The sequence below is a fragment of the Lycium barbarum genome, chromosome 7, assembly GCF_019175385.1.
Source record: "Lycium barbarum isolate Lr01 chromosome 7, ASM1917538v2, whole genome shotgun sequence".
Taxonomy (NCBI): Eukaryota; Viridiplantae; Streptophyta; class Magnoliopsida; order Solanales; family Solanaceae; genus Lycium; species Lycium barbarum.
Genome location: NC_083343.1, coordinates 104,723,711 through 104,795,799, shown reverse-complemented (window position 1 = coordinate 104,795,799; position 72,089 = coordinate 104,723,711). Strand labels below are relative to the sequence as shown.

The window sequence follows — 72,089 nt, the reverse complement described above, 5'->3', positions numbered from 1 at the left end:
TGTTTGTTTTGTATCTGTGGGGCCTCGAGTTATAGTCGAATTTTGGGTTGAGGCTTGTGAAATTGAGCAACTTTATGGTGTCTGGTGCATTGCCATGGCGACACCAGGACCGCGGCAGCAGTATCACTATAGTGATAGACCTGCCGCTATAGCAGCGTAGCGAGATAGTGAGTGACCACTAGGGCGGTCATGTCACCGCTGCTGTGATTCCACCGTAGCGGATTGCAGACCGCTACAGCGATCGACAGGAACTTAGATGACTCAAATTCTTTTTCAAACCCTATCACTCCTCTTTCATTACCTTCGGTTCTAGAGCTATCCTGGGAGAACAACAAGAGATTCTAAGACAATTCTTCATCAGGGTAAATTCATCTAACCCTATTCTTCATTTATGATTCATAATCCACCTTATAAACTCTCTAATTCATGCTAAATTTTTCCCATAACATAAGGATTAAAGAGGGTTCTTGGGGTTTCTTTCTTAAATGAACTTTTGGTTATCAAACCTTGACTGGTTAATGGAATAAGCTTATACTAGTATGGAATTGATTGGAAATAGCTTTATAAACATGATTCCTTCATTATTAGTAACCAATTTGTGAATTTGAGAATTAGGGTTCATACCCAAAATTGGAAGTTTCTCTTTAAATATGATTTTAGCTTAATATTGAGTTGTTTTAGAAATTGATTAGTGGGTTTTGATCACTTAGACTTTAATTGTATGTTTCACTTTCGAATTTCCCGTTTTGCCTGCCCCGTTTCCCAAAATTTCATAGGCTTAAGTTGACCAAATTAGAAGCCTAGCAATATGGATACTGTTCTTCATGATTTCTAATCTAAATTACGTTATAAATAGATCCTGAGTATTTGGAGGCATTGAGGAAGGGCGAGGTGCTCGCGTGATTTGTTGGGATTTCCATTCAGCACTATAGGTAGGTTATGCTTACCTTGTTGGTTAGACCTCGGTTAGCGACTTGTATGTAGTACTAAGGAATTGTTGGAGAAATCATGTGAACCTTTGGGTATAAAGTTTGGGATGAAATTCTTAGGTTGGTACTGTTGTGTGACTTGTGTGTTCGAGCACGTGGCCTGTAGAATCCCTAGGTTATGTTTGACTTTTATTATGTGAATTGGTGGTTTTATGTATTATGAAAGACTAGTTGGAAGGAACGGATTCATGTGATATTTGCACTATGATGGATGTACTTTTATGAATTGACTGGAATCTATATGTTAATTATGATACTCTAAGTGCATGACATACTTTCTCATATCCATAATATATCTGTCTTGGTCTTGGTTTTGAAAGATGGTGATGACGGAGGTAAGTATGATTCATACGACATTGCTATATTTGCGTAAGCATCTATGATTCATGCGACATTGCTATATTTGTGTAGCTATCTCTATGTTGTGTGATACGGAGTGGTTAGCAACGATTTGGATGAAGAAGTCATTCTAGGCCGTGTGATACGGAATGACAGTACATGGACTTAGCGGTCCACCATAGGCCGTGGCTGTCGAGAGGTGGACATCATCCCCCCGGAGCATGTGTCTATCATTGCATTGCATTTCATATGCATTCCTAGTACATGTTCTTATTTTCGTTTGGATTGATATTGATCTTCGGTGATTTTGAGTTATTGGGTGATTAATTGGTTATGTTTGAACTTGTGAACTATTTGAGACATTGTTTGGTAATTGATTGCACTAATTGGGACTTGTTGACTTGTATCTGTCCGTGAGCATTATTATCTTTCCATTTCCTTGTTTACATGCGTGATCTAACTACTGTTGGCCTATGATGCTTATTCAGTACGGTGTTTTGTACTGATGCTACCTTGTTGTACTATGTTTATGAGTGTAGAGTTCACTGTTGGGGAGACTTCCACACCGCGTGACTGATCTTGAGGCGACGTTCCTAGAGTTCTGAGGGTGCGCTACTGATGATCCATGCATCGCGAGACTCTATATTCTTTATTGTCCCATTTCTATTTCGAGACAATATGTATTCAGATGATGTATTGACTATTCAGACTTGTAGTAGAATTTATTAGCTTTTGTATTGATCAGACCACGATTTGGGATTTGTTTATCTTACGCACATGGTATTTATATATTATGTCAGACTTATAGTATTATTCTTGGGTTTTTCATTCTTTTATTCATGATTTATTTACTGATGATTGATTGCATAAGGGACGAGTTCGCCTACTGAGGTGGGAAATAGTAGGTACCCGCACGTTCCCCGAGTTAGGGCGTGACAAGTGTGAATGTCTAGTCTTCAGTTCTGATACTCAATTTCATATTCCAATTTCCATCTCCTTTTTTCCCCTTTTTTTTAACGATGGATTCAGGGTCAAGATACACACAACTTTATTATTACAGTGGGTATTCCTATGACTCCCACCAAAACAAATGCTAAGCAACTTTGCCTGTCAAGATTTAAGCAAATAAAAGAAATCACCTAATGCCTTTTCGTCTCTATTGAGATTTAATCTTTGATCTCCTAAATTTACAGCCACTTTATAGTTCACTAAACTACATCCTGGGTGCTCCCTTGATCCATCTCATGTAATTGCTTTGGTCAATTAGAGCTACACATAAATGAGTACACACAAAACTTCCTGGAATATGAAGTAGCTACTTTAATAGTTGTAAGAAAGTATCCTTTGAGTATTTGAGTTTGACTATGTTGCATGATTGGTAGAGAATAAAAAATGCAATGCCTCTTTTAGTTTCAGGCGCAATAATTGCAGCCTTCAGATTTTATTTTGACGATGTGGCACAATCTGAAAATCTCGTTGGTAGAAGATAAGTTTAAATAGAGAAATATGGTCAGTGTTTATTCGTACGGGTGAACTCACCGTGTTTGGACCGAGCATAATTGCTGTTGTTGTTCAAAGATTTGTTAAAATTATTTGACTCCTTGAATGATAATAATGTCATATAAATTGGAAAGGATGAAGTAGTACTCGTTTTGAGTTTTGGACTATGTTGTTCGGACTCTCCAAAATTGTTGTCTCGTCAGTGAAGACTCCTTTAAAAATACACTATTTTTAGAGTATCATACACCCGTAAACGTTTTTGAGATCTTGAGCAACATATATTTCGAACCATTTTGCATTTTCTTAAATTCACCTAGATTGCAAAGAAAAAGAGATTCAATTATGCATTATTTCATGTTGTAGAATTGCTACTTCATCTATTTAACTTGCAATTGCTTTTAATGAAATGCTCTTCAAGTAGGTAAATTCGCTAGTATTTCCTTTTCAGAATTTCAGTTAGAATGTCAAAGGCATAATACATAAACAAGCCCTTAAACTTGGCCTCAGTTGGCAAGTATGCCCTCCAACTTTGGGGGGTACACAAGTAGGCACCTTAACTTGTATAAAGTTAATACGTAAACACAAATGTTGATGTGGCACTGACGTAACACATAAATTTTGGTGGTTTCTAGATGATCATTTGTAAGTTGGAGTATTCAACTAACAAAGTGGAGACAAGTTGAAGTGCCTACTTGTGCACACCCAAAGTTAGAGGGCATACAAGTTGAGGGCTTGTTTATGGTGAGGGATGAAGGATATGGTTTTTATGTCTCTTTATATTCTTTCCACAGTATCTACTAACATAGAATATAGTGAATGCCAAGGATGATTCGGTTTAAAATAAGGTCAATTATGATATGATTGGGTAATGACTAGGGCTTGTTTTGTCTCAAACTTCTAATGGTGGCATGGTTAAACTATTTCACATAGTTCATGGACAAATTTGGAATTTTTCGCTCACTAGAATTTACATATCCTTCTAAAATATATAAATGATAAGTGACTGCCCGATGTTCCATGGTGTAACTAGGACCACAACCAATGAATATTCTAAACTTAGGAGAAAGGGAATAACGTAAATGCTACTCTGTACTTAACGGAGTACTATGGAACTGGAACTTCTAAAAATCATCAACCTTGGCTTCTGTCATTCTTGTAAACTCTCATTGTGTTAATTTATTGGATCTTTCATTTATTTTGATGTACTCATATTGAATAGGTATTTATACGAATTATTGAAAATACATTAGAATTAATAAAAACTACTGTACCCACACGAAATACTGATACGCACAAGTACTGAAGACGTACTAATAACAGATCCCATATAACATATGCAACTATGGATTTACAACATAAAGTATTGTTGCTCTTTACAACTTTCAACAAAATTTCTTTCACAAATATTACTTGCTGTTGATTGAAATGTCGACCACATTAAGCAAAATATTGGGAGGGTGGCTAAGAACTAAGAAGGAGATTACTTTGCCTAGTTTAGCCTCCCTTTGCCAAATAAGATCCTGAGATAATTGATAGTAGAAATGCAATTAGAAGTGAATTCAGGAAAACAGTTGGTGTTCAAAAGTTAGTTAGCCACATCAAAAGTTAGTTAGAGGAGTTGGTTAGGCAATATTCAAGTTAGTTCATTAGTTGTCAATTAGCTGTAATTGCTCGAGTAGTTAGTAGATATTTTCCATTTTATTCAACAACTATAAAGCATTGTATTGTATGGATTGAAATCATCAATATACAAATTCATAATTCTCTCTCATAACTTCTATTCTCTCTTCTATTCTATTCTAGTTCTTCTTGTTACATTGAGCTGTTATTCTCGAGTTAATAACTCTTGAACCAGCACTGAAACCTCGAATTCTTTACTGAATTCTTGCATTTGAGTAACATTGGTATCAGAACATTAGAATCATTGGATCAAAATGATGAAATCAACTTGTGCAACCGAGAGTTCTAACAGTGAAATGGGTGAACTTCGTGACACGATGTAGAAAATATTAGCAGAAATAAGCACTTTAGTTGGTGAAGTTTCAACATTAAAGAAACTTGATCAGGTAGTGTTAAAGATGGAGGAGAAATTGGCAAATCAAGTTGTCAATTTTAGGGATAAATCTCTTATTGTAAGAAAGAAAATTCAGAAGTTGCAAGGAAGATTGAAGGACCCTCGAAGCAAGCTAAAGGTGGGAGACATTTTGAAGGACCTTTTAGATAGTTTGAAGGTGTTAGACAGCTTGAGGAAAGGTTTCAAAGGGAAAGGAGTGCTAGTAGCTATACAAACCATAATTCTCAGTTTTCAAGATGGTCAAACTTGAATTTCTGATATTTTCTAGGGAGGATCTTAGGTCATGGTTGTTCAGAATTGAACAATTCTTCCACATGGATGATATTCCTATAGAAGAGAGGGTAGTAATTGCATCAATGCAATTTGAAGGAGAAGCAGTGCAGTGGCATATTTCTTATATGAAGTATAGGCAATACTTACAACAACCATCATGGACTGCATATGTAATGGCCTTGGTAGAAAGATTTGGAATGGATTATGATGACCCAATAGAATAGCTTAAGAAAATAAAATAAACTGGGAATGTGAAAGAATACTGGTCTGTTTTTTAGAAGAATTTGACAAGGTTCAATTTATCCAAGAAACTGGAATCAACGGTTTTATTGGAGCATTGAAGCATGAACTTAACATGGTTGTAAAATTGACAAATCCAGAACTTAACATGGTTATAAGACAACAAGAATGCAGAAGGCTTATCTTGCTGCTATCAGATAAGGTGGCATTGGTGTGCAAGTTCAGACTGTAATAGAAGGTTTATAGATTAAAAGCTCCAATCCAAACACACCATTATTACAAACTCCAAGTTATGGTAGTTCAGTACCATATAAGCGAGTTAATAGGAGAACCTTGAGTGTGGAAGAAATTAATGAAAAAAGGGCCAATGGACTGTGTTATTTCTGTAATGAAAAATATGTTCCTGGTCATAAATGTAAGAATTTGAAGCAGTTGTATCTGTTAGAGGTTGAAGAAGTGGTACCATTAGTGGAGGAACCAAGTGAAGATGAGGTAATGGAGTTGGAGGAATAGGAGTTACAATTACCCCACACCTTAGAGCAAATAGAGATTTTAGTGAATGCTTTGAGTGCAACATTGGGATATAGAACTATGAGGGTAACTGGTTATCATTCAAAGAAGCCACTTCACATTTTGATTGATACTGGAAGTTCTCGTTCATGGCATTTTGAATATTTGGTCATGCCCTGTGGCCATTCAAATGCTCCTGCTACATTTCAAGGTCTCATGAATACTGTTATTTCACAATTTTCTCAGGAAATTTGTATTAGTGTTCTTTGATGATATATTGATATATAGTCAATCAATGGATGATCATTTGGTCCATCTTGAGTCTATATTTAGAGAATTGCAGAAACATCAACTTTTTTAAAAAGTAAGTATTTCTTTAGAGTCCAAATGATAGAGTATTTGGGTCACTTCATTACTCAGGAAGGGGTATCTACTGACCCTCAAAAGATTGAAGCAATCAGGAAATGGGCAATTCATACTACCATTAAGCATTTAAGAAGTTTTCTAGGGTTAACTGGTTATTACAGAAGGTTCATACAAGGATTTGGAGTCATTATCAAGCGATTGACTCATTTGTTAAAGAAGGATAAGTTCAAATGGTCGGATGCTGCAACCATTGCATTTGAAAAATTAAAGGTGATACTTACTCAAGCTCCTGTTCTAGCATACCAGATGTAAACAAGATTTTCATTGCAGAAACTGATGCAAGTAGCTATGGGATTAGAGATGTTTTGATGCAAGAAGGACATCCTATTGCATTTATCAACAAAGCCTTTCACTAAGACATGCTTCAATGTCTGTCTATGACAGAGAGTTATTTGCTATTGTCCAAGCTGTAACTAAATGGTTCAATATTTGCTTGGTAAAAATTTCATTATCAGAACTGACCAAAAGGCTCTGAAGTTTTTGATAGACCAGAAGTTACACATAAGTTCTCAATTGTCTTGGCTTACAAAATTGATGCCATTTGACTATACAATTGAGTATAAGTAAGAAGTAGAGAATAAGGTTGCTAATGCACTCTCAAGACTGACTGGTGCTGAATTGATGTCATTGGTTTTTGTAACAATAATACTGATTTATTATAGGCTATAACAGATAGTTGGGATTCAGATGCTGAGTTGAAATCTCTGATTCAACGGTTGCAAACAAAGGATGGATCTCACAAACAGTACACTTGGCATCAACAACAACTAAGGAGGAAAGACAAATTGGTGTTGTGGGAAGAAGTTTATCCTCGAGTAAGAAAATTATTGCTCTTTGGCATTCATCTCCTCAAGGAGGTCATCTGGCATTGAAGCAACACTGAAGAGATTATTGACCTTGATCTACTGGAAAGGCATCAGATCAGATGTCAAGACTTTATGTTGAAATGTGACACTTAACAGAAGAACAAATCTGATTTGGTAGCTTACCTTGGGTTGTTACAACCTTTGCCAATACCTTATGTTGTATGGTCACAAATAAGTATGGATTTTAATTATGGTTTGCCCAAATCCAAAGGCTTTGAGGTCATTTTGGTAGTGGTAGATAGCTTGAGTAAGTATGGGCATTTCATTCCATTGAATCAACTTTGCATTGCACAATTATAGCTAAAGAGTTCATGGATGTTATTGTGACGCTGCATGGATTACCTGATACGTATTTCGAGGCTACATGGATTACCTGATACCCTAACTAGTGAAGGGGATGATGTCTTTTTGAGTTCTTTTTGACAAGAATTGTTCAGTTTACAAAGAGTTCAACTGAACACTTCTTCAACATATCATCGTCAATCTGATGGTCAAACAGAGGTGCTGAATAGATGCCTTATTTGAGGTGCTTTTATAATGAAGATGTTGCTAATTGGTTATCTTGTTTAGCTATGGTCGAGCATTGGTATAACACTTCACTTTACTCATCCACTCATAGTACACCTTAAGAGGCTCTATATGGCAAACCTCCACCTGTACATATGTTGTATTTACCAGGAAAGTGTGCTTCTGCATAACTGGATCACACACTACTCAACAGGGAATTGAATTTACAATTGCTCAAACATCACTTGTTAATATCTTAGTTTAGAATGAAGCAACAGGCTGATGCTCATAGAAGTGACAAGAGTTTTGAGGTTAGTAATTGGGTATATTTCAACATTCAGCCTTATAGGCAAATGACTGTAACAAGTCAGTCTTTCCATAAGCTATCTACTAAGTACTGTGGTCCATTCCAAGTCATTAAGAGGGTGGGTCTTATAGCCTATACTCTTATATTTCCAGATTTTGTGAAGATACATCCTACTGTGCATGTTTCCTTACTCAAGAGGTGTCATGAGGTGCTTGGTCAGATCACTTATCCTTTTTCAATTGACATTGCTCATCCACATTGTCCTGATCCTGAAACTATTCTTCAAAGGAGGGTTGTTAAAAAAGGCAATAGGGTTGTTGCCCAAGTGCTGGTTGATAACGTCCAAATACACTCCTTAAGTGAGAAAGAGTACACGATCGTATGTAATATAATTTACCCAACTATGAGTCGGGATCGTATCCCATAGAGAACAATTTAAAGGCAATCAAGTAAGTAAAGAGTTTTCACTTTCTACACTAAGCCAAACACTTTTTCAATATTTGATTTCTGATTTAAAACCAACAAAGATAAAACTAACTACAAATCGGGTAAAGTGATCAATGGCCTCACAAGCAAAGGAAAACAAGAGAAATTACCCTCAGGTAGCGATCCAATGTATTTTACAATTTTACAACTAAGAGTGAGTTTATGTTAATAGATAATGATTTCTAAAATCTCGTTGAAAGTCTTTCAACCAAATCAATGAATTTCACTCTCTGCTTTTCCAAGCCTTAGGGTGTGGTATTAAGCACAATCAATTTAACCTCAAGTTAGCGATCCTATTCCTATCTTAAGTTCTTAGATGAGGTTTAAAGGCCCAAATCATTGCTATTTACTCTTTTTCTAACCCTAACTTTATTTTCCAAGCAAAGTCAAGGTAAAAGGCACACTTAATGTTTGCAACCACTAAATGACATTAAAGCTTGAAGAGTAAATAGAGAAGCATTCACCACTTCATTAGAAATAAAAATAGTTTAATACATAAGCAAAACAAGTGATTCAATCCAAACTTTAACAAATGAATATTTTCGTAAATAAGATTAAAGTGACGGAATAATATGCTACACACTTAGATATACAATACAAATGTAATGATCTAGACTCAATTTAATCAACTAATCAACAGAAATGAAGAACAACAACTTTTTTGGGACAATTTTCTTTTATATTGAAAACTGAAAAATGGAACTCAAACAACAGATCTATAAATGCTGAATTAAACTACACTATTGGATAGAGTTAATTCATTGAATTTGAGAGGAAAAAAGAATTAGAAAAAGAAGGAGAGAATTTGAGAGAGAGGAGAAAAAGAATTAGAGAAGAAGATAACCTAATTTTCGTTGGTTGCTTCTCTCTCCTCATTGACACATATAACAAACTGCTACTGACGTGGCACAATCCTGACCCTCACTACTTATTAATGGAAAAGTAATCTCCACCGTCGCTTTTAAAAGTTAGTTAATATCCTCCCCTTTCGCGTGCCCAGCTTCAAACTCGGCCAACAACATTATTTATTATTCAATTACTGCTACTAATATATTGAGATCATGACATACCCTCCTCCATCAAAATATCCTTGACCTCAAGGATTGGAATCAAAATCAGGAAATTTAGCTTTGAGGAACTGGTAGTCTTCCTAAGTGGCATCTTATGGAGGTAAATTAGACCATTGCACTAATACCTTGAACATAGCAACATTATTCTTCCTAATGCCTTTGTATAATTGTAACTGGTTTAACAAGGAACTAACCATCTTCACTCGTGGTAGGCAGCTCAGATTGCACAACTATTCTTGTACCGCTTTCTTCTTGAGCACTGAAACATGAAACACTGGATGCACCTTTGAACTTTGAGGCAGTGCTAGCTTATAAACAACCTTTCCAATCCTGGCTAACACCTGGTAAGGACCATAGTACTTGGAACTCAACTTTAAATTCTTCCTTAAGCAAAAGGAAGTTTGCCTATAAGGCTGCAATTTCAAATAAACCATGTCACCAACTGCAAATTCTCTGTCAGTCCTTTTCTTATCAGCATAAAACTTCATTCTTTCTTGAGCCTTGCTCAAATGATCTATCAGTAGCTGCTGCATTTGCTGTCTCTTCATGATAGCATCCTCAGCTACAGGAACTATGGTTTCAAACAAAGGACCCAATGATAGGTGTGGTGGATAGTAACCATACAATGCTTCAAATAGGGTGCATTGCAGACTAGCATGAAAATTAGTATTATACCACCACTCAGCAGCTGATAGCCATTGCTTCCATTGAGTAGGCTTGTTTGCTGTCATGCACCTCAAATAATTCTTTAAACACTAAATGACTCTCTCGGTTTGACCATCACTCTAAGGATGATAAGTTGTGCTATCGTGCAACTGAGTACCCAATAGTTTGAATAATGCTTGCAAAAATTTGTTAAGAAAGATCTTGTCTCTGTCGGTGACAATAGATTCAGGTGTTCCATGCAAGCTATGCACCCTTGTCCGAAACACTTCAGCTATATTTGCAGCAGTAGATGGATGAGATAGTGCTATGAAATGAGCATACTTATGGATGAGATAATTTAATGAAATGAGCATACTTAGTCATCATGTCCACCACATTAATATCACCTTTTGATTCTTAGATTTAGGCAGCCCTTTAATGAAATCCACGTTAATATGACTCCAAGCTTGGTTTGGAATGGGAAGTGGTTGTAGAAGTCTTAGATAAGCTGCATTGTCGTCTTTCCACCTGAGACACACATCATAACTTGCTACATACTCAACCACCATTTGCTTCATCTTAGGCCAATAAAAAAGTTGAGATAGTCTTTTGAGAGTTCCTAACTGACCAGAGTGACCACCTAATGAAGAATTATGGAAGGTAGAAATCAGTTGCTGTCTAAGGTTTCCACTGTCTCCAACATAGATTTTACCCTTTCTTCTAAGAACACCAGATGTATAGTGCCATAAACTTGGTCCTTGTAAGTCGACAGTAAGTTGAGTAATCAAATCACTTGCCTGTGAATCATTCTCACAACTTGTATTGACTTCTTGCATCCATGATGGTACTGAAACACTAATAACTAACAGCTGACCATTGCCCACTAAGGAATTGCTCATCACATCTTCATGCTGTCTAGAAAGAGCATCTGCTACTCTATTCTCAGCACCCTTCTTGTATTGAACCTCATAATCTAATCCAAGAAGTTTTGTGAGTCCCTTTTATTGTATGGCTGAAGTCACTTTCTGCTCCAATGAATACTTCAAACTATAGGGGTCAGTTCTGACTATAAAATGCTTGTATTTTAGATAGTCTCCATTTATCTACTGCACTTAATAAAGCCATGTGCTCCTTCTTATAGATTGACTTACCTCTATGCTTTTATGCCAAAACCTTACTAAAAAAAGCAACTGGTATGTGCTCTTGCATAAGAACAACACCAATTCCACTATTAATAGCATCAATTTCAATTATGAACTCGTTAGAGTAGTCTGGAAACGCTAAAACTGGAGTGGTTGTCATGGCAGTTTTGAGAGCTGATAAAGCTAGTTCAGCTTCCTCATTCCACTTTAAAGTATTTTTCTTGGGGAGATCAGTTAATGGTCTGCAAATGGTGCCATAACCAGCAACATACTTACTGTAATATCCAATCAAACCCAAGAATCCCTCAGAGTCTTGTTTGAGCTTGGTTTGGGCCAGTCAACCATGGCTTGTATCTTGGCAGGATTAGTAGAAACACCCTCTTTGGTGATCACATGGCCTAAGTATTTAAGCTGTTTTTGACCAAAAGTGCACTTGGATTTCTTAGCCAAAAAAGAACGATCTCTCAGCAAATTAAATACATCAGTTAAGTGACTAACATGTTATTCTAATGACACACTATAAATGAGTATGTCATCAAAGTATACTAGAACAAATTTCCTCAGATAAGGTTGGAAAATTTGGTTCATCAAGGTTTGAAATTTTGCTGGTGCATTTGTTAATCCAAATGGAATTACTCTGAATTCATAGTTCCCCATATGAATTCTGAAAGCAGTTTTGTACACATCATCTTCCTTCATCCTGATCTGATGGTAACTAGCTCTTAAATCCACCTTAGAAAACATCACTGATCCATGTAATTCATCCAGTAAGTCTTCAACAATGGAAATGGGGTACTTATCCTTGATAGTGATCTCATTTAATCCTCTATAATCTATATAGAATCTCCATGTCCCATCCTTCTTTTTGACAAGAAGTGATGGAGATGAGAATGGTGATTGACTCTACTGAATGATGCCATTATTAAGCATTTCCTTGACCTGTCTTTCTAACTCATCCTTCTTATGGAAGTTGTATCTATATGGTCTCAAACTTACTGGCATAAAACCATGTTTAAGTGAAATAGTATGTTCCAATGCTCTGACAGGTGGTAAAGACTTTGGTTCTGTAAACACATCCTTGTATTGCTCTAATACTTCCTGAATGGTCTCATCCACTTGATCTTGCTTATCAATCATACAATTCAATTAATTCTTTTGGCATTGATGGCTTGGAGAGTATTTCTCCCCATACCTAAAACACAAGTGATTGTTCTTTCTATACTCATATACCTCTGGAGTGAGTCTAAAACCATTAGGCTTAGTTGTAGTGGTAACAGGATCCATAGTAGAAGGATAACTATTGAACTTTGCTGAGAGTTTAGCAACTGGTTTAGCCTTTCTTTCAGCAACTTCAATTGCTCCTTCTTGCAATTTAGCTTGCTCAATAGCAAGACTAAAAGTAGTAGGTTTGAGCAGTTTCACACCAACCTTGATATCCTCTTTTAAAGAACCTATGAAACTGGACAAAAAATGAGATTCATCCAAGTTAGGGTTCCTTACTAACATTTGAGCTTTGTTATGCTCAAATTAGGAAAAAAACTCATCAACAGTTCTTGTTTAGCTTAACTTATTGAATTCTTCCTCTATATCTTCCATCAATTCCTCACTAAACCTCGTAATTAATTTTTCTTTAAATTCAAATAGTTCTCCTACTCAATACCAGAGAATGATACCACATTTCAACTACACTATTTAGATAAAGTGTAGCAGCCTCAACGTTTTGGTTATCATGAGTTCTATACAAATTGAAATACCTTGCACACTTTTGAATCCATACTTTAGGTTCATGACCCTCAAATGAAAGGACCACCCATTTAGGAATAAGAGTTTATGCTGCAGCTTGAGGTCTATTTGGTTCCTAAACTTGAGGTCTATTTGGTCTCTCTTCATGAGCAGGTCATGGTAAAATTCCATCACCTTGAGGACTATTAGGTCTCTCAAATGTTGTCAACCTCTCGATAATCAATTGTAATGTTCCTTATATGCCTCTCTGAGTTTGCTGCAAGGTTTGTTGACCTGCAGTTAGCCTAGCTAACACTTCATCATGTTGAGTCAATTTAGCATCCATAGTTTGCAAGCGTGTACCCTCAGCCATTTTCTCAACCCACAAGCCCTAGAATTGAGTGCTCTAATACCAAATGTAATGATCTTGACTCAATTTAGTCAACTAATCAACAGAAATGAAGAAGAACAACTTTTTTGGGACATTTTCTTTTGTATGAAAAACTAGAAAATGGAACTCAAACAATAGATCTGTAAATGCTGAATTAAACACTACACTAATGGATAGAGTTAATCCGCCGTAGCTGAGATAATCTGCAGAATTTGAGAGGAAGAATGAATTAGAAGAGGTAGGAGAGATTTTAAGAGAGAGGAGAAAAAGAATTGGAGAAGAAGATAACCTGATTTTCGTTGGTTGCTTCTCTCTCCTCACTAACACATATAACAAACTGCTACCGATGTGGCACAATCCCGACCCTCGCTGCTCATTAATGGAAACCTAATCTCCATCGTCGCTTTTAAAAGTTAGTTAATATCCTCCCCTTCGTGTGCCCAGCGTCTAACCCGGCCAGCACCATTATTTATTACTCAATTACTACTACTAATAGATTGAGATCATGATGCAAGAGTTGAAGATCGGTAAAGAAATTCTCATTGAGTGCCTCCAAATCTTCAAATCCTAGGTGTAGTTTCTTGCTCCTAAGCTTGGAAGATGGCCAAAGATGATGATATTTTCCCTCAAGTCTTCCTTTTGTAGTTATCCCAATTTTTTCACTAAAGATGACAAAAACAACCTTTATATTTTCAAATTTCGAATTTGCATTTCTGGACATTTTTTGCATTTTTAGCTACTTTTCTCATTTTTGTCAATTTGGTCTCTTTTTGACTTGTTTTTCACCTGGTTTCTTCAAAAGCTCTTCTCAACCATATAAACCTATAGAATTGAAGCAAACCATAGTAAATGCACTATTTTTTTTCAATCAAACATAACAAAAATCTAAGCATAAAGTAAAGATAAGTTGGTAAAAATACCAACTTATCACTGGTTTAGTGGAAAGGATTACCAATTGATGATGCTACATGGGAGTACTTGTTACACCTCGGAAAAATTTTCCATTCATGCACAGTGAATAGACTGACGAAAGATACAACATATGCGATGTTTGATGAGTAAGAAATAATATTTGATGATTCCAAACGAGATTTCAAAGACATTTGAGGTAGGAGACGAAAGTTGCCAAGGAAAGCAAGGTATATGTTGTGTGTCGGGCAAGAAATTACGAGCATCAAATTAATGAGGACTTAATGATGTCTTGAAGAAGAGTTATAACGTCCCTTAGATTGTTAATGAGGTGATAAACAAGTGCTAAGAAGGTTCCCTAAGGATTGGAGATCAAATGAAGTGACAAGAAAAAGATTAGTGAAAAGATGAGTTATACGGTCTATTATACGGTCCGTATAATAGTCCGCAGAATGGTCACAGTGAAGTCCTTCATTGGTGAGATTATACGGTCACTTATACGGACCGTATAAAGTTATACGGCCCGTATAATGTGTCGTATAATGGTCACAGAGGCAAGATGTTGAAGAGGTCATTTTACGGTCACTTATACGGACCGTATAAAATTATACAGCCCGTATAATGTGCCGTATAATGAACACAGAAAAGAGAATTTGACGGGGTGATTTCACGGTCACTTATACGGACCGTATAAGTGTCCGTATAATAAGGTCGGGACAGATTTTTAATTTATAAAAAGGGCACCCTAAGTTCATTTATTTCATTTCCACTTCTCCTCCACAACTCAAGAGTTCTCTAGAAGCTTCCACATACTTCATATACAAGAACCCAAGAGAAATTGATGATCAACTTCATCAAACCAACAAAATCAAGTATAAGAAACACATTAAAGCTCATCCAAGTCAAGGAATATCAATGGAAGTGAACTAGGGTTTTGGTGCAAGAGAAGTATTTCAACTCAAGGCTTATTTCTACACTATCAAAGGTAAGTTTTATGGTATTTCCATGTTATTTAAGGTATTGGAAAGTTGAAACACTTGGATTGTAGAAGGAGGTAGAAAATGGGTCATGAATGTGTGAATAGTGACATTTTGAGTAGTAGTTTGGAGTAAATCGTGAATATTGAGATGTGGTGATTATAAGTAGGCTATAAATGATATTAAGGACATGGGATAAGAATTATATGTGAGAAAACGTACTAGTATGCTATGACCATGAATATGGATGAATTGAACTGGAATAGTGAAATGAGGGTAATGTAGATGAATAAAGATTGTTGGTTATGGTATTGTGAATGTTGTTATAAATGTTTGGGAGTTGATATACAATATGGGGAAGGTTGTAAGACAAAGGAAATGCTGCCCAAATTTTCTCTAGCTTTAGTAAGCACGTTCATATAATCGATTAACTAACATTAATGCGAATTCTCTTGAAGGTAGAAACATGAGCATTGAAGGAGAACGATCAAGCGATGGAATTGTTAAACGAAAGAGGTATGTAAGGCTAGTCCTTTATTTCTAAGGCATGACTCTTATGGTATGAATCCTCCTCTCTTTCCATGGTTTTCCTACATATCGGGAGTTGTGAAACTACGAGTATAAAGAGCTTCATACGAGATAAAGAAAAGAGATGCGTTACGAAGTTCATGCTACGAATATGATATGATTCTCATAGGTTGTCTTTAAATTCAAATGCATGCTCTATGAAAGGTTATGATAAGCTTATGAGATATATGTGATAATAACGATGACAATGTTGATAGTGATGACGATGATAATAGTGATGACGTGAAAGATATTTATGGGCTTTTATGTATATGTGCCTATGTATGGCTATTATGAAACCTCGAGCTTATATGGCCGGGTAGACTATATGCATATATATATATATATATATATATATATATATATATATATATATGATGCGCGCGCACCACTGCAGTTAGGTACGGACAACACTGAGCCTTGGTAGGGCCAGGCACGTATAACACCAAGCTTTATTATAGCTGGGCACGTAAGACACCGAACCTATATGATCAGGTATGATACTACTAGGTATTAGAATGTATGAAAAGCCCGAAGGATATGTATGTGATACTGTCGAGCCACTATGTGGCCGAATACGGATAATGTTTAATATATAGGAGCAGATACGGTACTATGATATACATATATGATATGACGATATACGCACTATGATGATACATGTACTATGGTCATATAGGATATAGGCACGAAAGGTATCCACCCTTGAAAGTTATGCAGGTTATGTGTTCATCTTATGTCTTATGATTTCTCCATTATGTTCTTTTCATTCATGCGTTACATACTCAGTACAATATTCGTACTGACGTCCGTTTTCTTTGGACGCTATGTTCATGCCCACAGGTAGACGGGGAGGCGACCCAGATTTATAGAAGCTGATAAGCATACTTTTGAGAGCACTCCATTATTCCGGAGATGCCATTGATTTACTGTTTAGTGTACATATATGTTTGGGCACGACGGGGTCTTATCCCATCCACATGTCTAGTATTTTAGTAGAGGCTCGTAGCTACGTATGTATGGGTAGCATGGTCTCACGATGTTATCATTGTATGTATATTATGTTGATAGCCGAAGGGATTATGTGTATAAAAGCATTTATGTTTCCAAATGAAAAATGGTTTCCTATGATTTGAGCGTTTGATTAATGAATGAACGCTTGATGGGTACGTTGGGTAACGGTACGAGTTACTCGGTGGTTAGCCCCGGGTACCCGTCATGGCCTCTAGTCGGGTTGTGACAAAAGTGGTATCAGAGCAATTCAGTCCTAGGAAGTGTCTACGAGTCGTGTCTAGTAGAGTCTTGTTTATGGTGTGTTGCGCGCCACATCTATAAATAGGAGGATACAAGGCATTTAGGATGGTTACTCTTCTTTCATCTCTAAAATCGTGCGATAGAGCTAAGCCATAGGAAATGATATTCCTTGTACTAACCCTTGATTGCAGCAGAAGAACAGTAATGATAGAAGAAAGTGATTGATGATGTTGAAGTTACAGAGGTAAGTCACTTCACTGAGACTACATTATCAGGGTACGTATTCATATGTTAATGGAATGGTTGTCATAGAGGTAAGTCAGTGTTCATATGATAGAGGAACTGATTAAATGTGTCTATTGATGAAAAGTTCAGTTATAAGTTGTGAACTAAGAAAATTGAATGAATCAGATTAAAGGTAAGCGACGGTATGACGGATGTGTGTCGGGTAAGGTAAGAATATTAAGGTATAATTGAAATGTAAAGCTGAGGGATGAAAGAGAAAGTAAATAGGAAGGGATAGCAGGGCAGATCGCTAAAGGATCAGGTACATCTCGAAGTGTGATATATGAGGTACGTTTCGACATCCTTGTGATTTTACTTGAAAGTGGGAGCCCTGTGTGGCAGAGATATGTTGTATATATATTGGCCCTGTGAGGCATGTTGGTATTTGCTGCGTGCAGGTTTTGAGATAGTAAGAAATGTAGAGGAAACTCCGCCGAAAGTTTTGTAGAATCTAAAGGAGATAAGATATAAGCTTGTAATATGTCCTAACGAGAAAAGATGTGGTGCAAAAGGTAATGGCAGGACGAGATTAAGTCAGGAATATCGTTAACCACTACAAAAGATGAGTTAAATACTATTGAATTGATAGTAATGGAAATTATAAGAGCGACATTCATATGGTAAAGAGATATACTAGAGTAAATTAGGGAGACTAGTAGTACTAAATACGACATAGAAAGAGAAAAGGGTAACTCCAATAAAGTGTGATACTGGAGTATTGATTGAATGGATAAGCACAAGTAAGATATGATAAGTCTATTAGCAAATAAAGTAACAGCACCATGGAGATAGAGGTACGAATATGAAAGGTTATAATGAATGTGAATATGTTGGTGAGACAACTTACATGGTAAGTGTGGTAGGGCTGATTAGAAAGCACAACAGGTTGAGTATACTTACTTTGCAAGGTTTATTCTATGTTACAAGTAGGCTTACGAACGAGGTAAAGAAGTGGCACTCTATAGCGTTGATTATGATCAAGATATAATGAGAGTGTGGCAAGAACTGTAAGACAATGTAAGTAAACTATAACGAGGAAACGACTAAAGATGTGACATGTTCTATATGAATAAAGAAGTGAATGAAAGCGTTAAACCAGCAAGCGAGCCATGGGGCAGTAAATGAGAAAGCTTGAAAGGCCTTGTTAGAAAAATCCAACATAGAGGTTTCGCAATGACAGAAATGATAGCAAGCGAACTTGAAAAAGGAATCAGAGAAATGTGATATGGCAAAGTAGTAGTAGTTTGTGATTGGTATAATCAAGAGTATAAGTGATATCTTTAGCTGGATGTGAAAGACCAAGACTACAGAAAGATGAATAACGAAATAGGACGGTTATTAGAAAAAGGATCAACACAATAAGGATGAGAGGGGATGATCAGAATGAACAGAATAAGTTTTGAAAGCGAAGAATGGATTGTACAAAGGTAGTATATTTTAAAGGACAAGCGGTACTAAGTTAGGAATAGGGTTCCTTGTGAGAACAATAAAGGATTGATCATAGAATGGGAGGAAATAAGATAAATCGAGGAGGAAGGAATGTAAAGAAATAAGGAAGGGGAATAGAAAGAAAAGGAAATGCGCCACAAAGTACGCGCACTCAAGAAATAGTCTTGTTATGATTAAAGGAAGATGCATCTCCTACGAATATCCTATACCAAGTTAGAACGAGTAAAGTATATGAAGTAATAAGTTGAAAAGAAAAAGATAATCATGAGTTATGAGTTTACCGTACGACGATAAAGCGATAGAGTAAAGCTGTCATCAACGATGAATACAATATGATTATGATGGGTTTTGAAATCAATGTTGAGTGCAACACAAGAGTAAAAGAGTATGAGGCATAAAGGGGTAATGGTTACGCATGGGACTTAGGCCCTGGAAAACAAAGATAACGTTACAAGTGAACTGTGAGCACCGAAAAAGAGAGCAAATGACACTGCATGGATGGTATGGATAAATAGGCATACTACTATTATGAGTATCCCTATGGGACAGGAGTTTTTAATTGGAGCGGATTTAGACATTGACTCATAACTACCAGATGAGCTAAGTAAAATACATTCTTGTTCGGATTGCCATGTCAGTTGTATTACTTGATTACAAAACTGCAAGATGAGTATGTTAAGACTTCAGACATGAATTATCATAGCTATAAATTATGGGAAACGGCATGAATAAGATGTAGTATAGTAAGGGATATATGAATTCAAGATTTGCAGGTGAGGCAACGGATCTGAGAATGGTACAAGTAAAACCCTTAAAGGGGGGAAGCGAGTAAAGAGAATGCAAGTGTAGAGATTGAAATGATGGACCCTAAGGTGACAGATATAGACTCTAAAACAAAGAGTGAGAGTTACACAGAAATGAGTTTAATAACTAGTAAATAAACGAACACGAATTGAGCAAGCATCTGAGACTGTACGGGAAATCATTCATGAAGACCTTGAACCACGTGACATTGAGAGAAAATAACTCAAGGGGTATTGTAAAGGATGGCGATGTTATACTAGAATAGAGGCAAAGGCACTAACGGTAAAGTCGTAGTTAATGATATTGCGATTTATAAGCGACAATTAAGAAAGGGACCTAAGGTTTTCTATAGTATAACCTAAGATATGATAATCAAGGGAAAAATAAAGGAAGGAAGAGAGCATGACGAGATAATTTACTACAGATAGACAAAAGAGTATGGGTATATATAATCACCGAGCCTGGCCATGGTAGGGTACGCGAAAAACAGAACCTTCGTGGTCGGATATGTTATGTAAATGATATGTATACGAATATGACTATGGATACGATATGTAAATGAGTACGATTATGAATACGGATACAGATATGGATACATGTATATGTATAGATGTGTATGTACACGAAACACGCAAGAACGATTATGTAACTTGCAAGTATTTATACGTCGCCAATGAAATCAATGGGTACTTAAAAGGAGGAGTAAGAGGTAAGCAAGAATAGTGTGGTCATGATATTCCGGGTCAGTTGAAGGGAAATATATGGCGAAATTTTCGTAAAATCCCGGATAGCTTAACATTCGAGGACGAATGTTCCCAAGGGGGGAAGAATGTTACACCTCAAAAAAAATTTCTGTTCATGCACAGTGAATAGACTGACGAAGGATACGACGTATGCGATGTTTGATGAGTAAGAAATAATATTTGATGATTCTAAACGAGATTTCAAAGACATTTGAGGTAGGAGACGAAAGTTGCCAAGGAAAGCAAGGTATATGTTGTGTGTCAGGCAAGAAATTACGAGCATCGAATTAATGAGGACTTAATGATGTCTTGAAGAAGAATTATAACATCCCTTAGATTATTAATGAGGTGATAAACAAGTGCTAAGAAGGTTCCTTAAGGATTGGAGATCAAATGAAGTGACAAGAAAAAGATTAGTGAAAAGATGAGTTATACGGTTCGTATAATGTTATACAGTCCGTATAATAGTCCGCAGAATGGTCACAGTGAAGTCCTTCATTGATGAGATTATAGGGTCACTTATACGGACCGTATAAAGTTATACGGCCCGTATAATGTGCCGTATTATGGTCATAGAGGCAAGATGTTGAAGAGGTCATTTTACGGTCACTTATACGGCCCGTATAATGTGCCGTATAATGAACACAGAAGAGAGAATTTGACGGGGTGATTTCACGATCACTTATACGGACCGTATAAGTGTTCGTATAATAAAGTCGGGACAGATTTTTAATTTATAAAAAAGGGCACCCAAAGTTCATTTATTTCATTCCCATTTCTCCTCCACAACTCAAGAGTTCTCTAGAAGCTTCCACACACTTCATATACAAGAACCCAAGAGAAATTGATGATCAACTTCATCAAACCAATAAAATCAAGTATAAGAAACACATTAAAGCTCATCCAAGTCAAGGAATATCAATGGGAGTGAACTAGGTGTTGACACCCAATTTTGTCCCTCCTTATTCCAATTTTATTAACGAGCTAAATACTTTATTTTCACTACTATTTTTATTGCTATTAATATTAATATCGTTATCCCTCTTATTACTTACATCTTCACTATTTTACTATCAACATTACTAGCATTACTTTATCACAATTTTTAATGGTTCGTCGTCATTTCATTTTCGGATTTGGACTTGTTAAATTAATTATAAGTCAATACCTTATTAAATCCTTTATTTTCTACATATTAATCACTAATTGGCATCATAATATATATACAAGTTAATCACCTTGAAGTTGTAGAAGTTAATTACTAAGGAACCCAAAGAGAATTAAATTGAAGGAAGAAAAGGCCATAAAACTCGGCCAAATTGGCCCAAACCTGACCAAAACGGCCCATCAGATGAGCAGCCCATTTTTGGATAAAACCCACCCTTCCTCAGACCTAATTCACACACAGCCACGCTCCCCTTCTTTTTTCCCCTTTCCATTTCAAGAAAAGGTCCAAGCTCTTGCCTCAGCCATGGAAGATCTTGACCATGCCATTTTGGTGCAACGACCCCCTCACAATCTCCAGCTCATCTCTTTCCTCTTTCAAGAAAGATCCATATTTCCACAACAATGGCAGACTCTAAATTACACCATTTTCGTGCAATACATTGCTCTCTCATCTTCAACGGTTTGGTCAACACAAATGGCCAAAAAACTTTTGAAGTTTCTGAAAAAGATCAACTTTTAGAGATTTGATTTTGATTCAAAACGGCTAATTCATGTAAGATTCCCGCCCAAGAACTTTAGACCTAGAAAAATCTAGCTCCTTTCTCCTATAAATATAGCCTTATATCTTCAGAAAAGGGAGACATTTTTCAGCCGCCGCTTGAACGACCTGGAAATCCTTAGCGTTCTTCTTCTATGATTTTTCATCTTTGGATTACTACTCCAAACCTTAAAATCGTTTAAACTATTCATTCTGTCTTGGCGGACTTTAGCCGCGGCAGAGATTTTCAAACTCATTTGTGTGAGGTTCGGATCTGTTCATAACGTGAGACTAGATTCGAGGTGTCGAAATCCCGTTCACTGCACCCACAAAAGGTAATTTCTCTTTTCTTTCAGTAGTTTCTATTTTCCGGTTCTGTTAAGTTATGTGATTTTCTGAGTTTGAATGTTTGTGGATTTCTCTTGGTCTTCGTGTGTGCATGTATGAAGTGACCCTCCACCATATCTAATTTATGTTGTTAAACTTCATGTTGATTATGTTGAAGTAGGCATTTACACTCTTGTTGCTTTCCTAACTCTATATGTTGGTTAAAGAAGCATAATTTTTCTTTTCCTTTAATGTTCATTTCCATTATTAGTTAAGCCCCATTTGAAGCTGAGATGACTGTCTGCTTGTTATCTTTTATTTGGTTCTATACCAAAATCCATGTCAAGTTTCATGTAGAATTCATGTTTCCATACTTTAGCCTCTAATTATTTATGAGATGTAAGAAGGACTATAGGAGTTATTTGTAGTTGTTTTTTTTTAGTAGTATCCCTGCCTTCCCATTTTAGTCTCAGTTCTTTTGAAGATCATTGGGTATAAAATGGTGATTGATCTTGTCGAGAATCTGTCCAAGGTCTAGTTAAGTTCACGCTACTTTAAATCTGTAATAAAAGGTTCTCTTTTAATCTTGATTGGTTTATAGAGGATGAGGAGTCATTTCGGGCTTTTAATAGTTAGAGTGAAAGCATGCTAAGGCTAAACAACCTTTTACTGTCTTGTATGATCATTGAGAATGTAGTTGAACTGAAATAATCCTCTAGGAATAGTTCAAGAAACCTAAAAGAAGGCTTAACGGTGAAATACTCATCATGTTCTTAATTTCTATGTTCTTATTCTCTGTCAAGTCCTGACTTCAGTTTGAGAATGAATATGCACCTGTGATTTTTATTTACTGTTTTCTGCATTAGTTCAGTGTTGGTGGAATATCAGTGGTAGTTCAGCCCTTTTCTGCATTTGTGCGTCTGGTGATGTTCCCGTTTGAAACTTCATGGTTTTAAAGAGTTTTCAGTTTAGTTATATCCCCCCTTTGCTTGGCATATCAGTGGCTTTAGATTGAACAAACTTTCTTTCTCTTCTAAGCATTGAAGTTGTTTATTTTCTGAACTGGTATACATCAGCTAAATCTAGTTGTAGCAAATATGCTGGAAGTATTAGGGTTGTTTCATCTGCAATAGTTTTGAGATTTCTCTTGAACCCGTTCTTGTCTTGATTATCTTATAAAAACAATTAGAAGTTTCTTAGAAAAATTTAGCAATGCACTATTTTGACTCTGTTTCATTTTAAGTACAGCTTCCTTTGCTTAATCTAAATGTGCTAACTCTTGCTAAGTTATGAGGTTATGTTAATGGAAATCATTTACTCTTAAATTCCTGGAAATTTGAAAGTTGAATCCCTAGATCTATTTCAAAACCTAAGCTAAGTCAATATTCATTTAATAAGAGCAGAGATTTTATTTCATTTAGCTATTGTTTATCGGGAAAACTATTCTTGGATACTCATTCTTCATCCTCTTTCTTTGCATGAACTGGGAATTTTGAATCCCAAACATCCTTGAGGTGCTCCGACAACCTAGCTGCTATATTCATGAGATAATGTTGCTTGTTGTTGTTTCTCTGTGATGAACTGCTACATGTCTTAGGCAAACAGTTGATGCATTTGAGGCTTAAGCCTATACAGAACGTTACAGTTCTGCCCTGCCAAATGGATTGCTTGCCATAAGCTGCTATAACACCTCTGTTTTCTTCCATGTTCGAGGTGCACAGAAGGCATTGAAACTTGGCAAAAATGTTCCATTAATTTGTTTCGTTGTGTTGGTTTATTTATCTCTATCTGTTTGTGTGATATTTGGTGAACAACAAGACTAACAATTGGTTTTATTTGGTTGTGCTAAATTTCACCTACAGTTAGTAACTAAGGGAGTAATTTTATCACAGATAGGAGTATCCCCCCCCCCCCCCCCCTATTTCGTTACTTTAGCACATAGTGTAAAATTCATTTTTTTTTCCACTCATTTTCCTTTTTTCAAAGCCATTCATTAGAATTCAAAATATTTTCAGTTTAAGGAATGGTTTGGCAGGTTGTGTTTATTAGTGAAATCTTTTTTTTAGAAAAGAAAACTAAATTGAAGAAGAATCACATCTCCTCAACTCTCGACGCATATCAAATTTTCAAATGAACTAGTTGCCTTAGAGTCTTTTCCTAATTTTGGGTCTTAATGGGAAATATGCTGAACTCCACTCTATTTTCAAAAAAATATATTCAAATACAATATTATTTTCTACGTCAAACAATTTTTTTTTATAGTTAAAATCGACTACTTTATATGCTAATACTAATATTTCACAAGTATTTTTTTTTAAAAAATAAAAACTATTTAAGTCCGGTCGGTTAACCGATGTTAATGGACCTTAAAGGATGCCTAATACCTTCCCTTTAGATTAGTTGAACCCTTACCTAGATCTTTTGGTTTCGTAGACTTTAAAATAGAGTTAACTTTAGATAATTACTTTAATCAACTTTAGGTGCCCTAATTCACCATAATAATTAGGTGGCGACTCCTTAACTTTAATTAACCCCGGAATTATCGGAATGTTGTAAACCATTTTGACTCTGGTTAAAATGGGGTATAACACTAGGGTTTTGGTGCAAGAGAAGTATTTCAACTCAAGGCTTATTTCTACACTATCAAAGGTAAGTTTTATGGTATTTCCATGTTATTTAAGGTATTGGAAAGTTGAAACACTTGGATTGTAGAAGGAGGTAGAAAATGGGTCATGAATGTGTGAATAGTGACATTTTGAGTAGTAGTTTGGAGTGAATCATGAATATTGAGATGTGGTGATTATAAGTAGGCTATAAATGATATTAAGGACATGGGATAAGTATTATATGTGAGAAACCGTACTAGTATACTATGACCATGAATATGGATGAATTGAAGTGGAATGGTGAAATGACGGTAATGTAGATGAATAAAGATTGTTGGTTATGATATTGTGAATGTTGTTATAAATGTTTGGGAGTTGACATACAATATGGGGAAGGTTGTACAGACAAAGGAAATGCTGCCCAAATTTTCTCTAGCTTTAGTAAGCACGTTCATATAATCGATTAACTAACGTTAATGCGAATTCTCTTGAAGGTAGAAACGTGAGCATTGAAGGAGAACAATCAAGCGATGGAATTGTTAAACGAAAGAGGTATGTAAGGCTAGTCCTTTCTTTCTAAGGCATGACTCTTATGGTATGAATCCTCCTATCTTTTCATGGTTTTCCTACATAACGGGAGTTATGAATCTACGAGTACAAAGAGCTTCATACGAGATAAAGAAAAGAGATGCATTACGAGCATGACAATACCGATGATGAATCTAAGTCTAGAGTCCTAAAGCTCATGATACGATATTCCTACGAAGCTAATGATCCTTATATGATTCCTATGATATTATTTCCCTACCTCTCCATGACCTTCTTACATTTCGGGAACTAGACAATATTGATAAAAAGCTTCTTATGAGATAAAGATGAGAAATATGTCATGAATACAAAAATAATGATGGTAAGTTTAAGCCTAGAGATTCTAAAGCAAGATATGATGTCTACGAGATGTATGCGATGGCAATGATGATGATGATGAATTTAAGTATAAAGAATCCTAGAGTAACATACGATGTCCATGAGGCTAATGATCCTAAATATGGTTCCATTGATGCTTTCCTTGTGTACACTCACCTTAAAATATTAGTCCCTTCAAGGTGAGATATGATGAATATGATTACTCCATAATGTAATCGGGGGTTCTCGACCTTATGTCACCCCGACATTGTTATAGATTGTCTATAAGCTCTAATGCTTGTCCTATGACTAATGCTCCGAAAAGTTACGAGTCTATGTTCATAGGTGGTTCCATATGAGATAAAGGTATGAGATATGCCATAGATGCGATGATGGTAATGATGAGTCTAAGTTTAGAGATTATAAAGTCTACCATGCGATATTCTTACGAAGTTCATGCTACGAATATGATATGATTCTCATAGATTGTCTTTAAATTCAAATGCATACTCTATGAAAGGTTATGATAAGCTTATGAGATATATGTGATAATAACGATGACAATGTTGATGGTGATGACGATGATAATAGTGATCACGCTAAAGATATTTATGGGCTTTTATGTATATGTGCCTATGTATGGCTATTATGAAACCTCGAGCTTATATGGCCGGGTAGACTATATGTGTATGTATATATATATATATATATATATATATATATATATATATATATATATGATGCGCGCGCACCACTGCAGTAGGCATGGACAACACTGAGCCTTGGTGGGGCCAGGCACGGACAACATTGAGCCTTGGTAGGGCCAGACACGTATAACACCAAGCTTTATTATAGCTGGGCACGTAAGACACCGAACCTATATAATCGGGTACGATACTACTAGGTATTAGAATGTATAAAAAGCCCGAAGGATATGTATGTGATACTGTCGAGCCATTATGTGGCCGAATACGGATAATGTTTAATGTATAGGAGTAGATACGGTACTATGATATACATATATGATACGACGATATACGCGCTATGATGATACATGTACTATAGTTATGTACGATATAGGCACGAAAGGTATCCACCCTTGAAAGTTATGCAGGTTATGTCTTCATCTTATGTCTTATGATTTCTCCATTATGTTTATTTCATTCAGGCCTTACATACTCAGTACAATATTCGTACTGACGTCCGTTTTCTTTGGACGCTGTGTTCATGCCCACAGGTAGACGGGGAGGCGACCCAGATTTATAGAAGCCGATAAGCAGACTTTTGAGAGCACTCCATTATTCCGGAGGTGCCATTGATTTACTATTTAGTGTACATATATGTTTGGGCACGACGGGGTCCTATCCCGTCCACATGTCTAGTATTCTAGTAGAGGCTCGTAGACACGTATGTGTGGGTAGCATGGTCTCACGATGTTATCATTGTATGTATATTATGTTGATAGCCGAAGGGCTTATGTGTATAAAAGCATTTATGTTTCCAAATGAAAAATGGTTTTCCTATGATTTGAGCGTTTAATTAATGAATGAATGCTTGATGGGTACGTTGGGTAACGGTACGAGTGGTGCTCGGTAGTTAGCCCAGGGTACCTGTCATGGCCTCTAGTCGGGTTGTGACGGTACTACAATGCTCTAAAAATCAGATTTTCTCAGTTTGATCCTTGAGGTCAAGGATCTCTTTTGGGATGGAATAATTGATAGCAGAAGTGCAATTAGAATTGAAGTCAGGAAAATAGTTGGTGTTCAAAAGTTAGTTAGCCACATCAACAGTTAGTTAGAGGAGTTGGTTAGGCAGTTTTCAAGTTAGTTCATTAGCTGTAACTGGTCGAGTAGTTAGTAGATATTTTTCATTGTATTCAACAACTATAAAACATTGTATTGTATGGATTGAAATCATCAATATACAGATTCATAATTCTCTCTCTAAACTTCTATTCTCTCTTCTATTCTATTCTAGCTCTTCTTGTTACATTGAGCTGTCATTCTCGAGTTAATAACTCTTGCACCAGCATTCAAACCTCGAATTCTTTACTGAATTCCTGCATTTGAGTAACAATAATACCTCTCGAACCCTATGGAGTCAATCTAGGTTTTTTCCTTATCATAATCCGTAGCTAGAATTAGAGGAAAGAAATTCTTGGTTAGTATACTTCATGCAAAGTTGGTTTCTACATCAAATCGATAAATACGTATATTCAAATATCAGTAAAACACCTTAGAATTCATAGCAAGGATTCAAAATCAAGGAAAGAGAAAACGAAGGGTCTAACTCACCTAAATTTGTAACCAATACTCATCCTAGAGTTTAAACTATCAAGCTTGATGTACATGAATTGTTGGTAATTCAAGCTGATAGACATATTGAACGATCTGAATGAATATGTAAGTTAATTTACCGGGGTCCTAACAGCGTGACGGTCATTTCGTTTGTTGGATACATGCTTGTAGAATATTCAGACGTGACTTTGCTATCTGTGAGAAAGCCAGATTCCTTAGCTTGAGGAAAAATAGCATCATTAGTCAACATCACAACCACTATAGACATGTCTGGCCTGTATTCTGGAAATTGTTGTACACATAATAGAGCGACATGGATTAGGAGTTGCAATTCAGAAATATAACACGAACCCGTTGGATGCATATCAATTAGCTCCAATGGTCTACCTTCTTTGTAAAGTTTCCATACCTGTCAATAACACAAATAATACATAATCAAGAAACATGTAGCAGTTGATGTGCCTTCAATGGATTTAAGTTAAATGCAGTTTAACTATCATAGATTAATTACCAGGTTATTATTATAGAGAAATATCTTGGAGTGCCTTATAAGTGACCTCATTGTTCAAAGATTATTTTATAACGTTAGTGCACAGAATTTAAACTCACCTTTAATTAACATAAAAGACTTACATGTCCGAGAAGGTTGATACTGTGACTTCAATGGGAAAATCCTCTGTTTCTCCGACCACTTATTATTTCTAGCACTAACATGCCATACATCTGATTTTAGTGAGAAAACACATGGACCACATACTTTGGGGACATGTAGTCACTGCATCACATATTAACCTGAAAATAATATTAAACAAAGCATATTATACTCAATATAAATGCTAAACAGTGAGTAGTATTAAATTTCTTACTGTGTCCCAACCACTTGGTGTGTATTAGCACAAGTCTTATTCCCTACAACGCTTCTAGCTATGTCAAAGTCTGAGATCTTGGGGTTCATGTCAGTATCTAGCAAAATGTTACTAGCTTTGAGGTCTCTGTGGATGATTCTGTGCCGAGAATCATGATGGAGATCTTCTAGCAATTCCATTGATGATGTTGAAGTGCTTAGACTAGTTGAGTATCAAGCTCTTCTTTTCATCTGTTAACAGGTCCAATTAGTATAATTACTGATGATGTAACTTCTTTAGTATGCTAAATAGAAACTAGCTCAACTTGTAAAGTCCAGTTCCGTGAGCAAATATTTTCATTGTTTAAAAGCACATGCTCCTTCTCCAAATTGAGTGCAACTAAACTGTGATCAAACTTGAACGATTTACTATGTATAGTACTCGAGTTTTATGTGTGAAGCAAAAGTAAGACTAATGATGCCAAATATGAAGAAATCAAGACTTCTACTGGGCATGTATTTCTGGACCAGCATTTTTCTCCTCCTGCAATGCAGCATCTTATAAGCTTCACAAGATTTCTATGCTAGAGTTTGACAATGCAAATAACTTCATTCTTGAACTCGTTAACTCCTTGCGAGAAAGACTTGGAGAGCATACTAAAAGCAATTACAGAATCAGTAACTATACTAATTGTTGGAAGACCTATTAACAGATGGAAAGAAGAGCTCGATACTCAACTGGCCTAAGCGCTTCAACATCATCAACGAATTGCTCAAGGACTTTTGTATCTCCATCAAGATTCACGCATTTTGGATGCTGCTAGTGAAATAGCCCTTCTGGCTATATTTTCTGTTACTCCACCTGGAAATATCCCAATTCACAGGTCCGAGATCTAAATCTATGAATTGAAAGGTTGTTCAGGGGGAAGTTATTGTCTATCGTTGGCCTCTATGGAAGAATTAGTTGGGGGACCCGAGAGGCGGTGGTTTACTCTATGGTGGATGTTAGCGGTTCGAGTCTGCTTATCTCAAACTAGTAGCAGTAAATAGGAGAGAAAATTAAAGTTACAACTTACAAAAAAAAAAAAGTAAAAGAATTATCCTTAGAGACCTCAAAGCTAGTAATATTTTGCTAGATGCTGACATGAACACCAAGATCTCGAATTTTGGCATAGCTAGAAGTGTGATAGGGAATGAGATGGGTGCTAATACACACCATGTGGTTGGGACACATTAAGCAATTTGATACTAACACCTTTTAGCATTTAGATAGCATTTATCTTATCTACTGCTCCTACAATATCCTCTGTCTAAAACCATTTTCTTTTTAATATGTGATGCGGTGGTTACATGTCCCCGGTGCATGTTGTTTTCTCAATAAAATCAGATGTATTTAGATCTGGCATAATAGTTCTAGAGATAACCAGTGGTCAGAGAAATTCAGGATTTTCCCATGAAAGTCATAGTATCAACCTTCTTGGACATATAAGTCTTGTATGTTAATTAAAAACGACTTAAGTTCTGTGCACTGAAAGGTGTAACATTACAACTATCACCTGTAACCAACCTGATATCACTGATTAAATTACATTGATAGGGCAATATTGTCAATGTATAGCTTGAATCCATTAAAGACACATTAATGATTGATACATGTTCCTATTATGTACTGATTGTGTTATTAAAAGGTATGGAAACTTTATAAAGAAGGAAGACTATTGGAGCTGATTGATGTGCATCTGACAGATTCATGTTATTCAACTAAATTTCTAAGGTTAATTCATGTCGCTCTATTATACGTATAACATAGTTCAGAAGACAGGCCATACATGTCTAAAGTGGTTATGGGGTTGTCGAATGATTCCATTTTGCCTCAAGCTAAAGAACCTGGGTTTTTCACAGAAAGGAAATTCCCTGATTCTAGATACTGTTGTTAAATCACCAAATCTACCACGAAATGAGACAATAAGAAATTAGGGTTGAGGGTCGGTGAGAGAGAAGATAAGGAGAGAGCCTTTCATTCATATTGAAGAAGAAGAAGAAAAATGAATAATCTGTTTACAAATGACTTGGGCTCACAGTTAAGTAGTGACCCGTAAAATAATTACAATTTGGACCGAGCCCGATACAAATTAAACAAATACAAAAATGTTGGATCAGCCCATATCACATATTCTAACATCCCCCCGCAAGGTGGAGGGTGATAATACACCCAACTTGAGAAGATGGGAATGGTGAGTAGACCCGGTCAAAATCTTGGTAAACATATCAGCCAACTGAGTGGCACTTGAAGTGTATGATAGAGCGATCAACCCATCAGCCAGTTTGCTCCGGACAAAATGGCAGTCAAGCTCGATGTGCTTAGTCCTCTCATGGAATACTGGGTTCCTTGCAATGTGAAGAGCTGATTGATTGTCACATAACAAGGGGACTGAGGAAGGAGCAGGCAGTCCAAAATCAACAAGCAGGCGAGATAACCAGGTGAGCTCAGCAACTGCCTTGCTCATGGACCTGTATTCAGCTTCAGCCGAGGAAAGGGAGACCACTGGTTGTTTCTTGGACTTCCAACCAACCAGACTGCTACCCAGCAATATGCAGAAACCAGAAACTGATCGCCTGCTATCAGGGCATGAGCCCCAATCACTGTCACAGAAAATACTAAGAGAAAAATCAGGTGTATTGTTGAAGAAAATACCAACATCAGAGGTCCCCTTAAGATATCGAAGGAGATGTAGGGTAGCTTTCATATGGGGAACACAAGGCCTCTGCATGAACTGACTCAAGTGTTGTACAGCAAAACAAATGTCAGGCCTAGTGTTGGTTAAAAAATTTAACTTCCCTACCAAACACCTATATTCCTCTGGTTTAGGTAACACATCTCCAACACCAGCTTGAAGTTTTACATGCATTTCAAGAGGACAGACTACCGGAGAGGAGTCAATGGCATGAAAATCAACAAGTAAATCATGGATAAATTTCTTTTGGTGGAGAAGAACCCCATCAGGAGAGTGCACCACTTCAATGCCTAAGAAGTAGTTCAGAGAACCCAAATCTTTTATTTTGAACTGCTCATGTAGGAAAGCTTTCAGGGAATCAATTTCATGTAGATCAGTCCCAGTTATAATGATGTCATCCACATACACTATGAGCAACACCACAGAATCATGAGTTATTTTGGTGAAGAGAGAGTAATCATTCAGGGAATGAGAGTAACCTCTTCAATAAAGGGACTGAGATAACTTGGCATACCACTGCCTGGAAGCCTGTCTGAGGCCATAGAGAGACTTTTTCAACTTACAGACCAATTGAGTAGAAGAAGAGGGGACATATAGGCCAGGAGGAACTTTCATAAACACTTCCTCATCTAAATCTCCATGGAGGAAGGCATTATTGACATCTAGTTGGTATAAAGGCCACTGTTTCTTGACAGCAACAACAATTAAAGTCTTAACAGTAGACATCTTAACAACAGGTGAAAAAGTCTCATGGAAGTCTATGCCTTCAACTTGTGTGTCACCTCTAACTACAAGCCTAGCTTTATACCTCTCTATGGAGCCATCAGCCTTGTATTTAACTTTGTAGACCCACTTACATCCAATAGGTTTCTTGCCAGGTGGAAGTTCAACAATGTCCCATGTGTTATTCAATTCTAAAGCATCAAATTCCTTCTGCATAGCAGTTTGCCAGGTAGGGACTGAGACTGCCTGAGAGTAAGTGTGAGGCTCAAACACATGAATTTGACTAGAAGTAGATGGGACAGACCCAGAACTATGGGAAGATGGAGCAGACTCAGAAAAATGTGAAGTGGACTGGCAAACATAGCTATCAAGGTAAGAAGGTCTGGTGCGAGGTCTGGAAGAGACTCGAGAAGGAAAATGATGAGGGAAAGTGGGTGGGGGTTGAGTAGGTGGAGGAAAATGGGGAGCAGGGGAAGGAGGAAAGCCATGAGAATTAGTGGCACATGGTGGAGGAGGCTGATGTTGGGCAGAAACAGAAGTAGGGGGAAAAGGATCATCAAAACAACTGAATAGGGAAGGGGACAGTGTGAATGAAGGTGGTTTGGAAGTAAGAGTGAAAGGAAAAATGTGTTCATGAAACACAACATCCCTGGTCACAAAAGTCAGTTTGGAAGTGAGACTATATACCTTATATCCTTTCTTGGCAAAAGGGTAACCCAAAAATACACATGGCATGGCTTTGGGCTGAAATTTGTCCCTTTGAGTTTTGGGAATGGTGGAGTAGCATAGACAACCAAAGGCTTTAAGATGAGAATAATTTGGCTATTTATCATATAGACTTTCATAAGGACTTTTGGCATGTAACAAGCTGGAGGGGAACCTATTTATTAGATATGTGGCAGTAAGGACACAATCTCCCCAAAACCTGATGGGGAGGGCAGACTGGAAAAGAAGGGCCCTAGCTATTTCTAACAGGTGCCTATGCTTCCTCTCTACCACCCCATTTTGTTGTGGGGTGTGACGGCAGGTGGTCTGATGGAGGATGCCTTTGTCAGAGAAGAAGGTGGAACCAGCAATGCTGGAGCCTAATTCCAGTGCATTGTCACTCCTAACAATCTTAACTTGCAATTGAAATTGACTTTTTGTCATGAAAATAAAAGATTTTAGTAGATCAAAGTCATTGCTTTTAGCTCCCATTAGATAAGTCCAAGTAGCCCTAGAGCAGTCATCTACAATGGTTAAGAAATACTTGGATCCATTTGTGGTTGGAGTGTGATATGGACCCCAAGTGTCAATGTGAATCAGTTGGAAGGGCTTAGTGGTTTGAATACTACTATCAGGGAAGGGCAACCTGGTTTGTCTTGCCAAGGGACAAACAGGACAAGGGAAAGACTGCTTCTGTGACAAATTTCTAAGACTAGGTATGGTCCTCATTTTTGAAAAAGGAATGTGACCCAACCTGTAATGCCATATCATATCTAATTTGTTAAAATGTGATGCATGAGCATGAGTAACAACACTGCCATTAGGAACAGGACAGGTATTAGGAATAGGTGATGTTATATTATTAGGAACAACAGTGTTATCAAAAGTTACATCATGAGCAGAATCAGTATGTATACCAGAAGAAAAATCAGAAGCATCAGAAAGGGCATTCTTATCAGATAATGCAGAATTACAAACAGTTGAAACAGTAGGAGTGGGAGAGATAGATGTAACAGAGGTTGAAGATCTAGGCAGAACCAACTTGTAGAGGCCTTTATCCACTTTACCAAGAACCAGAGGCTTCTTCAAGGAAGGGCCCTGTATAACACATAGATACTTGGTAAATAGAACAAAGCCATTAAGTTTTGACAGTAATTTGTGAATAGATATTAGATTGTATTGGAAACTAGGAACATAGAGGACATGGTCAAGTACTAAGTTGGGAAATTTGTATCGGGCTCGGCCCAAATTGTAATTATTTTAACAACTGTACAAGAATATATTCAATAAATGAATTTACTGTTACACAGTTAGATCCCCAGTAAACTAAAATGCATGTTCATACAGATCTTTCAATGACAAGCTTGAATTACAGAAGGGTTTCAGGGTGTATCTTCCAATTAAGATTTTACATTTTATAAGTTGTATAAAGAAACTTACCAGCAGTTCGTGTATACATCAAGTTTGTTAGTATAACTTACCAATTTGGCCTATGTTACTTGGTTTTGTTATACTTACAGATACGTATGGATTGTTGCCCACAGAGGCAGATCCAGAATTTAAATATGGGTTCAACCTTTAAGGTTCTTAATTAAAATTTAAAATTATGGATTCAAAATTACTACATATGCAATTCTTAATGAACTTTTATCTATACATTTTATAATGCATTGTCGAAAGTACTGGTTCAAATGAACCTGGTGATGATATTGAAGCCAATTCAAATTAAGTTGGGAGTATGTGTTCATTGATAGCACCATTTGCTATGTAAATATGTCATAAGATTCGAAAGAACATAGGTCGAAAGCATCCATATATTATGTCTTCATAGATAGCACGATTTGCTATGTAAATATGTCTTAAGATTCGAAAGATCATAGAACGAAAGCATGGGTATATCAGAATATAAGATAAGAACATAGAGCCACCACAAATCAGAATCTGTTGGATAATCCCACCCCACCCACGACTCTCTTGTATAATATTCATAGCATGTATTGACATACGATGAGCCTAACAACATGTCATGTAGTAGTAATTTCCTTTAGCGGCACCTTACTATATCCAAGTGGTTCTAAGATTTAATTTTAATGAGTCTATCTTCTAATATATGTAGAACGTAGAACAACAATAAAACAACAAAAAAGAAGAAAAACGGATATTATAGATATCTCCACACGTGTTTAAGCCATACAAACCTTCTTTTCTTATACACTTCACATTCCGTTCTATGCTTGAAGATGAGTATTTTCATAGTTGAGAGGAGTGGGAGCTGATGGAGAGGGAAGAAGGATATGGTCTTTATTTCTCTTTTCTGTTTTTCCATAGTGTCTGCTAACATGGACAATGGCAAATACTAATGAGGATTCTGTTTGCTTAGTTAGAAAATAAGGTAAATTGTGATATGATTGAGTAATGACGAGGGATTGTTTTGGCTGCGAACTTTTCATGGAGGGCATAATTAAATCATTTCACATAGTTCATGGACAAATTTAGAATTTGAAACAAAAGTAAAGGTAAAAGGCGGTTCTAGGTATATTCTAATTAAGAAATGGATTTCCAAAGTGAAAAATTCCAACTGCTTATATGGATTTGTGATTTCTAGTACCATGGTAAAACTTTTTATAGCTAATAGATCAGGAAAAGAGATTAACATCTTTAGAAGTTTTGTGACTAAACATATCTGATACTTATATTCAATGAACAATAGAAATAGAGGAAAATTTCATCCATAAGTAGATAACATCTTCAGGTAGAAATTCCAAATTGCTGTTTAATTCAACTATTGTTGTATTATCCAAGAATCAAAGTTCTATGCTATTTCCAAAATTACTGTTCATGTGCACACAAGTCTAGATAGTTATCTTGTTCACACTCTACTGTGGATCTAACAATGTGATTCTAACTTCATTTTTCGAATTTCCTATCTATGATCCTGAGTTTGCTCCATCAATTATCTTTGTTTCTATGAATAAAACCTGGTTCCTGAGCTTCTGGCAATGGACTTCCATTAGCCAACATCAGAACCACATGAGACATGTTTGGTCTATCTGTTGGACAATATTGCACGCATAATAAACCCACTTCGATTGACCTCAAAACTTGAGAAATATGGCTAGAATCAGCTAGCTGCTCATCAATTTGTTCCAAGAACCTATCTTCTTTGTAAAACTTCCATGTCTGTCGTAGTTTAGATCATGGATCATGACAAATACCATGTGTTGTAAAGAAGAAAAAAGAGCATATATGTATAAAACAGACTATATATAGAGTGCCTAATGACCGAGAAGGGTAGGGTTATGATAAAATAGACAGACTATTCACATTTGTTGTGCAATTTAAATAAAATATGCATCTCTCTTCAAACTAACTTTATTGGGAAATCCCCCCCCCCCCCCCCCCCAATCATGCCGTGTACAATGAAATTTGAATATTTATGCATAACTAAAGAATGAGAAAACTACTTTTTGAGGTGAATAGGTCATTGGCATCATTGCATCAATTGATAAATGTCACGACCCGACTAGGGGCCGCGACGGGTACCCAGGGCTAACCACCGAGCACCGCTCGTGCTATCATTTCCTTAACCCATTTACCAATTATTCATCGATTCCTTGTTAATCTTAAAAAGATCTGGTTTTCATTACAAAATATAATGCTCTATCACAAGGACATATTTCAATATACTCATACACATACATACTATCCACGTCATGGAACCACATAACCCACATCTAGTAACTACGAGCCTCTATGGGATGACATATACTAATATACACAAAACGATCAACCGAGTAGCACCTCCGGAATAGTGGAGTGCTCCTGTAAATCTGTGGATGGCTCCTACTGATCTGCAGCGTCTCCCTGTCTACCTGTGGGCATGAGCACAGCATCCAAAAGAAAAGGATGTCAGTACGAACATTATACTGAGCATGTAAGGCATACATCAAGAAATAAGGAGAGAATAAAAAAGATAAAGTAAATGCAAGGAGATAACCCGTAATTGCTTGCCTCTTAAGGCGGATTCATGCATGCGTACTCATAAAACATCGTATCTTATATTGCTGCGGAACGTGCAGCCCGATCCATATATCATCATACACCGTACCCGACCCATAATGGGACTCAGTGAACATAATGCCGTGGAACGTACGGCCCGATCCATCACCCATATATCCCGCGTCCGGGCATCCCGCGTCCAGGATGAGATCATAATATGCCAGCTGACCAGGTGGCTATGCGTCTATAGCGCCTCACCTTTCCCCATATCCCCTAAAAACATTTTCATATCATATACTTATACATAATATACTTAGCATGCATGAGAGCCCAAGAAAAAGCTATGGCTCTATCAAAGTGACGTAAGGTCAGGAGTCTCCGACTATATTATGGATTGATCGTGGTCGTCATGTCTCACCTTGAAGGAACAATTATTATAAGGTGGACTATCAATGAAGAATACAGATATGAATAATAACATCAAGAGGAAACATAAAATAGGGTCATAATCTTATAAGAAGTCAATCCATATGTTTTTGGAGTCTTAGAGAAAATGTAGTCATCATTCATGAATAAAATCGAGAAGTCAATAGATGGCTCAACATTCTTATGTCGTCTTTGGAATCGTAACATTAGAACCTTTAAACATAAAAATCGTTCTCATCATAACATGCTCATCATATATGCTCATCGTAATATATGCATGAAGACTCTAGAACAACTATACTTTATCGAGGTGACAGAAGGTCGTGAACCCTCGATCCCATTATGAACATTTATAACCATTTTGCCTCACCTCGAAGGGATTAATGTATGAGGTGAGTATAAGCAAAGAATGACATCATATCACTACTAAACTCATAACATTGCTCTTATCTCGTATAATTATTCATGATCTTAGACTCTTAGCCTTTAGGAATGTAGGAGAATCATGAGGATGAAAGAAGAATCATGTCCTAGGATTCATGCCATGGAAGAAAAGGTCTAGCCTCACATATCTTGGACGTTTACCATTCCTATCGCTTGCTCGCTTCCCTTATTATGCACTCGTGTATACCCTCAAGAGAGTTCATGCGGTCGTTAGTTAAGCAATTATAAGAACGAACTTCTATTTCTAGGGAAAATTGGGCAGCATTTCCTTTGTTTCTACTACGTTTCCCACATTCTATTTCAGCTCCCAAACATTCACAACAATAATCACAATATAGAAACCAACAATCATCGTTTATATACATTTAGCAAAACCCACCAATTTCCTCCAATTTCTCCACATTTAGTGGTTTTAGCCTATCATCACATCTCTTCATACATCACACTTATCCCATGGTCTAAATGTTATTTATAATGTATTCATGATCACAACATATCAACATTCATTATTTCCATCCAACTACCATTCAATTGTGACACTACTCATCCTTTTAAAAACTCATTTTCCATGTTTTTCTACAATCCAAGCATCTTAGCCTTCCAATACCTTAAACAACATAGAAAAATCATTAAACGTACCTTAGATAATGGTGGAACAAGCTTTGAATGGAATTCTTCCTCTTGCACCAAAGTTTCACTTCGCCTCCTTAGGGTTTTCTTGAAGAAGATGGATCCTACTTGAGTTTCATATGCTTTGCTCCATGGATTTTATGTTGTTGATCTTCAATTCCCCTTGAATTTTCTTATAGATGAATGTTAGAGTATTCTCTAGAGGGTTCTTGAAGTGAAGAGTGGAAGTGAAATGAAAATAAAATGGGAAGGGTCCCTTATATTTAAAATTGAAATCTGGCCGACCTACTTTATACGGACCAACATATGGTCCGTATAATTTTTACTGACCGTATGTTGGACCGTATGTTTGGTCCAGTGAGCTATATTGTGCTGGGTCAAATCCACGGTTGGACATACGGTCCGTGGATTTTATACGGCCAGTATGTCTGGCCGTATGTTTGCCCAGTTTTTCGAGACTTGTTCTCGTCAACTCGTTTGATCTCCGATCCTTATGGAACCTTCTTAGCACTTGTTTAATACCTCAATACCAATCTTAGGGACATTATAACATGTCTATAACCATCATTATGCCATTACAGAATCGTTACTCATTATTTTCATCTGATACACAACATATGGTTTGCTTTTCCTTACTAACTTTCTTTCCTCATCTCGGATGTCCTTGAGAATCTTAATTAGGGTCATTTATATCATTTCTTGCTCGTCAAAACATCGCATACGATATTTCCTTCGCTCACCCATTCCCTGTACATGTACGGAGGATTTCCAAGGTGTAACAATAAAATTTCTGCTCATTGGGTCATAGCTGTATGCTCATGAATTTGTAAACTTTTTCCTTTTCATCTTTCAAAAACTTAAATAGTTGGGATTTAATTTAGTCCAAAAGATGTGTGATTCTATATTGAAAAGGAGGATATGCCAAAATGTTTTTACTATTACCTTGTTGTTTGGACTTATCTCGTCACACTCTATCGAGGATCTAACATTGTGATTGTGACTTCATTTATTGAACTAGATGTCTGCGATCCTAATTTTGCTTCATCAAATATGTTTCTTTCTGTGAAAAATCCTGGTTCTTTAGCTTTTGGCAGTAGACTTTCGTTAGTCAACATCTGAACCACAGAAGACATGCATGGTCTATCATCTGGACGTTGTTGCACACATAATAAACCCACTTGGATTGACCTTAAAACCTGAGAAATATTGCAAGAATCAGCTAGCTTCTCATCAATTAGTTCCAAGGACCTATCTTCTTTGTAAAGCTTCCATGCCTGTTTGAGTTTAGGTCACATGGATCATGCCAAATTCCATCTGTTGTTAAAAAGAAGATTACTTACGTGTATAATACAGAACATACTGTGCTTACATAACCGAGAAGGTTAAGGTTGTGATCTTGATGGACAAATCCTCTATTTCTCTTGCAACTAACAATCTCTAACACCAAGACGCCAAAGCTAAACACATCTAATTTTACCGAGAAAATCCCATCTACTACATATTTAGGGGACATTTGGGCCACTATGCCAAAAGACAACACGAAGATAATTAAAGAAGCGAGATGTCATATGAGAGTACTTTGTGTGTTATTAGAGATTCTTACTATGTCCCAACCACATGGCGTGTTTTTGCTCCCATCTCATTTCCTGCAACACTTCTGGCCATGACAAAGTCAGATATCTTTGGGTTCATTTCTATATCTAGCAAAACATTGCCTGCTTTAAGGTCTCTATGGATAATTCGTAGTCGAGAATCTTGATGGAGATACAGTAAACCACGAGCAATTCCGTTTATGATGTGGAAATGCTTTGGCCAATCAAGTAATTTGCTCTTTGTTTGGTCTACAAAATAAGCTTTATGATTAGTTGTTTCTGTGGACATGTTTTTGCTTTGGGCATAAATGTGCATGCTATGGATAATAGGACAAATCATTATTAGTAATTTTAGCATGTATAGTAGGTAAGGAATCCAAACCAAATATGTACGAATTCAGGCTTTTGTTAGGCATGTATTCATAGATCAACATCATTTCTTCCCCTTGGATGCAACAAGCTAGAAGTCTCACTAGATTTCGATGTTGAAGCTTGGCAATATAGATAACTTCGTTCTTGAATTCATCAAGTCCTTGCATGGAAGTCCTTGAGAGCCTCTTCACGGCTATTTCCTGTCCCTCTTCCAGCACCCCCTATGTGAAATAATCCAAAATTAAAATAAATACCCAATCAATCTATACTTCTTGGCCATAGGTGCAGTCAAAGCACTCAAGTTAAAGTGACCAAATCAAGCTCACACACCTACACCGAAATAGTGTCGGATCGACACAGGTGAAATAGGATTTTGAAAGATGTAACACATAATAAATTTGCAGTGTATACCTTGTAAACAGGTCCAAATCCACCATCTCCAATCTTGTTGTAGACCGAAAAGTTATTTGTGGCTCTTGTTATTGTCGACAATTGGAAATGTGGCAGCTCAAAATCTTCTTTGAGTTTCATTTTCTTCTTCTTTTTCCGTTTGTACAACAACAGAATCAGGCCTAGCAGAATCATTGCCATCAATAGTGAGAAACTCACTATAAGTATCTCTGCCTTCTCTCCATTTGATGAACCTGTCTCAGATTCTACAACCAATTTTTTTTTGTCAGCAACAGCAAATCGAGATAGCCCAGTGTTGTTGCATAATATGGTCTCCACGTGTTGAAGAACTAAGTTTAAGGGTGTGTTTGGTATGAAGGAATTTTTTTTCACGGAAATTGTTTTTCTAGATAATATTTTCCCGGAAAATAAGTGGTTTTCTTACTCCCTTAATTCACTTTTGATTTTGCACTCTCCTTAAGAACTAATAAATGAAGTATATATATACCATAATACCCATACTAGTTCGTGTATAGTCTCAATAGATTTGGAAAATAATTTGGAAATGAGTAATTAATATTAAGGGTAAAACAAGAGAAAAAGTTTGTCTTTCTCTTGATATGCTAAAGTAGACATGTGAAATTTCTAAACAAGCTCTTACCTTGCTCCGAAGAATCCATCCTGATGTAAATTTCTTGCCCCCTTTCAGACAGCTTTCTGATGTCATTCAACTCCCCAAACCAAAACAAGCAACCTTTATCTCCATTGCTTATATCTAGGCTTGAATAAGCTTTGCAAGAGCAGTTCCTTGAGCATACTTGCCTACACTCTTCTAGTGTCATGGTTTTATCATACTGAGAGTATTTAGTATCTGGCAACTTAATTCCAGAATATTTTAGAAATACATTTTCCTTGGTGCAATGATATGGTTTCCTCCGAACACACCCTTTTGACCAATCTCCTGTTTCCCATTGTTGTGGATATACTGCCACAAACTTATCCAAACATCCACAAACCGGTGAATTATTTATGTCACAGCTCCCATAGGCACCACAGAAGCTATATGCATCACAAGTATCTGAAGGTAAATTGAAGTAAATAAGCCAACTGTTGGTCCGGTCCACCCACGTCAAGTATTGCATGTAACCATTGCTAGTGAGGACTATTCTTGATAAAACCGAGCTGTTAATGAGAGAAAAACTACAGTAAACCTCCTCCTCATTGAAAACAAATTGAAGTGTATAGAAGCTGTTTTTTATTACTAGTGGTGTGAGTGCCCCACTCCAGGTCAAACCATTCCATGGTCCTGAGCGAGATGCTATAATTGTGCCTTGTTTTATGAGGGCCTGTGGATATCCAGTAGGATCAATGTGAACAGTGAATTCCCCTGGAGTTGGATCGTTACCGTTCTTCCAAGCTGATAGGTATACCTCATGACCAGTTTTAAAGTTTTTGCCAAGCTTCATATCAGGCAAGTGCGTATCAGTTGGGAAATTGAAGCTCTGCCAAAGGAAATTTTCTGTATTTCCATCATTTGCATCTTTTACAACAAGATTACCTGAATCCAAAAGCACTGCAACTGGATTTTGGACTGATCTTGAGGTGTTAGTGGACCATATAATTTCATTCTTGTCACTAGAAAGAACAAGTATCCCTGGTTTTGTGACCTTCAAAACAGCCGAAGATGTATTTGTGAGTGGTTGTTCTCTGTTGGCAACCCATACAACTGTTTGCACATGAGGAAGAATTTTCTTGTACCAAATCCCAATATATCGTGTTGACGAACCGCTGGGGCTGAAAAATCCCAGCTCAAAGGTTCCGCCAGATGAAACAATAGTTTCACCATCTATGATGAATTGATTTGTATTGATTAAGTCTGTTTTAGTTGTAAAGATGTTGTGTATAGAAGAGCAGAAAGACAATAGAAAAACTAGGAAGAAAATAGCTTCCATTATTGAAGCCTTGATGATGCCTAAGCCTGGTTGCCTATATATTGACTATGACTTAGACTTGAGAAGAGCCAATGTCACGTGATATGATGACTTCGCTAGCACGTTTTTGAACATCCAGTCATTCACAGGCTCTGAAAAAAGTAATAAAAAAGATGGAAAATTTCATTTAAAAAGAACAGCATCTGGACAACGGCACTATACTACTGCTGACTATGCTGTTTCTAATATTTTTTTAATAAAACAAATGGACCATTTCGGAAGAAATCAAGATGGAAATTTCATAATTGTGATGTTAACATTATATGTCATTTTCAGCCTAATTTATTAGTAGTATTAGTTAGCTATGCCCATTCCAGAAAGACCTGACTTTTGACGAGGATACAAGTGTCGTGCAGGTCATTTGAATTTTTGTCCAAAAGTTTGCCACACAAAAACTTGGGGGAATTAGCTAGAAGGCCAATTTCAAAACTTATTTAGGAAACAAGCCACAAGTCTCAATGATTTAGGGGCAGGGCCACCATATATGACATCAGCATTGTCAGTCCCACAAGCTGTCAACTCCATCCCCAAAGTTTTGAAAAATACATTTTGATCCCCAACCCCCAACATTTTAATTACCCAAAAAGAGTTAAAGAAAACTAAATATTTCCCTCCAAAAACTCTCAATTTGTCTACTTTCCAGATCCCGTTTCCGGCGAAAATTCCTGCTTTTCATTGGAAAATCAATCCCCAACGACTCAAAACTTCCCTATTTTAACCATTGTAACTAAAAGCTCGTAGATATCGTTGAAAAGGATCTTTCCCATTGTAACTAAAAGCTCATTTTTCCGGCGAAACTTTCGGATTCCGACATTGGAGTTCGCTTTGGGAATACAAATTCTCTTGTGGAGTCAATTCTCCATTCATATACACTACAAGAAAAATGCGAATTACATGGGGATTTTCCTAGGGATTATACAAGAAAATCCGCAGGAAACTACTGCGGATTTTCTTGCAAAAATAAATCCGATGGAAAAACCTTCATGGGTTATTATTAACAGCGAATTTTCAAATCCCAAAAAAAAGTTTACCTGCGGATTAAAAAGTTCCCAGGTAAGGTACGTGGGGATTTTGATCCGCATGTAAATTACTTGCAGATTTTGCTGCGAATAAAAATAAAAATTTCCAAAATTATTTTGATAGAAATTTGTAAATATAGGAATTTACTTGCGGATTTTCATAGAGAAAAATCCCATGAAGTTCCGCATGGAAATTCCCCAATGTAATTCCGGAGTCCGCAACTTAAATGCCCTAAAAAGTGGCTGTAGGGACCAAATAACTCAATAAATAAAAAAAGTTATCAAAGTAACCTTTGCGCGCTAAATTAGCGCGCAATAGGACCAAACTGCAAATTTACAGTTAAGTTCTATTGCGCACTAAATTAGTGCGCAATGGTTTTTTTTTTTTTTTTTTTTTTTTTTTTTACAATTTTAAAGTTTTGAAATTTCACGTTTTTTCCATACTTTGACCAAAGATTAGTGATGTTTCAAAAGGCTGGATTATCAATATTTTATATAGAACCTGATATCTTTTTGTGCGAACAATAATGTAGGCTCAATACAACAAGTATACGTAAACGTTTAGATCGTCGTTTTAGGGGTTGCAAAGTGCCCCGAAGTAAGTTTTGTTTGTTTCAATATTGTTGTCTAAAGGTTTAAGTTTTTTATTTATAATTGGTTTAGGATATCACGCGAGTTAGTTATAAATGATAAGATAACAAAGAGTAAAATAATATTTATCATTAAGATCCCTGGTGGTTGGGATAAAAAAGAGATGGCTAAACCACCAAGTCAAGTTGGTGAAAGTAACAATTTAGACACTTTTTATTTTTTATAATGTCCACTAATGCTATCTAACGTGTTTTCATAAATTGAATTTCAGGCCTTGAAATTAACATTCAAAACATCACTACCACGTGATGACCATCTTCAAATATATTTTTTATCACTAGATTCTTACTAAAGATGAATGAAAATTGTGCACCAATTTGGGGCAAAGTTCAAATTGAATGGGAAAAAAGAGTTTTTTCTAAAAATTGGCCCGGCCAAACCGCTTTGCGGCCATTTGCCCGGCTAGATCTTGAAAAAATACGCAAAATTAAAAAAAAAACGCCTAAATCGGACGTCTGAGCGCAAAGTTATGACCGTTTAAAGTTTCACCAATTTACAACTATTTTTTCTTCCTATACTCATTATTTGATAATTTTATCTTATTTTTATAACTACTTAAGTCTACTAGATAAAAAATTTATGGGAATTGCATAGCGCATTAATTTTACAGCTTATTCAAACATTTTTTTTAATAACGCTTAAATCAAAACTGCGCTATAAAATAAAACACTTAAACCTAAAGATAACAAGTTTCCAAACAAACAAAACTTACTTCGGGGCACTTTACAACCCCTAAAACGACGATCCAAACGTTTACGTATACTTGATGTATTGAGCCTACATTATTGTTCGCAGAAAAAGATATCAGGTTCTATATAAAATATTGATATTCCAGTGTTTTGAAACATCGCTAATCTTTGGTCAAAGTATGGAAAAAAGTGAAATTTCAAAACTTTAAAATTGTAAAAAAAAAATAAAAAAAATAAAAAAATAAAAAAAAAAAACCTATTGCGCACTAATTTAGTGCGCAATGGAACTTAACTCTTAACTGTAAATTTGCAGTTTGGTCCTATTGCACACTAATTTAGTGCGCAAAGGTTACTTTGGTAACTTTTTTCTATTGAGTTATTTTAGTCCCTACAATATTTTGGTCCCTACAACCACTTTTTGGGTCATTTAAGTTGCGGACTCGATTACATTGGGGAATTACGTTGCTAATCGATGTGGTACTTTTCTTTTTGTCTACTACCCTCATTTTTTTCCCTATGTGCATTTACTCAATAAGTTATTCTATATCAAATTAAGACTTCCAAAATTCACAATAAAACTAAACAATTCAAGTGAGAGAAAGTGAATTAAATTATAACTAAACATTGCTACTTTCAGTTATTTTTCAATTTACATTGGCACAATAAATTCATTCTAAATACACGTGGACAATATAAATTAGTTAAATTATTTTGATCAAGTCACTTAAATAATGTTAGAAGTTAATCGAGAAGATGTTTTATAATAAAATTATTTTGTCACTTGATACTTAATCTTAGCACTATTATTTACAAATTAATACTTCCTCCGTCTCATTTTGTATGAATGTGTTTGACATGGCATGAGTTTAAAAAAAAAAAAAATACTTTTAAAACTTGTGATCTAAAATAAACCATAAAATTTTATGTGGCTAGAAATCATTTCATTAAAGCAAAAAGGTAATTTTAAAGTTAAACGTTTACTAAATATAGAAATGCGTCATTCTTTTTTGCACTAACTAAAAAGAAAGGAGTGTCGTATAAATTGGGACGACGAGAGTACTAATCATTAAAGAACATACTACACTTAAATTACACCATTTTTAACACTTGTAAAGAAATAACATATACACCTATACAAAGTTGGATCAAATGAATGTCTGATGTGACCGTATATTTGCTTTGCCATATTTTTTCACACCAACAATATTAAATTCTTAGTTTTAAATATAATAAGATTTATGAAAATTACTTTTGTCACTCCCTCCTATGTAAGTGGGCTTAATTTTCTTTTGAAACTAAAAGTGTGCCTCTGTTTAATTTAGTAAGTTTTCAATCAAACATCCTACATGATACGTTTAAGATAATAATATTAAAATTAAAGAGATTTTGATACATTACACACGTTTAGTTTAAAACCATGAGATTCTAAAGTCTCTCTTTGTTACTTATTTATGTGCGTAGTCAAATTAAGACACTTAAAATTAGACGAATGAAGTATTGAATTTGTACCCTGCCATCATGCGTAATGAAATGTAATATTCAATCGAAAAAAATATAATATCATTAACTATATAGGATGAGTATTAAAATATATAGTATTATATTTAAAATTAGACGAATGAAGTATTGAATTTGTACCCTGCCATCATGCGTAATGAAATGTAATATTCAATCGAAAAAAATATAATATCATTAACTATATAGGATGAGTATTAAAATATATAGTATTATATTTAAAATTAAAAAATTAGAAATTTAACATTTAAAATAGTAAACCTATTATAAATAAATTTAAAATATATACAAGACATAGGAATTGTACTAAAAATGATTTTGGTATATAAACCCCAGATAGATCCTCAATAAATAATCCATAACCAAATCGCAGCAACAAATCCCCAAATAATTTCCTTGGTAATAAAAATCTTAGATAAACTTAATCTTAGCTAAAACCGCAATAACAAAACCTGTAAGTGATTCCCTAGGTAATAAAATTCCTAGACAATCCTCAAGAACTAATCCTAGTTTAATCAGACAAAAACGATAAAACCGATGCAAAAAAAAAAAAGTAATTTCATAGGAAATAAAATTTCCAGATAAATACCCAAGAAATAATTCCAACTAAAATCGCAGCAACCAAATCCCCAATTAATTACATAGGTATATAATCCTCAAGTAAATCCCCACGAAATAATTCCTAGGTAAATCCGCAGCAACAAAATCCCTCAGTAATTCCCTAGGTAATGAAATCCCCAGATAAATCCCCGAGAAATAATCCCCAGATAAATCCCCGAGAAATAATCCCCAAGTAAATCGGCAGCAATAAAATCCCCAAGTAATTCCCTAGGTAATAAAATCCCTAGGTAAATTCCTAAGAAATAATCCCCAGGTAAATGCGCAACTATTGCTACATGGGGAATTTCTTGCGAATTCACAAACGAAATAAAATTTTCATCATTTTTTATCTTTTACTTGCAGAATTACCTACGAAATAATACTTGGGGATTACGTTTCTCAAATAAATCCCCATGAAAATTTTTGGCACTAAATGGCGCCAAATTTACCTGCAGATTTACCTAGAGAAATTATATCCGCAGGTAAATATATTCGAGTTTAGGAACTTTTAGATTTCCGCATGAAAATCGGCAGGAATTATCAGCGGAAAAAATTCCAAGGTAAAATCCCCATGTAATTCGAGTGTTTCTAGTAGTGATACCTCAGTTCATAACTGGTAAGAGCTTTATCCCTGCTCTTTTTGGTTCTAAATCTGGTGATGTTCGTCGACTAGTCATAGACCACAGTCATCGACAAGTCATAGACCATAGCCATAGTCTATTATAGATTTATTATGGCATCGATTGTAAAAGATATTATAGTAGGTAGTGATTACATGGGTGAATGAGAGGAGACCCCAAAATGCTGGAATTGGATTCCTATAAGCAATGTGACAGTGTCGATTTTCGTGCGTCGAATTGTATGTTTAAGGACTTGGTTACGAGCGTAATGAAAAGCGGGGAGCTAAATTGTGACGCCAACTGTCACGACGCAGCTAAAGGGCCATGACGGGTACCCGGAGCTAACCTACCGAGCACCACTCATCATGCTCATCATCATATCATATACTCATATATAAACTGCCCAACCATATAGGTACGATGTGATCATCATTAGCCCGCGTCCGGGGTAAACATCTCATGCCGCCCACTAGTGGTGTCTGCCCGGCCAAATAGGCACGATGTAATCACACATAAAAATAACATAAAGCGTGCATGAGAGCCCAAGTGAAAGCTACAACTCTATCGGAGTGACGTAAGGTCGATAACCTCCGATTATATTATGCAACAATCATCGTCGCTATGTCTCACCTTGAAGGAACTAATATCATGAGGGGAGACTACAACAAGGAATAACATTAATGAAATCATAAAATAAGATCATCAAGCTCATAATCGCATCATCTCATAAGCTTCAGAATCTCTAGAAATAGAATCATCATCATAATCATTATCATAGAACATATCTTATCTCTATCTCATAAGAAGCTCTTATAATTTTAGGCTTTCAACTTTGAGAATGTAAGAAGGTCAGGAGAACATGTATAGGAGATGGTGGTATAAGAGTCATGCCTTTTGAAAGAAAGGGACTAGCCTTACACACCTTTGCGTCTTCTTAATGACTATATGTTCTCCTTCCAAGCTTATGATTCTACATTCAAGAGAGTTCGTACTATATTAGATCATGTAAGACATATTTAAGGATAAACTAAAGCGACTAAGAGCTAACGAAAATTGTGCAGCATTTCCTTTGTTTTGACAACTTTATCCATATAATAAACAACTCCCAAACATCAATAGCAACACCCATAATACCATAACCAATCAATCCTCAAAACTCCTTTTCAAAGTCATTCATAACCATAACTATTATACAACACCATATTCACCTACATATAATACCTCTTCAACATCATTAGTATCATCCACAACAAAATTATAGTCATGGCATACCAAGAACTATGACTCAAGTCAAGTTACTATTCAAGAATACCATTAAACCCATATTTGAGCTTCATATTCTACTTCCTTCCCTCATTCAAGTTGCTCAACAACCAAATACTCTTAATAACATGAAATAAATGTAAAACTCACCTTTGATCATGTAAGGATGAGCTTTGGATGAATATACTTCACTTGAGAAAAACCCCAACTTCAATACCAAAGAGAATCTTGACTTCCACAAACCCTAGTGAGCTTATCTACACTTGATTCTCTTGGTTCTTGGTGTTTAGTCTTTGATTTTTCTTGGATTTATGTTGATATGGTGTGTGGAATATTCTAGAGCTCTCAAGGGTGGTGGAGAAGATGGGAAATGAAAAATAAGAGCTTGGGTCACATATATATGATTATGAAAATCTGACCCGACATGATTTATACGGACACTTAATATAACTTTATACGATCCGTATAAGTGACCGCATAATTCCACCGGAGACTGATCCACTTTTTCCCGAACTTGTTCTCGTCGATTCGTTTGATCTCAAATCCTTATAGAACCTTCTTAACACTTGTTTAATACTTCATTAACCAACTAAGGAGCCCTATAGATTCTCCTCGAGACATTACTAAATAATTATTAACTCGATAATTGCTAAACTTTTCCAAACACAACTTATACTTCACATCCTTCGACGAACTTAATTTCACCGATTCATATCACTTCAAAATCTTATAGCATACACTTTAAGTTGCCCAATAATCCTTCTTAAGGTCATATGGACTTCATGTTCGGCTTAAGCTTGCGTTAGTCTATTCACAGCACAACAACACGAAATGTCCGAGGTGTACAATTCCCCCCCCCCCCCCCCCAAGGAACATTCGTCCTCGAATGTTAGGCTCTCGGGGATTCTACAAAAATTTCACCAGAGTTTTCCCTGTAATATGACACTACCATCCTGTCACAACAACTCACAATAACATTGCCTCACAGGACTACAACAATAATTGCAAGAAGACATGGCCACACACGACCAAAAACATTAAAAGAAAGCATTACATACCTAAAGATAATGGGGGTGGAAACAAATGCGGATATTTGGACTTCATATCTTCTTCTGCTTCCCAAGTCATCTCCTCTCTATTATAGTTTCTCCATAGGACCTTAACTGAGGCTACATCTTTAGTTCTGAGCTTCTGCACTGGCCAATCTAGTATGGCAATGGGTACTTCTTCATAAGCCAACTTCTCGGTAACTTGAATATCATCTACAGGCACGATTCTGGAAGGATCTCCAACACACTTACGGAGCATTGACACATGAAAAACTAGGTGGATTGATTCAAATTCTGGGGGTAGGTCTAATTCATAAGCCACTTGGCCTATCTTGCGCATAATCTCGTAAGGACCAATAATCGGGGACTAAGCTTCCCCTTCTTGTCAAATCTCATTACACCTTTCATCGGTGACACTTTTAGGAATACCCAATCATTAACTTGGAATTTCAAGTTTCGTCGACGATTGTCCGCATAAGATTTTCGGCGACTCTGGGCTGTCAACAATCGGTATCTGATAAGCTTGATCTTCTCTACTGCCTGCTGAATCAATTATGGGCCTATTAGTTGTGTCTCTCCTACTTCAAACCATCCAATTGGCGATCTACACTTTCTTTCGTATAAAGCCTCATACGGGGCGAATGATAACTGTTGTTATAAGCAAATTCGATACGTGGCAAATGATCATCCCAATTACCTCCGAAGTCTAATACACATGCCCGCAACATATCTTCCAAGGTTTGAATAGTGCGTTCAGCTTATCCATCCGTCTGTGGGTGATATGTTGTGCTGAGTCTCACTTGAGTTCACAACCTTCTTGAAAGGACTTCTAGAAATTAGCTGTAAACTGTGCCCTTCTATCTATAATGATAGACACAGGAACATCATGAAGTCGCACTATTTCTCTAAGGTATAGCTTTGCATAATCTTCTGATGAGTTTGTAATTTTGACTGGTAGAAAATGAGCTGACTTCGTGAGTCTGTCAATAATTATCCATATGGAATCATACTTACGTCGAGAACAAGGCAAGCCTACAATAAAATCCATGTTGATCACTTCCCATTTCCAAGTTGGAATATTCATAGCCTGCAACAATTCTCCTGGCTTTTGATGCTCGATTTTCACTTGTTGGCAAATTGGACACTGAGCTACAAATCTTGCTATATCTTTCTTCATGTCGTCCCTCCAATACATTGATTTGAGATCATGGTACATCTTTGTCGCTCCTAGATGAACAGAATAACAGGAATAATGGGCTTCTTCCAAAATATGGTGGCGTAATCGTGCAACATCTGGGACGCATAACCTACTTCGATACTTGAGGACCTCATCTGCAGAAATATCAAATGGTGACTTCTCCTTCTGATGAAGTGTATCTCTGTAATAACTCAACTCGGTGTCTTCATGTTAGCACTTTTTCACTTCCATATCTATGAAATAGCTGGATTATGAACAGCAACTCCTGCATTGCCCGAGTCCATTAAGCGAACTCTTAGGCTAGCTAGCTGATGGAGCTCATGGACTAATTCCTTCATTTCCGGTTGAACATCACATAGACTGCCCATAGATTTACGGCTAAGAGCATCGGCCACCGCATTCGCTTTCCCGGGATGATATAAAATACTCACATCATAGTCTTTCAATAGCTCTAACCACCGCCTCTGTCGTAGATTCAACTCCTTCTGCTTGAAAATATACCGGAGACTCTTGTGATATGTATACATATCAACATGAACACCATACAAGTAATGTCTCCATATCTTTAGTGCATGAATAGCCACAGCTAATTCCAAATCATGGGTCGGATAATTCTTCTCATGTTTCCGTAGCTGCCTTGAAGCATAGGCAATGACCTTACCGTGCTGCATCAACACACAGCCTAACCCAACACCAGAGGCATCACAATAAACGACATAGCCTTCTGATCCTTCTGAAGTGTCAGGATGGGGGCTGAAGTCAATCTATCCATCAATTCCTGGAAACTGCGCTCACAAGCATCGGTCTATTGAAATTTTGCTGATTAAAATCCTTCTACAAATCTCCTGTAATAGCCTGCAAATCCCAGAAAATTGCGGACCTCTGTAGGTGTCATAGGCCTTAGCTAAGTCTTCACAACCTCGATCTTCTGAGTATCAACTCGGATGCCATCAGCCGAGATAAAATGGCCCAGAAAAGTTACAGAATTCAACTAGAACTTACATTTTGAAAACTTGGCATATAATTATCAAGTCTGATGAATCCCAAGAACAGTACGTAAATGATCTGCATGCTCTGCTTCTGACCGAGAATATACCAAAATGTCATCAATGAACACGATCACAAATAGGTCTAGGAAAGGCCTGAACACGTTATTCATCAAATTCATAAACACTGTCGGGGCGTTAGTCAACTCGAATGACATTACCCGAAATTCGTAATGACCATATATGGTTCTGAAATCCTTCTTCGGAATGTCTTTTTCTCCAACTTTCACTTGGTGAAATCCTGATCTCAGATCTATCTTTGAAAACCACTTAGCACCCTGCAATTGATCAAACAAATCATCGATTCTCGGAAGCGGATATTTGTTCTTTATTGTCACCTTGTTCAACTGCCTATAGTCAATGCACATTCGCAAGGAACTATCTTTCTTTCTTACGAACAAGACAGGTGCTCCCCATGGCGACAAACTGGGTCTAATAAATCCCTTCTCGAACAAATCCTTCAAGTGTGCTTTTAGCTCTTTCAATTCTGTAGGAGCCATTTTGTAACGAGGAATAGATATAGGTTTAGTGTCCGGCAGCACATCAATAGTAAAATCAATCTCCCGTTTCGGAGGAAGACTTGGAAGCTCATCTGAAAATACATCCGAAAACGCATTTACTACCGGGACGGATTGAAGAGTTGGCGGTTTTGCTTCAGTATCATGAACCCGGACTAAATGATAAATATAGCCCTTAGCAATCATCTTCCTCGCTTTTAGATAGGAAATAAACCTACCTCTTGGAGACGCTGTGTTACCCTTCCATTCAAGCACTGGTTCTCCCGGCAATTGGAATCGAACCATTTTTGTTCTACAATCCACATTAGCATAACAAGAAGCCAACCAATCCATGCCCATGATAACATCAAAGTCTAGCATTTCCAGCTCAATCAAATTAGCTACTGACGATCACATACCACAATCACACAATTTCTATATACTTGTCTAGCTATTACTGGGTCACCAATCACACAAGTTCTATATACTTGTCTAGCTATTACTGGTCACCAACAGAAGTAGATATGTCAAAAGGTTTGATGGGTTCGGGTTTCACCCTAATACGACCAGCAATATAAGGAGTGATATACGATAAAGTAGAACCCGGATCTATCAATGCATAAACATCATGGGAGAATATTGATAATATACCTATAACAATGTCAAGGGAGGACTCAAGATCCTGTCGTCCGGCCAATGCATAAATACGGGGCTGAGGGCCACTCGAACTAGATACTACCCCTCTGCCCCTACCACGGCCTGCTGAAATCTAGGGAGTTTGCCCTACAGGGCGCACGGACGAAGAAGAGCCGACTACTGATCCTGTGGGCTGGGCCCCAACTCTATCACTCATCGATGGACAATCACGCATTATGTGCCCAGTCTGATCACAGGCATAACAAGCATCTGAGCCTCGGCGACACTGACCCGAATATAATCTGCCACACTAGCTGCATCGCGGCGCCAATGACCTCCTCTGACTAAGATCGCCTCCCAACTGAGGACCCGAAACTCTTGAACTCTGACCCGGTCTAGAATAAATGGGGCGGTCAAATATCTTGCCCGCAAATCGAGGAGGTGCCCTAGCCGTGGACTGGCCTGAAGATCTGGAATACGGTTGCCTCTGACCCCCTCTATACTCACCACTAGCACCGACAGATCTAGCCCTCTTACTATGCCCTCTATTAATATCGCGCTCACTCCTATGCGGCTGTTGCTGCTCTTCTAAATTCTGAGCGTGATCCTGAATACGGGAGATATCCATTCCTTTCTAGAATGAAGCTGTCAAGCAGTCTTTGATCAAATGTGGCCCCAAGCCACTCACAAACCGATGCACCAGGTCTCCCATATCAGCTACCATGGTTGGAGCATACCTAGCCAATAAATTAAAACGGAGACTATACTCTCGAGCACTCATATTTCCTTGACTTAAATTCAAAAACCTGTTAGCTTGAGCCCTTCGGACCTCAAGTGGCAAATAATGGCAGATAAAGGCATCTACGGACTCCTGCCATACTGGAGGAGGCACATTTTTCCCTCTCAAAGATATCCAATTATTGTAACAAAGAACGGGCACATCCCGCAGTCTATAGGAAGCCAGCTCCACTGATCAATTTCAGAAGCATGAATTATCCTCAACGTTCTCAGCATCTTATCTATAAAACCCTGCGGGTCTTTATCCGGCTTTGACCCGAAAAATTCTGGAGGATTCAAACTCATAAAATCACGGGCTCTTGCACCAACCGCTCTATCACCTGGACCCGCACTCTGCCGCTGAGCCTGAGCAGCAACTAGCTGGGTCAATAACTGAATAGCCTCGGTCATCTGCTGGCCCGAAGCACCCGGTGGAGGAACTGGGGGCATTGGAGTTGGAGTAGAGACCCATTCATGCTCCTCTAAGATAGGCGGAGTATGAGAAGTATGAGATGGAGCCTCATTATGAGACTCACCCTCTTTTATATTTACCGATGGCTCCTGTTCAGTCACCTTCCTGTCGCAGTCTTGCCCTTTCGGGCGGCTGTTGCTTTCCTCTTCATTGGCATCGCTGAAATCATAACGCACAATTAGGGAAAAGAGAAACCTTATAATATAGCTCTATCCACGATCTATGAAGGAGAAGGACGGTCATTATTCCTAAAGGCCCCCAGCCTCTTGTTTATAAGTGTAGCGCGCTTCACACCCATAATGTTACATCCCGTTTTTTCATATGTTGCAAAGCATGCGAGTTAAATGACATTAGTAACAGAAATGAGGCTATCTCCCAAGCTTATAGGTGGTTAGAGTGATGGTACAGATGTGTCGTAAGGATTAGAAGTTAAAAAAATCTAAGAAAATAAGTTTCGTCGAGGTTCGAAATTTATTTGAATGAAATATGGTCCAAGCTATAATATCCCGTATTTTTGGACTACGAAATTGAACCATCCAACACGATCAAATTTACCCGAGCCCGAAGGATTTTATCATATTCAAGCATGAAAATCAAGAACTCGGTGTATACAAGGAATGAAGTCCCGAAATAATTTAGAATTTAACAAGTGTGACGACGGTGATTGAGAATAATATTTGGTGTGTAAAGAGGCCATGGAGTAGTACCATATTTCATGATAGAGATAATGAATATATGAGGTGTGTTGATAATGATTATTATTTAGGAGAATTTGGATCAAGAAACTAATTATGCGGATAAATTATTAAGTGTTGGATTTTAACAGGACATTATTAAATTGACTAGACAATCATGGATGTACATGGAAATGGTCCTTGACACGTGGTGGGCTGAAATATATGACTAAGGGTCATATTCTAGTGGTGGCAATTTTTGGTGAGATATAGTTTTCATTACAAGGCTACAAGTGGCCCCATAATCCACAAAAAAGAGTGTTGGTGTTGACTTATTACTTTAATTGAAATGTTTCACAAATATTACACATTTCCACTAGTCCTCTTCGTGAGAATAAGAGATATATGCAGCATCAATGTTTCCATATTACAGAGACAACGTTATTTAATTTGTTACGGATTTCATTCACCGCTTCTATCTTATTGTTCCATTTTGTCGTGTTGTCGAATCCGGGATTTCTTTGAGTGAAGTAAGGTGGAAGAAGAGTAGTTCTTGGCATATAAGGTAAGAATTATCCTCTTCTGGGTATATTTAAATTCATCTAGGTCATAACTAAATTGTGATATGGGAAATACGAAATTAATTGCGGGAAATCGGATAAGTTATTGTTGTTGTTGTGCGGGCTGATTTCAGGTATATTCTTGAGTTGTTGTGGATGGAATTCTTGGAATATAGCGTGTGAATTTTATTGTTGTTGTTGATGATGTTGTGTATATTGTGGGCTATTTTGGAGTTGGATTGAAGTAAGAATTGTAGGGGAAATGCTGCCCGAATTTCGTTAAAGTTTCACTCGTACATGAATTTGATAATAAGACGTTTATATGGTTTAATTGTAACCTATATTATCATGGTTGTAGATCTCGGGAAGTAAACGTTGGACATTTAGACAGACTACGAGGTATGTTAAGGCTAAACCATTCTTCCTTTGGCATGATTCTTGTTGTTATTCATTCTATATGCACTCCATATGATCTCATTCTTAGACGAGTAAGGTCTAAATGTTTCTTGTGGTGGCTTATTTATATTGTACTCCTATTCTGTTCCGAAGGGAACACCCATAAGGTGCCAAGTTGAGTTGTGTTTATGGTTTTACTAATGATTTCGAGGAAATGAGTTTTATACTAAAGGAAACATAAAGTTTGATTTTCAAAACCACTCCGAAGGAGGTGCTAGATTTTACTACTTCATTTCATTTACGATTTATGTTTACATTCCATAGTATCATCCATTTGTATTGATATGATCATTTATTCTTTGGGTAGGGCAATACGATGAAATTGAGTAGAATATAAGTAGTAAGAATTTCATAACAATTTTGCCCTCAAACCTAGAAATATGTCCTCCTAAGTCTAGTGAGATACAAATTTGATAAATTCTTATGAAAGACTAAGGCTAATAACTGGATTGTGATGAATGGATTAATGACTTATGATATGACTTGAAATTGATAGTTCTGGATTGAGTTTGTGTTGATATGATGGTGATATTAAGCTGAAAGCAGTTGCCGAAGGGGCCTTCATTATTATGCTGGAAGCGGCCGTCCGAAGGGACTATTGTGATACTAGCCGGAAGCGGCTGTCTGAAGGGACCATTCTGTTAACATGTCGGAAGCGGCATGTGTGTTGGATTGCATTATTTACTTAAAGATTGTTTTGAGACTTCATGTGCACATTTATGTTTCTTCCTGCGAAAGCTGCAAGTATTGAGTTAGATTGTGATTTCTTCTCTCCTAAGTCAAATTATGATTATTATTTGTTACCACCTTACATACTCAGTACATTGTCCATATTGACGTCCTTTTGCCTTGGGACGCTGCGTTCATGCCCGCAACCCCAGATTGTTTGGCAGGTTAAGTGTATAGCTAGGATGCTTGGAATTCGGCTGGGATTGGCAAGTTCCTCCTCATTCTGGAGTTGTGCTGAATCATGTATAGATATGTATGATTATGGGTATGTCAGGGCCCTGTCCTGACTCATAATGTTCAGTTTACTTCTTAGAGACTTCTGCAGACAGTGTCCTGTGGTATGTTTGTCGAAATGTCGACAAAGTGATATAAGTTGAGTCATTTGTGGATTTTAAAGAGTATGCATTTTAGATGATTTCGATTGGTTTAAAGTACTTATTTGATTGAAAGTTTTCATAATCCTTATAAAGATAATGCTTTCTATTTGGAAAAGTTTTATGTTCTTAAAAGTTTTTGAAATGACAGGTTTTGATGGAGCGAATGTCTAAGGGTTCGCGCGAATGTCTAAGGGTTCGCTCGACTCTGATGAGAGTCGGGTGTCGGTCATGCCCTACCATTATTAGGGTGTGACACATAAACAAGACTCTACTGGACACAGCTCGTAAACAGACCCTAGGACAGAACTGCTCTGATACCACTTTTGTCACGACCCAGCTAGAGGGCCATGACGGGTACCCGGAGCTAATCTACCGAGCAACACTCATCATGCTTATCATCATATCATATACTCATATATAAACTGCCCGATCATATGGGCACGGTGTGATCATCATTAGCCCGCGTCCGGGGTAACCATCTCATGCCGCCCACTAGTGGTGTCTGCCCGGCCAACTAGGCACGGTGTAATCACACATAAAAATAACATAAAACATGTATGAGAGCCCAAGTGAAAGCTGCAACTCTATCGGAGAACTAATATAATGAGGTTAGAATACAACAAGGAATAACATTAATGAAATCATAAAATAAGATCATCAAGCTCATAATAGCATCATCTCATAAGCTTCAGAATCTCTAGAAATAGAATTATCATCATAATCATTATCATAGAACATATCTTATCTCTATCTCATAAGAAGCTATTATAATTTTAGACTTTCAACTTTTGGAATGTAACAAGGTCATGAGAACATTTATAGGAGATGGTGGTATAAGAGTCGTGCCTTTTGAAAGAAAGGGACTAGCCTTACATACCTTTGCGTCTTCTTAATGACTAGACGTTCTCCTTCCAGCTTATGATTCTACATTAAAGAGAATTTGTACTATATTAGATCATGTAAGACATGTTTAAGGCTAAACTAAAGCGACTAAGAGCTAACGAAAATGTGGCAGCATTTCCTTTGTTTCGATAACTTTCTCCATATAATAAACAACTCTCAAACATCAATAGCAACACCCATAATACCATAACCAATAGAATTTTTCAAGTTAAGCATTATTCAATCCTCAAAACTCCTTTTCAAAGTCATTCATAACCATAACTATGACATAACACCATATTCACCTACATATAATACCTCTTCAACATCATTAGTATCATCCGCAACAAAAATTATACTCATGGCATACCAAGAACTATGACTCAAGTCAAGTTACTATTCAAGAATACCACCATTAAACCCATATTTGAGCTTCATATTCTACTTCCTTCCCTCATTCAAGTTGCTCAACAACCAAATACTCTTAATAACATGAAATAAATGTAAAACTCACCTTTGATCATGTAAGGATGAGCTTTGGATGAATATACTTCACTTGAGAAAAACCCCAACTTCAATACCAAAGAGAATCTTGACTTCCACAAACCCTAGTGAGCTTATCTACACTTGATTCTCTTGGTTCTTGGTGTTTAGTCTTTGATTTTTCTTGGATTTATGTTGATATGGTGTGTGGAATATTCTAGAGCTCTCAAGGGTGGTCGAGAAGATGGGAAATGAAAAATAAGAACTTGGGTCACATATTTATAATTACGAAAATCTAACCCAACATGATTTATACGGACACTTACTCGGTCCGTATAACTTTATGCGGTCCGTATAAGTGACCGTATAATTCCACCAGAGACTAATCCATTCTGTAACTGTTATACAATCCCTTATATGGACCATGTAAAGTTATACGAACCGTATAAGTGGTCGTATAACTCACTTTTTCCTGAACTTGTTCTCGTCGATTCGTTTGATCTCAAATCCTTATGGAACCTTCTTAACACTTGTTTAATACTGCATTAACCATCTAAGGAGCCCTATAGCTTCTCCTCGAGACATTACTAAATAATTATTAACTCAATAATTTCTAAATCTTTCCAAACACAACTTATACTTCACTTCCTTCGATGAACTTAGTTTCACCAGTTCATATCACTTCAAAATCTTATCGCATATGCTTTAAGCTACACAATAACCCTCCTTAAGTTCATATGGACTTCATGTTCTCCTTAAGCTTGCGTTAGTCTATTCACAGCATAACAACACGAAATGTCCGAGGTGTAACACTAACGGCTTACGCATTAGTTATATGATTAATGCCCCGCCCACTAGGGAAAAATCCATCCTTATTTCATAACAAATGATAGGCATGTGAGACTTCACATGCTTGATGTTGTTGTTGATGGTTCTAGGCCTGTTTTAAGAATAAATGTTGTTGAGAGCTCTCAAGAAGCTTCTACTTCAGCTTCCCCAACCCTACCCCTACCCCCACCACATCCACAGCCGATGATAATTCAATACAACATGAGGGCATAGGTGATAATTTAATGGATATAGATGATCCTAATAGTGATGACGAAGAGTGTGATGGAGGCGATTTTGGGGGGTGGGGTGATGGGCAGCCAAGAGGTTCAGAAAACAACCACAACTTCGATGATTGAACCGGTTTTTACTATGGGCAAACATTCAAGAACAAAGAGTATTTAAAGGTTTTATTGAAGAAACCTGCAATAAAGACCCTGTTCTGTTTTAAACCGAACAAGAGTCAAAACAAATATTATAAGGTGGAATGTGTATCTCCTAATTGTGGTTGGATGTTGTGGGCCAATAAGTATGAGAACTCGAATAGGTTTCGCATTTATAAGGACGTTTGTAACCACACTTGAGGGGTTCAACATATTACGAACACTCATAAGCAGGTCAGTTGTCATTGCATCATTCTTGATGAATGACTATATTGACACCAAAGGGCCAACGACAAAGGAAATCCAGAGGATGGTTTCCAAGGATTTTCATTGTAAACCAAGCTATTGGAAGTGTTGGAAGGCAGGTGTACTGGCTAAGAACATGGTTAGGAGGACACCGGAGCATGGGTATGGCTCTTTATCGGCTTATTCTTACATGGTTGCAAATCTAAATCCGGGTTCCAGAATTTGCATTAGACTTGATGATGCGAACAAGTTTAAATATTAATTCTTAGCTTACGCAGCTTGCATTCGAGGATATACCCACATGAGAAGTCGTTGACAGCAAACATTTATACAATAAATACGAGGGTGTGATGTTGTCTGTCGTTGCACAGGATACTGAGAACCATATCTATCTAATTGCATTTTGTGTGGTGGACAAGGAGTGTGATAAATCTTGGGCCTACTTCTTCGAGCAGTTGAAATATATAATTGCCGATGAACCAAACTTATGCATCATCTCCGATAGGCACAAGAGCATAGTCAACTGTGTTTTCAAAATTTTTGAGCATGCTCATCATGGACTTTGCATGAAGCATCCTGGTGATAAACTTCAGAAAAAAATTAATATGGAGAATCTCTTCATGTATACTATGATGCAGCAAAGGCATATGGTTACCAGGAGTTCAGTGACCATTTTCAGCATTTAGGAATAAATGTCCCGAATCATCTAATTGCCTTGAGTTTGATATTGAATTTAACTAGTGGAGTAGGGCACATTTTTCAAAACAAAAGGCACAAACATTGCTGAGTCGCTAAACTCAACGTTAAGGGATGAGAGAGAGTACTATGTGACTGCTTATTCACTTCCATTTCTAGCAGGTTTGCTGAAATTTTCAGGCAGAGGAGTGCAGAAATCAATGGTTCAATCAATTTATTTGTGTTGTCAGCTGAAAAGATGATAAGGGAAAATATGAATAAAGGCGACTCCTTGTTTGTCAATAATAAAAACGGGGGTGCCGACGAGTTCACCGTAGTCGGCAGTGGCCCAAATGCCAAAGTCAATCTACTAAACAAAACATGTTCTTGTCAAGAGTATGAGTTGGTCAAATTAGCATGGGCTCACGCGATGGTAGCATTGAGATTGAAGTACGGAGCTATTTTCGATCAAGCATCTACGAGTATTCTTCACCTATCTATAAAGTTCAATCTTACATTCTTGCATTTGCTAAACTATTTATGTAGTCCCTCCAGAGTCAGAATGGGTTATGCCAGAGAAGTATGCGGACATGTACATTCCTCCACCCTTGTACGAGCCCAGACTTGAAAGAAAGAGAATTAAGCATACTCCTAGCATCGCGGAATCTTTCAAGTCCAAGGGAAGTAGTAAAGGGAAGAGAAACAAGTGCTCGATTTGCAAGGGAAGTGGCCACAAGAAAACAATGTGCCGATATTTGAGAAAGCATCCCATTTGATTGTTTTCCAATCCAATGTATTTTTGTTGTATTTTGAATACTTGCCTCTGTTTTTTTAGTTCAATATTAATCAACTTTGCTTTAAGAGAGGGTTTATAATATTCTAAACTATTGTTCTATAATACCACAATTCTCCGTTTCCAATCGACTCTGTAGGAGGTCTATAACCCCGATGCAAAACCCTTATGCATTTTGAACTCTGAAACGTAATAATTAAGTTTTTAAAAAGCTACAGAATTATGTATAAGCACTCTAATCTGAAAAAGCAACGTCCATGCGCCCAGCCACGCTTCGATTATCCATTGGGGGGTGTTTCACTTACCCAATGAAACATGCTATATATTGTCTCTTCTCACATTTAAAATATACCCAAACTCAAACTCCATAAAAAAAAACCTTCAACCTTCCAATGGCTAGAAGAATCAGAGGTCGTGCAGCAAGACACCCACACTTCGAAATAGCATCACCAGATGTCATCCTTCTCTGTAATGATTTTGAGAGTCTCTTCAAGGGCCTCAGGGAAGATAGGGAGAGGATTGAACGGGCTCTCTGCAGGATCATGCGCCTTTTGCGTTTGATCTTGCAGATGAACAATGTTGACGCTGAAGCCATCATCACCCCCTTGCAACCTATAGTTTTTCCCTTTTTTAGGTTTTAGTCTTTTAGTTTATTTTCATTTCATTGTAAGTTTTTTCAAAGCTTTTAGTTATGAAAGTGGTAGATGAAAGCTTTTGGACTTTCATATATGAAAGCTTTTAGATATATTTGATGTTTTTGTTGGGATTAAAATGAAATGAAATATTGGGTTTGTTTTGCTATACATCTTTCTTGTGATTTTTTCATTTTGTGTTGTGTTTCACTTCTGTCCTCTTTTGATTTCTGCATTTGTCTTTCTTTCCAGCCAAAATAAAGCCAAGTGTGATGGGTAATAAACCAAACCAGTAATAAACCACCTTAATCTACAATAACACACTGCTTAGGACAATTATAGATCATTTCAGTCGATGATAAACCAGAAAATAAAGATGACTGTTGGAATGAGAAGCATGTTGAATTTGCACTAGTGTAACAGACAAAAAAAAATGAACCCAAATCCCAAATTGTCTAAAAAAGCCATAAATGAATAAAATAAACAAAGATTTGATGTTATTTAAATAATATAATAACACTTTAATACATCATATGGGAGTCTCCATCCATTAAACACATGATCAAAAGAGTTTTAGGACAAGTAACGGTACTTAAAAGGACAATATTTGTCTAACAAAGGCATAAATAAATAAATAAAATAAAATAAAAGACTTGATGTTATTTAAACATTATATAACACTTTAATACATCACATGACAGTCTCCATCCATTAGACACGTGATCCAAAGAGTTTAAGCACAAGTAATGGTTGTACTTAGAACAAGGTTATGCTTTGAGAATAACTTGTTCTCAAAGCATAACCTTGTTCTAAGTACAACCATTACTTGTGATTGTCTTTAATTTTTTTATGGCTTTGTTAGACAAATATTGTCCTTTTAAGTACCATTACTTGTCCTAAAACTCTTTTGATCATGTGTTCAATGGATTGGGAATCTCATATGATGTATTAAAGTGTTATTATAATGTTAAATAGTATCAAATCTTTTTTATTTTATTTTATTTATTTATGATTTTTTAGACAAATATTGTTAAGTACCATTACTTGTGCTTAAACTCTTTGGATCATGTGACTAATGGATGGGGACTCTCAGACTCTCATATGATATATTAAAGTGTTATTATAATGTTTGAGAGAATGAGACGTTCACACTCTGACCCTAAAAGCTTGGGCATAGTTTGTCTATTTTCACAATTTTTCCTTGTGGCCACAGCCGAAGTTTTCTCATATGTAGGTCAATTGAAATTTCTTTACGACGAAGCAACGGACTGTACGAGGAGTATAAGCAGCGCATTGTTTTTAAATGAGATAGGTATTGGGAGTTGGTTAAGTTCTTCCATAGTGAAAATTGTGGAAAGTACAACTGGTGGAGTAGAGGAAGGGTGGATTAGGAATAATATTAATAAGTAAGCTTTATTAGTTTTATTGGATATTAACAGGGTTACAAATAGCGAATTCATTGGCATATTTAATTGTCGCATGGAGGTACACGGGAAAAAATTGTGAAAGGGGAACAATTAGAGATGAGTCTACTTTAATTATACTTGATGGTCAGTTCAAAAAGGAGAATGATACTAAGGAATTTCGTAGTATGGCCTCTTGAATTAGGTTTTCAAGGGGAAAATCAAAACCTAGTACGAAAGTAAACAACTTAGTATTTCAGTTTAAAGCACATGTAGCTATTTGTCGTTATTGCTTACATTTTTTCCTTCTTGCTTCTGAATATTCATAGATGTTATATATGATAAAGCTTTGGAACTTGTTTTATTGGTGTACTTAGTTTACTCCCTCTGTCACAAAATACTTGTCACATTTCGTATTTCGGGAGTCAATTTGTCTAACTTCAGAGATAAATTTGATTAAGTTAATTCAAAAAATTTAATATAAAAATTAAAATATACAAAAATATACTATAACTTGTAATTCATCTCATATTAATCATATAATACTAAAAGTAGAAAGTTCCTACCTTCAAAGTTGAATTACCATTTTGTCCCTACATTAAGTTAAAAGCTAATTAAAAAATTGAAGTAAAAGATAAAAATCATATAATACCTAAAGAATAAAAATGTGGAAGACACGTTCAGATGGAAATAAATGTTAGAGCTGTTTTGAACTCTTTCTTTGCTTTATGTATTTTTATATAAAACGTAACAGTGCCAATAGATTTAATGCTCCAATCTTTTCTATTTAATCTAAGTCTATCAAGTGGGCCGGGCCGGACCATGGTTAGTGGGAGGGGTTGGGGGCTGGGTTGGGGGAGGGAAAGGGGTATCCGGCCCAGCCCCCTACCTAGGCAGGGGTACATAGTGGGTTAAGTGGGCCGGGCCAGATTTTAATTATTTAAAAAAAAATTAATATTAAAATTTATTAAGTTTGATACTTTAAAATCTAGTTGTTGTCAACTTTATTTTAACCATCAAGTTCCTTAAATTATACTTTGGTCTTATTTTCAATCTATAAATACCATTTATTCTTCTCTATATTGTCTCACAATTCCCTACTCTCCTCTATCCCTAAATTTCCTACTCATCTAAATCTCTCTATCTCTCTCTCTTCCAACTTCCAAGTTCAAATTTCAAAATTTAAATTTAATGGATAATGATAATCCTCCACATCCTCCTCCAGTCCGAAGATCAATTTCAAGTCCGGTGTGGTTGCATTTTGAGCAAGTAGACGAGGAACATGTTAAATGTCAACATTGTGGTCAAATATATTTCCATAAGTCCGAACCGATTTTCGTGGGTACCGGTCCGTTATGTAGGCACTTGGACAAAAGGCACAAAATTGAACTTTGAAGTTTATCTCTTCTTTAAATTTCTCCATCGATGCTAGCGTTTTGAACTTTTCATTTGTAATAAGTTAACCGTTCAAGTTTGTATGTTTTGAATTTGCAATGTTATCAATTTAAGTTTGAAGTTTTATTTTAAATTACTTATGTAGTCTTGTATCATATTCTCAACTTTTTATAATTTTTAGCACTTAAATAGCCATTGAGAGTCTTCATTCCAACAACATATTCAAGATATACACAAATATATCATTAACATATACAAGATATATATATATATCACTTAAATAATTTTTTTTTAAAAAACTATTCAAAGTGGGCCGGGCCGAGGCCCCTATGGGCCAGAACCCGGGTTGTTGGTGGGCCGGGCTACCGGGCTAAATGGCATATCCGGCCCAGCCCCCTAATTTTTTCCACTAGCCCAATTGACAGACTTAGCTTAATTGCTTCTTGAACTCTTTATAGAGACATGGCGGAAAACGCGGTACATGCTTTAGTGCAGAAACAATGCTTTCATTTTAAGTTATCACCATTTGAGTTTCATACTGATGAACATGACATTTGATGCTGATGAGGGAAGATTTTCATGGTTTTTCCCTTTATTTCGTTATCTTCCTTTTAACGATATGTTCTCTCTAATTTTTTTCCCCACAGGTGTTTGCTACTGTAAAAACTACTATTACTTTTTCAAGTAAGTATTCTTTCCTCCCCTAATTAATTTTTTGGGCGATTCTTTATTTTCTAGCCTTCAACTAATTGTTGAAGCCTGAAGGTGAAGATTTTAGTTGAAAACATATTTGTATGTTTATTTCAGCGTCTTGGATTTTTGTTTGCCTTTACTTGGCATGTGTGCCTTTACTGTTCTTTTTAAAATTTAGCGTGTAAAATTTCCTTTTTATTTTGTTTTTACATATCACACACATATTGTAAGAAAAATTCTCATGTCTTTTTCTTTATCAATTTTTTTTCCCTATAAAAAAATTAAATCTGAAAATTAAAAGATATTAGTTCCTCTAACTTAATATAGTTTTAAATTTTTGATGAAGTACTAAAACATCAAACTTTAAATTTCTGACACGCGATTATCGTATTTATTTCATGATACGATTATATTTACACTATTCAACTAAAATTCTTCCATCAAATTCATAGATGAACGAACTGATCATTATTTTAAATCAAACAAAGGATACCTATACGTGCAATGTGATTTATGCACATCAATTAACTTTACTGATTACTATAACAATGAAGCTTCTCTATCCAAATTAGCTACTTTTTTGTAGGTGTATGTACTGCAATAAAATTTATATATTAGACGAACTACATAAATAACGTTATACCAATTAAGTTGACTGCAAACAACTACAAACTTCTAATAGTGTCCGAAGTAGAAAGTAACACTACTAAAAAATGTTTCTTTCTTCCCTAAAAATGAAGGATATCCTTTCGACTTCATCTCATAGCAATTCACCGTACAATTTTTCCTTACAATAACAATAAATATCGATTGAGTAGACTCACTTTTCATTAGTTTGGCTTTCTTTTTTCCCCTTCTAAATTCGTGTAACTAATCGCTTATTCTAAAATTATTTACATTTATTAATATGGGATACACGTGCGTTGCACGTGTCCGAGAACTAGTATTAAAAAAATTTAAAATATTCTAGAACATATTCATTCAAATATATTTTTACCATATTGATTCCTTTATTTCAAATGTAACAACCATCCAAACAAGTGTCACAACCCAAATCACGGATCATGCGGGCACCCACCCTAATCCTCTCTGGTGGGCGAACCCTTCCCCTAACTACCTCAATTTGATACAACATGCAGAATAACAATATGTAAACACACTCTAACAGTTTAAATATTAGAACCAATGCGGAAGAAATACTTTTATTATAAAAAATTTCCAAAACCTAGTCTAGACTCATACAAGAGCTTCTAAGAAGTTTACAATTTGAAGTAAATAATAGACTCAAACTAGATACAACTTCTGTTTAAGGATAAGGAACTACAGAAATCTAGGAAGAGACTCTAGATTGCAAGATCTCAAATAGCTCACCCATCCAAACAAGTGTCACGATTCCAAATCACGGATCATGCGGGCACCCACACTAACCCCCTCTGGTGGGCGAACCCTTCCCCTAACTACCTCAAGTTGATACAACATGCGGAATAACAATATGTAAACACACTCTAACAGTTTAAAAATTAGAACCAATGCGGAAGAAATACTTTTATTATAAGAAATTTTCAAAACCTGGTCTAGACTCGTACAAGAGCTTCTAAGAAGTTTACAATTTGAAGTAAATAATAGACTCAAACTAGATACATCTTCTGTTTAAGGATAAGGAACAACAGAAATCTAGGAAAAGACTCTGGATTGCAAGATCTCAAATAGCTCACCCAAACGCCTCTGACGAATGCCTCAAAACGGTGGCGAGACACCGAACATCACCTGAAAAAACTCTACACTCCACAAGGAGTGTAACAAGATTAGTATGAGCACAACATAAGGCTCACATGTATCATAGGCAAACAATGGTTAGTTCATGCATATAAACAAGAAGCAACTAACAAGTAAGCAGATAAGCAATCAAACACAGTCATAACTCTAGCAAATATGGAATTCTTGCAATAACAATAGTCACAAGGGATTTCAATATCTCAGGTTATAAGCCTAGATGGAAATCTCTAAACCTCGAGTCCATCAAGCCTCTAAAATAAATACCTTAGAAACAACAACAACTTAATAATTCACCAATCAAGAATCAATCAAAGAATGTGCCATGCAATGACAAGAATAGCAATTCAAATGGAGTGCCATGCAATGCAATGTCATGCTATGAAATGCAGTAGTCACCCCTCGCGCTCCAATCTCGTACACACATGTTATGGCAATTCCTCATAGTCATGACCGATTGGGGACCTGCGAAGTCCATGTACCACGCATGCTCTCTGGCAGAAACCTCGGTGGCTATCAATCTCTGGCAAGGACCTCAGAGTCTCCCTGTCACTCTCAATCTCCAGCAAAGACCTCGGAGTCTCTCAATCACTCTCAATCTCCAGCAAGACCTCGGAGTCTCTCAATCGCTCACCTCACCATCAGGATAACATAAGAGTAATATGGAAGCATGTCATGTATGACATCAGTCTCAACAAGATCACCAATATGCAATCAACTAGTACAAGTCATATTATTGTCCACGGTTCAACCACCAATATTATCCTTCCCTTTCATGAGATGAGTGAGCTAGTATGTGACATAGATACAACTAGGTGATAATCACATCAAATAACACATGGAATATGGGATGCATGCCTTGCATGAAATCAACCTCAATAATCACCACAATCATAGGTTCCACAGATTCATACTATGAAATGCAATTCAATCTTCAATTTCTCAGTAATAACCTTCCTCTTCCATATGACAACTGAGATAACAAGAGAGAGAGAGAGAGAGAGAGAGAGAGAGAGAGAGAGAGAGAGAGAGAATTATATCAAGTACATGAAATCACAACCATGGAGACAAGCCACATAACAATATCGCAATAATGGTGGCCAGCCTGCATAATAGTATCACAATAATGGCGACAAGCCCACCTAACAGCTGACAATATCAACCTAGATGGAATTCACCTCCACACCACTCCCGAAGGCCTATCACGCTTCTGTCAATCACTACTATCTACATATGTTTCGCTAATCGGAGTCTAGACATAAAGTAAGCCGTAACCTACCTCGAAGCCGAACAAGAGCCACGAACCTTCAAGCCAACGCCTTTCCTTTCTAGAGCGCTTCCGAACGATGAAAGTCTATCAAATATATGATATACATTAGAATACAAATCTAAGGACACTCATTTTGCTGTACTTATATTCGGAACCCAAAGTCACCCCGAAAAGTGACCCCGAGCCCACAAGGGCAAAATTGAAATTTTATTTAAAAATTATTTCAACCATAACATAAGGGTCATATATACAAAAAATGAGTCAATTTCAGCCCTAAATGGACTCTCAACTCATAAATTCCCATTTCTTAAGGCTAGGACTCAAAACTTGCGATTACCTCGAAATCTTAACTTAGGATCAAAATCTAGCTTCCCACTTCTCAAATACCATAAATTTGAAGGTTGCATATAATCCAATATCCTAATAATCAATTTCATATACCTAATATAATTAAAAATTAAAGCTGCAATAGATAATTTTAAGAGAAATTTCGCTAGTCCATAGAGGGGATGTAATGTCGAGTGCAGCTACTGTGTCAATTGGGAAAAGGTCAAGAATGTTTTTATCTATACTCTATAGTGTTGCCAGTTATCATAAGACCATTAGGATTCTTTGATTTAAGATTTTGATGTCAATGGATGAAAACCAGAGGCTAAAATACGAACAGCAACCTCCACTAACAAATACATAGGAACCATTAACAATACCCTCACTCTGTCAATGTTGCCTAATAATTACCTAATCATTACATCTTATTAGCCTCTAATCATTGTGCCATCATTATGCTACCGCCTAATCTCACCTAAATTCTAAAAGCTCTATAACTGCACACGTAAAAATGGTCTCTTTGAGACAACTTCATCTCACCCCCACATAATAGTAATTATAATACTATGAAAACCAACTCAAATAATGCTGAAACTTAGCAATCAATATACCCATGTAAGGAGGTTAACTATTACCTGAAGCACTTCAAGAGTTCCCTCCCGAAGCCACAACTTTCTGTCAAGCCACTCCTTGTTTGAAATTTCTAATTTTTCCCTTAACATGTGGAAACCCTACCCACTTAAACCCATTCTCGGTCTTATACATGGACCATGTAACATAGGATATTAAATTAATTATGAGCTTGGCCCATTAACTATCAACTAAAATGATTGTCCAAAATAATCTTGTTACTCAACCAATATGTATAAGGTAAAATTTGATCCACTTAGTAAATTACATTATTCACCAACTTATACTTATGTAAGAGCAAATAAAATTCCTATAAATAAACTATTCACACACATTAAATAGATAAATTCTAAAATTTACTCGTCAATTATATAACCGTACCACATATCCCCACAAGTCAAGAATATCATTTCCAAGCTATAGAAAAGATAATTTGGTGAAAAGACTCCCACACGCCAAAACGACCAAATGGGTCGTTACAACTAGATACTAAAATAAATTGCAATTTTTCTCATAACCGTCCATACAAGTTGTTAAAGCACATATAGCTATTTGTCGTTCTTTCTTTCATTTTTTTCTTCTCCTTTTTAAGTATTCGCATATAGTTTGGGTCTATTAATGGTACGACTATTTTACTTGTGAATGTAGACCATACATTTGCATGTATTTCACCTTTTGAGACCAAATATCTAGCAAGAGAGTATTTTATGAATTTCTCCAAACCCAGTTCTCATAATATTAGGCTTTCAGGTCAAAATAACCATGGACCCTTGATTACCCAGGTCCCAGAACCTTTGGCCCCAGAAACCCCCACCCCAACCTTGACCACCAATCCCCAACGAGCAGTGAGAGGCCCAAAAGTTTATTCGAGCAAGGTCATTTAACAGTTTTTATTTAAATGTTACAATTAATAAACTTCATTATTTTCTTGTGTTTTTACATTCTTAATTAATAAAAAGACTTCACTGTTTTCTTATATGATAATAACATTTGCTTTGTATTAAGTTGTCATTTCAAGGTTTTAAGTTATTATTTCAATTTTTCAAGTTTCAATTTTGTTTAATATTTTAGAACTTTATATTAAACTACTCAAGTCATCATATATGTCAATAAGATTTTCAACAAGAATCAACATAGTGTATTGATACAAATGGCTACACAAATATAAGGTAATATCATTGTCACACTCTTTTTTCCGCCTTGCGTGATAAACAAGTTTTTATTATGAAAGGGTTTTTTCAATTGAAGTGACGGTTTTGAATAGGGATTAATTATTTTACAGAGTCGTCACTTGAAATTGAGTTTTGGTGTTCCAAGTCACCTTATGAATCCCTAATCAAAAGGAAATGACTCTTTTATTATTGGTCCACGAAAACAAAAGACCGAGTAAGGAATTTTGTTGACCGGGTAGAAGGTGTTAGGCATTCCCCGAGTCTCGCGGTTCTAGCACGGTCGCTTTATCGACTTATATTCGGCCTAACTAATTCTTGGATAAAATTATGCATATGAGCCTTGGCTGATTATGCTCGCCTTTTATTCGCTTTAATACTTATTTTATTTTTTGTTAACGTATGTTGTACTGGTAGCAGTGCTTTCCCGTCTTACCACGAATTTTGATTTGTATCTCGCACCTCTTGAGGCATTTATGGATTGTTCCCACTTCCCGTGCCTAAATAAGCAT

General features: G+C 36.6%; 1 pseudogene; it reads right to left on the bottom strand.

The window, feature by feature from the left end:
• Nucleotides 1–28,431: 28,431 nt before the first annotated feature.
• LOC132601686 (uncharacterized) lies at nucleotides 28,432–43,128 on the bottom strand (annotated as a pseudogene).
• Nucleotides 43,129–72,089: the final 28,961 nt, after the last annotated feature.